At 38.8% G+C, this 66,152-nt stretch overlaps 1 protein-coding gene across 1 annotated transcript; it reads right to left on the bottom strand.

Annotated features, from left to right (window-relative positions):
- Positions 1-36,665: 36,665 nt before the first annotated feature.
- Positions 36,666-65,702, bottom strand: calcrla (calcitonin receptor-like a). Its single transcript, XM_085249129.1, has 13 exons — positions 65,496-65,702; positions 50,119-50,227; positions 49,437-49,590; positions 49,190-49,300; positions 48,309-48,421; positions 47,775-47,866; positions 47,543-47,669; positions 47,233-47,386; positions 47,085-47,145; positions 46,874-46,940; positions 45,654-45,872; positions 44,996-45,037; positions 36,666-40,773 (listed from the first exon to the last, which is right to left on the bottom strand). Exons 2-13 carry the CDS (start codon positions 50,191-50,193, stop codon positions 40,552-40,554), a joined length of 1,437 nt encoding a protein of 478 aa, XP_085105255.1. The 5' UTR covers positions 50,194-50,227; positions 65,496-65,702; the 3' UTR covers positions 36,666-40,551.
- Between the last annotated feature and the right edge of the window lie 450 nt (positions 65,703-66,152).

Genomic DNA, 66,152 nt, shown 5'->3' with positions numbered 1-66,152 from the left:
CCTGATTTGCCCCAGCTGTGTTTCCCTCCTGTTACCCATTCCCTGATTGCTCCCTCTGTGTATTTAAGCCCTGTGTTTCTTAGTGTCTGTTTCACGATCTACCGTTTATTTTGCTGTGTGTTTTGTCTGTCCACCGGTGTAAGTTTATTTTGAGTTTTTCAAGTTATGTCATGTTGCGTTCAGAATTAAAGCCTTTTTTGAGTTCACGTCTGTCTCCGGAGTCTGCACCTTGGGTCCTATTCCTGCCTGCACACAGCCCCGCCTAACACATATTAGTAGAGCAGGTTCATGAGTCTTTCCTGAAAATGTTCAGAGACCGGAGTGAGCTGTATATACAACCACTATATAAGCGTAACACTAAGTACAATAGACTAGAATCAAAGTGTGAGAGGAGTTCTATAAAAAGCATAAAGCTCTAGCTCTTACAGTATGTGGCCTGTGCATACTGCTGTGCAAACAGTAAATAGTAGGAGTTGATAAATTGTGAGAATTCAAAAGTAGGATGACCAAAAAATGCAGCTCTTTGCAGTTTCTATATGGGTAAGGTGATTTATGAGTCATGGGAAAAGTTGCTGCATGTGTGGGCACTGTGTGATGAATGTGGAAATCAAACAGCCCAAAGCACATTGTAAAAAGATACAACAGCAGTGAATGAGGGAAAGCATACTAAGCGAAGCCAAGGACACACATGTTTGTTTTTTCTCGAGTTTCTCATGGTCATGTGGCTGCACATCCCCATCTATTTGGCAATGCAAGTGCATCATCAGTGCCTTTCAACCAAGGCGAACAGGCCTTCAGCTGTACAAATAAAAGGAAGCAGGCAGTCCATGCTGGGATAATGTTTGAGGTACCATGTTTGTGGTCTGACACCTGCATCGAGTCAGATAAGGGTCAAAACAGGCAAACTGACGGTTTGATCACTCTGTAAAAGCCTTTCGGGTTCTGGATGTGAGCTCTGAACACATCTGCTCATTTTAACGATAGATGGAAAAGATATTGCACCAATGATTAAAGCTTTAATAAAATTGCTTGAACACTGAATAGTCTTCTGAGGGCCAGCCAGCTCTGGTTTATCTGCAAAACAATAAGCAGACACGCAGCATTCAGCTTTGAAAATAATGGAAATAAATCCTTCCTCCTAGCTCTGGAGATGGGGCTAAATTGCAAATTGGTGGCTGCACACAGATGATTGTGTGTATGTGCAGCCATGGCTCCAAATGAGATAATATGAGATTGGGGCAAAGTTTCAAATGGCAGTTTAATTGAGCCAAATAATGTTGTTGAAGAGTCCACTCACATCCCAGGGAGATGAGACTGAGGCTATCTATAGCAGAACGACCATTTGGAAGATATGATAAGAGTAAATCCTTAGATAACCTCATGTTACCCTTTTTGTATTGTTGACCACTGACCTCCTTATGACCTTTTAAATGCCACATTGGCTTTAAAAAAAAAAAAAAAAAAAAAGCTCTAAATTTAGTTTGTGAATGAGGTGTATGGCTTGTATCAATTATCCGTTTCTCTTACTGGGTCTTGGATAAAGTCTATAGGTTTTTGGTCAATATTGCAATATTGGAAAGGTGCCGCAATTAAGTAAACACCAGTTTAGAGTGTTAAGTACTGCATTGGTAACATGTGCCCGTGTCATTTTGGAACACTGGAAGGACTCTCATATTCCAACGCTTAAAATGTGGAAAGACAGAATGATTGGGAATGTTGCATGCGAAAAGATGCTGGGAAAAATACATCATGTGACAGAAGCTGCGCTGGAACAGTGGGACAATTTTTGCACCTACATGTCTACCTGACTTGGACATTTGAGTTTAATACAACATATGTTAAAACCTCACTTGTTTTGTTTTGTTGTGTTTTTTTATTTTTTTATTTTAGTTATTTATTTTGTTTGTTTGTTTTTGTTTGTTTGCTTCTTGCTTTTGGTTGTTGCATCTCTGTATTTGCTGTTATAAAATGCAAAATCTAATAAATACTTGAATTATAAAAAAAAATATTGCAGTCATATTATGTTGCAGTTTTTATTTCCTGACCTCTATGCCCCTAGAAATCTTTGGCAAGTGTTTAAATATCAAAGGGGACATAAACTGAATCCCTAAGAGACAAAGGCTCAGGCTTGACATTGCTTCAGTGTCTTAGATGGCGGCCAATTAGAGTGACAAAACCTTATATATGGTCATTTTGTAGACACAACTGAAAAAAAAAAGAGATAAAAGAAAAAGCGCGAGAAATTAGGGGAAAAAATAGGTCAGATCACAAGTAGAAAAACAAAATGGGTGGGCAACTTCTCAACTTTAAGAAAAAGAAAAAAAAATCTTGTTGTGTGAGACCCAGGAGACCTGGGCCTCCCTCAAGAGTACTAAATTCCTGAGGCCACACATCCTGAGAACAACATGTCCACCACAGCAGGCAAAGGTGGCGCCCTCAGAGCTAAAGGGCGAGGGCTCCAGAGAACCAGAGGAATGGGCAGCCTATCCCACCAGAGGCCTAGAGCAGGGCCCCTCAAGTACAGGCTTTACATTGATGGCAATTCTGAGTTTCCGACAGCCAATGAGGAAAAATATCAAATGTATAATCACCAACAAAGTGAAGCTTCAACATAAGCTCAGTAAAGCTGTAAAGATAAGGATGAGAATAAGACTCATCTACCTGCTCTTCACAGTGTTTGGCTGCTACTTTGGTCTCTGCATCACTTCCACTTTCCCACGCCACTAAATTCAATGCTGACATCATAGACCAGTCATCTTTTTGCCAACCTTCTGCAAACAAATCAGCCTCCATTCTGTTTGCTATAAATCATATCCTGTCTCTCAGATTCTCATTCATGCGACCTCTCTGACTCACCCTGGTCACTCAGAGTTCCAGCCAAGCCATCATCTCAGGGGGCCCATTTGTCCTTATTCAACTATATGATTTAAAGTTTAATTGAATTAAATTGTATTTACATAGCTCCAAATCACAACAACTGTTGGCCTGAAGGACTTTTTATTGTCAGATAAAGACTACAATATTACACATAATGAGTGAAAAAAGGGGAACTAAGGGAGTGTGTAACTAAGAACCCAGCCCTAACTATATATGCTTAATCAAAAAGGAACGTTTTAAGGGTGTATGTCTCTTGAATCCAAATTGGAAGCTGGTTCCACAGAATTCAGGTTTGAAAGCTGAAGGCTCTGCCTCCCATTCTACTTTAAATGTCAGTGAGTAAAAGCATTCTCACTGACATCATGCATTCTCCAGCCCTGAATAAAACCCAGCAATCAATTAAAAGCTGTAGCCCAGCCCTTATCCTAACCCAAAGTCTTAACCCCTTAAACAGCTTTGTGAAGAATGTGGCGGCAGAGGGCTGATACATTCCCACACCTTTCCAAAAAAATATCTTACTCCAAAGGCCTTAAACTCAATTTTGTCCTCACAAATGGCACAAATACACTACATGTACACAACACAGATACAAACACATTCTGTAGCTTTCAACATGATTTCTGGTGAAACTATAAGCTACAGCTATCTTAAATGGAAACCAGCGCCTTATATTTAAACACAGTCATGGGCACTGAGAATTTAAAAAAAAAATGCAGTCTAGGTGCAAGAAATGACACAATAACCATTTTTGACATGATCCCTTTGGGATGCTGAATGTAGTGGACTAAAGTTAAAAGCATGCACTTTATTTGTCATACTTCCCCTCCCAAACTCTTATTTCCCCAAAGATGAGAGGTGATGTTAGTTGTTGGCATGGCTGCACTACTCATTTCACAATCTGACTCCTTTCTCCTGTCTGGTATAATCTCTGAAACACTTTGTGTAGAAATGGTTGGTCTTATGTAACTCATATGTTAGCCAATGGTTTATGTTCATAAAGCACATTAGCCACCCAATGATGATCTCAGTGCTGATCTGCCATTCCCTTAATCAAGAACGTATACGGCCTAAGACACTGCCCAGTACTGAAACCAGTGAAGAGCATATTATTATTTTGGTGTTACTCTGCAACATCAGATTGAGATGCATTGTCATGTAACTGCAAGTTAATTTTTAACATTAAACGCTGCATGATGTCATATATTAGCACAAACCCCTGTCTTACTGAGGAGGATGTGCAAAAATTGGCTGCACTTCTTAATAAAGTAGCACAAATGCCGAAGGCTTGCTTGCATGTCTGAGAGAATCAAGGTAGCACTGGCAGTGGGATATACTGCCTGAAAAAGTGTAGTGAGTCGCAGGAAAATGGCAACTGATATGCTGACTGAAAATTTTGCAACTCTAGATTGTAGTCACTTGTCAGTGTCTTTCACCCTCCTCCTGCGTGACATTACCATCACACACTGAACTGTACTAATGTTATCTCTAGACAGCAGGGGGTTACTTATGAAGGGAAAAAACAGAAAGAAGAAGGGAAAATAGATAAAATTTGAGCTTGAGCAAAACTATTTGAGCATTTTCACTGCCCTTTGGCCCCTTTTGTTTCCATGCCAAAGCCAATTTTCTTTTGGGATAGCCACAACTGTCTAGCAGGAGCCCTGTGGATTTGGGCAATCAGCATGAGGAAAAGACATTCAGCTTGGTCACAAATGGGCTACAATAGCAGACATTTAGTGAGCCCGGTCTCCTAAAAATGACATTCCTGTACAACAAAACTGCATTATGAATGAAATAAAAGCCTGATGAAAACCTTGGGGATTCTGGTTCTACCACCCTCACTGCCTCCTAACGCATGCTTTTCCCATTTTCTTCCAAATAAAATTGATAATTCACATTAGCTGTATGGGAATGTTATTTTTAGGATGCTGTCAAATGACGCCAACAAACCATCTCCAATATTCACAAACTCTTCTGAAAGGCCCCACTTCGAACAGTACAGGAGTACAGCATCTCATAGAAAACTGACAAAGTGAACCAAGTTGCCACGTGCTATTAAATGGTCAGTATCAGCTGGAATCAAGGAGGACGCAACACAAAAGATAAGAAAACAGACTAAAAACACTGTTTACCAGTGGTTTGTGTTTCAACAGTCTCTGATGTTTACTGGCAGCCCTTTAAAGACTGCTGCTAATTAACCTGCAAGCCGTGCCACTGTGTAAGGTCACCTGATCAGCACAAAGTAATGAACTAAAACAAAGTGATTAGGTTCTTTCAGCAGACCCCTTATTTTCCAAAGGGTCTGCATGTTGATTGGGCACAGATTTTACACCAGACACACCCCTACCATTTACCCAGGTGTGGAACCAGCTCAAAGATGTTACTATAGATACATTTTAAGATTGCAATATCCTACAGCCATCTGTGTTATCTTAAAAAAAAAAAAGTGTGAATAGTTATTTGGCTAAGGCAAATTTCAGTAATTTTTTTTGCAAATGGTCAGCTGCATTTATACATTATATTAACCTTCCTCTCGTGTTAGCTTTCTGTTATCATCTCTTATGTTAGCGGGTCGGTTTTGACCCGTGAATTAAATCAGCTATAAAATATACTAAAAACAATAAGTTATCATCCAATTTGTTTCTCATCTCTTGGTTACCTTGTTAGGCTTCCTTATCCATGAAAATGTTGGTTTTAATACTTTTGGTGTGGGCCTCTGGGTCTTTTTTTGTCACTATACCCCTCGATTTCAATTAAAAAAAAAATTGTAAAATTAACCTCAAGAGAATCATATTAATAAATAAAAGGTTTCTGTGTTACCTGAGTATTACTGAGGGGTATAGGACACATCTCTTAAATAAATCTGTTTTATTGATTTTTTTCATTTTAAGATTAATAACTAAAATGACATCGATGGTGTTACGGGTCAATTTCGACCCATAGACATTTACATCAAGAAAAGACAAAAAAAGTTTTTTTTTTCAGCAGTAGACCTTTAATATAAACTGAAAAAAAGAAAAAGTCCTCTCCTCCTTTGTTTTGGTTATAGCCGTGGGTAATTGTGGGCTTTTTATCACTTCCCAATGATACAGCTTCACCTCAGTTTCCTTTGTGAAGTTCTTGTCCGAGGTCATATCTGGTAAAAAATAAAATAAAATAAAATATCACAGCTGATATTGTGATCCTGCAGTCCAGTGGTCATATGGAGGACCACACATTTTCATTGTTTCTTCTCAGGGGTGCCACTCGCAGCTTTGACTGTGAAAATCTGTACATTCCAGGCATAGTTGGTTTTTGCATCACAGGCTTCCCAGATTTTTCTGCCGTTTTTCCCTTGCTTACTGGGTATATATTGCCGGAAGGGGCATTTTCCTCAAAAAGTGGACAAGACATTCATCCACTGTCACTGGCCCTGGGATGAACATCAGTGGAAGAAGCTGCACCCATCTCTCCCAGACATCCCTGATGGGAGCAAGCTTGTCAGACCTCGGTCTGGTCTCTCTGTTGTCAAATCTGAGGACTCTTGAATCAAAATGATATCAAATGTGTGAAGTGACATCGTTGCCCAGAAAATGTTTCTGCCTGTCGATGCATCCCATAGACGATCAGTGGCCTCATTGCAGCATCTGTACACTCCAGCAAGAACAATGAAAGCATCCAGGTATTCCTCATCATGTCGCCATGGACTTTTTTTCCTTCAAGGTTTATCATAGTAATGATGATTCTTTCTAGTGACAATGGCATAAATATCTCAAAACATCTCTTGATGTCACTGACTTTGGTCAGAGCAAACCTTGTGATTCCAGGGGTCATTTTGATGACATTTGCAGCAGCTGCCCTGCCATGTACATCATGAGGTACTGAGCTCCAAAAGATCTTACCATTTTTGGACTTGAATCTTTCAGCAGGAGTAGCTTCAGCACCAGCGACCTCCACCTCTGATCAGATGTGTCTGTGTCTTCTGGATGATAGTCCACATTGTCTTCCTCCTTAGAAACCTGCCCATCTGAATCGCTATGCTGCTCTGTGTCTACTCCTTCATTTTCACCAAAAATATGATCCAGAACTTAGCTCACTGTGAATCTTCTTCTCATTTTTTGTATGCTGCAAATTGTAAATGTGCACTCTGGAAGTCAAATGGCCACTCAAATAGTGAATTCACCTCACATGCCCGTGTTTATTTTGTTTTGTTTTTGTGCAGGTATACTGCAAAAAACATGCAAAATAAGAATCCCCTAAAGCTCATATGATTAGGAGAGGCGCTTGCTGTAAGTGTTTTAGCTGACAGTGCACTTATGATTTCAGTTTTGGCTTTAATTATTGCTTTATACTCATAATATTATACCTGGGTCGAAACCGACCCTAACAACACAAAGGTCATAATTTCAACTAGGGCATTTTATAATTTAGTGAAAATAATTTTTTTTATTTTATTTTGTAGAAATAGAGGTTCCTGACAAAGTCAAAAAGCCTTGATACAATAAACAAATGTATGTGATTTTTTTATGCATTTGAAATTTAAAATGGGTCGGTGCCGACCCTAACACGAGAGGAGGGTTAAGTTAATAATTGTGTGTAAGCGGTCACTCCCAACAATGCAGACTTGCTCTAAATTAAACTAGTTAGCGCATCATTCAAATTAGTTGACTAGTGATAGTTTTACCTGGCACAGTGATATAAAATCTTTTTTAAGCCGACTCAAGTTGGGAAGCACATTTTATCACATTCCCGGTGATGTTTAAACACCACCAATCTGCGTGCTGAAGTGAGCGTGCAAGTCACAGGAGAACTTTCTGCTCAAATTGATGCCTGGTGAACAGAGAGCACCTTTGAAGTAGCGGTCTTCTAACTTACAGCAGCGAAAAAAGATGTAAGCATTGATGTCTGGGCAGGCTTGATGTATTCCTGATTGTGCCTGAAGCCAAAGGCTATTATGTTTATTGATCTTACTCCGTTTGATCCTACAGGACTGATTTTGCAGCTGCACCTACCAAGTAGCTTGTTTTCCTGCTTGTCCTAATGACAGCAATGATCCGTAGATCTGAAGATGTGAATGTTTACACAGGGAAGTCCCAGTGCTCAAAGTAAAGAACATTTGCCCTGCAAGTTCTCTTTCTTGTAACTGCAGCAGACATGCTCTGAAAGCATGGCACTGCATGTATCATTTTGTTTTGCTGTTTTAAAAGAATTTTAAAGAATTAGAATCATCAGTACTGTCAAAATGCATTTAAAAACAAAAACAAAAAAACCCCCAGACCAAACCAAAAAGATAGGTATAATTTCCTGATTTGCTTCAATGATGGTTTGATGGCACTCCGAGTGTCTATTTTATTTCTGATACTCTGCAGGCCAAACAGAGGTTGCAGTGTGTAACACATTTCCTTCCTAGCCTAAATCTCAAAGGAAGAACCATAACCAGGGTTCAGCAAACACATGCAAGCAGGTCATCAGTTGTCCTGGTAACTTTGCTCTGAGGCACAACACATGTGCTTTTGGGCTATCAGGGCTACAGGTGCTAGCTTTAATTCTCATATCATTTGCTTTCCTTTTTAGATGAGTGTAATTGCATGTGTAAAATCTGTCATCTTTAAATACTAAACACCCCTGTTTGGACCAGTCGGCTTATCATTGTTCTAAAGAAATGTGGCATGAGAGCCAGTAAATGAGCAAATGAAAGGCTGATATATCTCTCTTTTGAGAAAAAGCTTCACTACACACTAGAGGGTTTCATAATGATATTTGTTATTTATGGTAGGCCTGTATGTAGGGTATGGTTATGTTTTCACTTGTCGGATGCACGCACATACATCTTTTCTCATTCTGTGAGAATTTTCTGGTTTAACATCTGGATTTCATTTAATGCAGGAAGACAGTGCCTGCTGCACTTTTTTTTTTTTTTTTTTTTTTAAATATGAGTGATTCCTATAGTGAGAGACAGGAATTCTTTTTCTGGCTTGTGACCAAGTATTGGTTTTGTATTAACGTACATGCAGAGTGTGGTCATTTGTATTACCACCAACCTCTTGAATATCACACATGGAATATCCTCAAACATTTCAGATGCACTGATCGCAATATTGCAAGTCTTTTTTAGTGCTTAAAGCAGACTTACATAAGATAAATAGCACTCTTAAATATGGCGCTACAACCAGCTTAATTTGGCTTAGATGAGACTGGAAGGTTACACACAGGGAAACAAATGCCTTGGACATCTCCTTCAGACATTTATTTGTGATGTGTGGTGTTTAAGTGTAATAACTACTGGTGGAAAAGATTAAAGGATTGTCATATTTTGCAGTTTCCTCAAAGTTGCTGATCCTAGCCAAGAATTATTCTGTGGTGACCACTTCTTCTCCACCCTTTCTGACTCTTACTTTGCAAGCCAGTCAGCAGACAGTCGGCACCATTGGGACTTCCTTCCGCGATCAGTTCCTTCCCTTTCTTTAGTCTCTTTACTGATGTTATCTGCCACATGCATTAACAGTGGAATTTTGTTTAGACATCTTCAAAGTAAAAACATGCTAAAGCTGACTCTGGTGAGCTGACACAGTCTTGCTAGCATTCCCACAAAAATGTGTCACCATTTCCTCCTTTTCTGGCTCGGTTTCCTGCAATGTGCAGATTGAGGCTTCAACATCCCCCAATCCCATTTCCTACTTTATGACACACCCTAAGTGTCTCTTTCACACACTCTAACTCAAGGAGAGGGACAACAAGAACAGGAACTTGAACTTTCACACTTTCTATTTCTATTGTTCTGTCTTGTTTTCTCTCTTGGTTACTTTCGGGCAAGCCTACTTATTTATAATGCGAGTCTCACCATGAGCACTCGCAGACGTTTCCGCCTGAAACAGCAGAATGTTAAATTTTAAAGTTTGCTTAGTAAAGAATTAATGCAGTGAATGCCTGAAGCATTTTTTTTAAAATTCCAGCAGTAGCATCACCTTAAAGTTGACCTATTATGCTTTATCTTGTGTTATATATATATATATATATATATATATATATATATATATATATATATATATATATATTTTTTTTTTTTTTTTTTTACAATAACAGGTGTCAGTTTTAAATAGTGACCAGAGATTATAAGGTAATAGCAATCCCAGTGAGACAAAAGCTTAGGCTTCAAAGAACTCTAAATATACAGTGATCTCTCTGTGACAATCTTAAGATAAATTTGAGATTGTCATTTCAGGTGCACAGTTCTGCCTTTAAACACAGAAGCTCCGCCCACTACAATTCAAACAAATTTAGCTCAGGCAAGCGCAGGGGAATAACACATGGTGGCGCTTAACAGAAGACTAACAAACGCTGAGGGGAGTGCAGGGTTATTTATAAAGATGGGGATTATAAGGAAAGTGGAGACAGCTGGGGAAAACTAGACACAGGTGTGGGCAATCAAGGCAATGATCAAAGTGGGGGAGGAAGCAAAACTAAGCACAAACCACAGGAATTAACTATACTATTAGTAACTATACCATTAAAGGAAACCACAAATAATGAACTTTATATGTAGAACTATATGGCTTAATAAGAGTACAAAAAGTGAACTACCAACAACAAACCAGATCATATCAAAAACACCTGAAAATGATTAAGAAATAAAAACAACTCCAACTTTCATCAGGAACAAGGACACGATTCAAAAGTAATGAGACAACTATGAATCCCATCAGAATCAAAAATACATCCAGAAAATAACCCACATCTAGACCGAAAAATAATGAAATCAGGTCTCAAATAAACACATATTTCCTTATTTGGTAAACTTTATAATGCAGCCTGCAACTAAAAATGCAGTAATTAAATTGGAATTCAATGTATTTTATCTGAAATTAATTCTGTTTACCTGCAAATACTAAAAGGTAGTTATGCTAGAATAAGGGTAAAGATCAATCCACTTCATAATATAACAAGTGCCCTTAAAAGTACAACACATTTATTTAAAAATCCATTAATGAAGTTTTTTTTGTTTGTTTGTTTTATTCTGAGCAAAATCAACCACAGGTTTTCAGTCTGCACACATACAGTACTATGCTGGGATAAGCTTGCAGTAACCATACATGTCATTCTAATATGGTTAACTTTAAAAAATGACTTTGTTATCTGATTTTCATGCAAAACCATTATATAGAAGGATTGACTGTACTAGCTAGTGAGTGTTTTGCTGTCATTACTCTCACCAAAGACTTGCTCATAGAGGGATATGTGATTGCTGGGGTTTCTTTCTATTACTGTAGTGCCTTTACCTTACAGTATTAAGCAGCTTCAAGTGAATTATGTGATGAATTAGTGCTAAATGAACTGAGAAAAACTCTCAGAAAATCATGTATATTCCATATTCTGGTGATTGGTGTAGTCAGTTTTCACCAGCGACTCTTATAAAAAGCAAAAATAGTGGCTTCAGGCAGCCATCATAAATTGCACTCTGATATCACAATAATGACTTTGATGATGTTTATTTTTTAAAGACATGCCATGCTACTAAGGAAAGTGACAAATATATGGCCAACAAGGAATGGATTTATGATATCTTGGCATTAGATTTGTTTGTTCGGATTTAGAGCATGCCATAGAGGCTTGATCTGAGGGCCTCACGGAAAATGTTTGAAAGTTGGAAATCCTGTTTCAATATTGATAATAAAACATAAGTAATGTTTTAGCAGTCTCAGCAGCAGTTCTGGTAGACTGCCAGATGGTTCTTTAGCAACAGGCTTTTAAAACCACCTATTCAGTAAAGTCATGAACACTTTCTGGTGTGTCTTAGCAATTCAAAGATTCACTATCAAAAATATTTCAAAATTGTAATGTGGTGGAACGACAAATTTTCACATTTTTGTGCCCAATCAGCATTTTCTTTGATGCAGAATAAGTATTCATCATAAAATTATTAAGAAAACTTAGTTTTAAGGTTTAAGCACATGTAGCAGAAAGAAAACACGTTTCCTAAATTAGGACAAACCCGGCCAAGCATCCATCTGCCTAATTTTTCCCGCCGGGACTGAAAAGTTATATTTTAGAACTTCCTTTTGTTGTTCCAAAATATTTCCATTTATATGTGTGTTTTGAGACCGAGTGGATGCACCTGTTGGTCTCCAGCTTGTTTCTACACATACTGGCTTGCAGTTCTTTACAGCAGAACACTGATATAATTACAGTGCACGAGAAAGACATTTCCCGTAAGATATTTCCTAAAACTCTGAACTCTGCTCTTCTCGGAAAACTGTCCTCTATTTTTGACGACTCATGCCATCTAAATATAATAATATCATAGCTTACAAGATAAATAGCATTGCAATCTCCTAATATTCCCTAATTTTCTGCACAGTTTACACAGTGTTACGACTGTGTAAACTGTGCAGCAAGGAGATCTCTTGACTAAAATAATCCATCACTGTTTCAGCAGCTCGGTAACAGCTGGAAGAATAGCTGGAACTCTTCATAATACAATATTGACAAGCATCATAAATTACACTTTCAGGGCAGCGAGGGGTCACTGCAAGAGCGGAGATTAGCCAAGTACAAACAGCTGGGGGATTCTCGGCTCTGAGGTCAGAGGTGGCAGTCAGTTCGGCACAGCTCAGCACAGTGGAAGTGTGGCTTTCTGCACAGAGTGTACGAAGGACATAAAACCATTGAAATACAATAAAATACAAAAGTACAAAGCAGTCCACAAAGCTTGCATCTTTAAATCAGTTGAACACAGGATTCTGTGAATTATGCTGTAAATGATCCTCAATTCCACAAAACTGGCAATTGTTACTTTAGCATTGTAAAAAAAAAATGTTTCAACAAGATTTGACTTTTTTAATGTCTTTGTTCAGACTTCACTTCAATTACAGTGAAATGGGACATTCAATGCTCACTGAATGTTTTCAAAAATAAGTCAGGCAACTGGTTTTTAACAATTTCTTTTGGACGACAGAAAACAGTTGCAAAATGTCTGAAGATGCAAACAGAAACTGATGAAATCAGAAAATGGAAACAAAACAAAACAAAGAACAAGATGATCAGCGATAAATACACAGCAGAAGCAACAACAATGACAAAACACTTCATTGAATAAACAAAGGCTATTCCACAACTAGCAAAAGTAAATAGCTGCAAAGAAAGAACAACTGTCATGTCAAATTAGTCACAATAAAAAGCAGTGCATGAAGTTAGCAAACAACATTAAGACATCTTTCTAAAAGGACCCTGATACATGGAACTAGAGCTGTTTGGATATCACATGATCTGATTTGCTTATTCTGATTGGTGGTGCTGATCGTGCCATGTTATCATTAGCTCATTTTTCCTAGTGCTTGTCTCTTTTCACTGGAGACCTGTTTTTATATATAAATATATGTTTTGTGGTGTGAACCTGAAAATGCATTAATAATTAAAATTTACTTGATCTCCACCAAAAATGATTATATTAAGGGCAACTGCTCTCAAACAGAAAAGAAAAGAAAAGAAAAAGAAGAGAAAAGAAAAAGATAATGTATCTAAACATTTATACCAGTCAGAAGCCTTTAAGCAATCTTTCTGTTGCCATGTTCTTCTGTTTGTTTATTTGCAGATGATGATTATTATTATTATTTTGGAAAGTTCTGCAAATGTTTTCTCTTTTTGCTTCATGTGGAGATAAAATTGTCATTAAACAGTGCCATCAAATTGTTATGTAACTTTTGAATGCCATAATAAAAGGCAGCAATTTCTATACTGCTGTATAATCATCATGCACTTTCTAGTTATGTACAGACCTAAAGTGTACAAGCTGCAAAGTTGAGATGCACAAGGGAATACATCTTAATGGCAGAAAATACCATATGTTGCATAACTATTGCCAGACAGTCTTTATTACTCAGGAGACAAACACTTATGCTGCAGGCATCAGCTTTTAATTCAGCCACTATTACCACTAAACAAGCACTGATGGCTCCAACAGAAAGGTTGCATTAACAGCTGAGGGGAATCCAAATTCTAATTATCAAAACAATCAAAACAAAGTCCCCTGACAGACAGCTAAAGAAGCAAAGGGGTAGGATGGGTATGAGTCATACTGTATTTTAACCATTTTCATGTTTTTGATCAGGGTTGATCCCAAAACCATTTGATTTTTCCCCCTGTGAACCACAAGAGCATAAGCCACATTAAATGGATGCACATGTCCCTGTGTTTGTGTGACTGTCTGCTTTTATCCAAAGACTAAGAAAATGCTTTTAAAAACATCTGTGCTTCAACCTGAATCCTTTGCTATGATAAAAAATGTGCCACTCTAAATCATAAAATATAATAAACAGTCTGTGGTGTTTAACTGCTCACCAATAAGCTTATGCCATTCGGAGCAATAGAAAGGTGTATAAAGTGGCTCCATATGCCCAGAAAAAGCACTCATCTTAAAGTCTGTCTGGAAATACTGCTAACTAGTTATGCAACGCTATTCTCAAGGGACGTTCCTTCCTGTCCTGTGAAGTGGTAATTCCTAAACAAGAAAAATCACCACTGCACAAGATATGCAATTCCTTTTCCTGTCAGAATGGTTTTCTGCATCTTCTCTTGTTTTTTTCCACATGAACACATAAGTTGCCTGAACATTTAAGAGCTGTGGCAAAATTAATTTCCCACATCTGTGCAGTGTAACTTGCACCGACCTCTTTAACTGGATGAAAAACAAGCCGCTTTCCCCGAAATGAAACAATAAAGAAAAATTCTGTCTTGAGCGGATAAAATCTTTCTTTGATTTTCAGTCAACAAAGCATTTGTTGCTTTGAATGAGAACGGTCTCTTGTTATATTACATGAACAGAGTGCAGAACCTTGAGCTGCGTTGAATGAAGTTCCAGATTAAATGTTTAAAAAACATGACTTATTGATAACTATGTGCAGAATGGTGTTTTTGTTTGTTTTGTTTTTTAAGAAGAAGCAAAAAAGCAAAAGTGGCCCATAGAGAATGCAGATGGTTTTTTTTTTTTTTTTTTTGGGGGGGGGGTTGCAATACATGAACTCTTTTCTGTGCATTTCTGTACAGGCATGGGAGGCTACTATAAAACTAATATAGTAAAATAAATATAAGTAACACATATAGTAAAATATATAGTAAATAAACAAGCAAATGTATATGTTTAAGCCCCCTATATCAAGTACTGTTTCATTCAGTTCTTTAGCTCAGTCCTCTGCTACATCATTGCTTTCTTAAAATTGCAGAGTAAATTTTAAAAGTGTAGCTATTCTTTTCAATTCTCACAAAGTTGTAACAACATAAACGGAAAGCTGTTATTGCAGATGTATTTACACAAATAGAGATTCAACACATGCACAAATACTAAACAGTTCAATAAAGTGCTGTCAAATCTACTGGGTTTTTTTTCCATCTTTTTCCTACAATACAATGACATTTCCAGACTGGTGCATTGTATGATTAACAAGATAATTATAAGAACCCTCCTTTCAGATTTCCATCTGAATAACAATGAAACAAAATCAACTACAGGCATTTGTAAAGAAGATAATCAAGTCAGCCTTTATCTTGGTTCAGACAGACTCGTGACTGATTTTCATTTGCTTTCACAGCCAGTGACAACCGACTTGCAATTAATTCTGTGAAAGTCGACGGGGTAAAGTGCCTGAGTGATGGGCTAAAGGGAGTATTAAGACTGTTTAGAATGCTAGGCAATAATAGAAATACCTGACTGTAGAGTGCTACAATATAAGTGAAAATCATACAATGAGCATTTTGCAGTTTTATGCAAATGAAAGGTCTTGGGTCACTGTTTATTTCTTTAGATTTGGTTAGGGAAATGAAAATATCTGCAAGCATACATAAAAATACAGCACATAAGTCAAAGACAGAGTTTGTATAATTCTACAAAGGTTCAGTAATTGGCATTTGCTACATGGTAAATGGACTGGTTCTTATATAGCGCTTTTCTACTCTTCTGAGCACTCAAAGCACTTTATACAACTTGTGCATTCGCACAAGCACATTTTTCCTAGGTGCTTTCTAACTGACATTCACACACATTCATACTCTGATGGATGCATCGGAGAGCAATTTGGGGTTAGTATCTTGCCCAAGGATATTTGGCATGCAGACTAGGGGAAGCCAGGAATCAAACCACAAACCTTCAGATCAGTAGATGACCTGATCTACCACCTGAGCTACAGTGAGTTTCATTTCATACAGCTACAGTTACTACAGTGAGTTCAGCACAGCCTGAACTCTCTGAGCAGCTTTATTCTAATTTCTTTGTGTTCTGGAATAGTTCTCCGTGTTTCTTGAAGGACACTCAAAGCTCTTCTGTCTTTTGTTCCTATTCTACCAAGAAGTAATGCTGGGGAGGCCAGTCCATGAATGATATCATTCCCCTGTGCGTTTTTCTATTCAGATGGAGTGTGTTTGGGATCATTGTTGTGCTGAAAAATGAAGCCACCAATAATCCAATGATTTTGGATGGTCAATCCATACATTCCTCCATTCATAACTCACTGTTATACCTCTCTCCTGATATCCTGCATACTGACGATGATTTGAACCAAGACAAGAATTTTCAAATTTGGATGACCTTCATAAGATCTGTGACCACCACGTTTTAGTGCAGTTCTTGTGTAATGTGCCTCTTCTCCTTGTTCCCCTTCCTTGGCTTATTGACAGCAATCCTTCCACTGAGTGTGAATTCTGAAGAGGCATCATTAAACAGTTGATAAACTGATGAACTTTAGGCTTCTTTAATCCACTTTTTTTTTGTCCTCAACTTGAAATTTCAGTTACTGGGTGTAGAGTCGAGTTTACTTGTTTTGATTAATCTAGCTTATTTCTTGTTGAAGAATTGCGTTCAGCATATATGAGTACAGGCTAAGTGACGACTAACTCCCTAATGTTCATTACTTTGTGCTACCAGAGTGAGTAATGCACACTCACACTGGCTTACAGTACCTGTTACTAAAATTTACCAAACACAATTTTTTTTTGCTTCTGGTAAGATTTTAGTATAAATAAATAATTTTCTTTTGAAATCCTGAGTTTAACTTTAAAAAAATAAGTTTTGACTAGAGGTTTCTTCCGATCTACCAGTTAACTTACTCTTTGGCTACCCTTCAACAGCAGCTCAATTTTGTGGGAAAACCGCAGACCTCTCAACCCTGAGTTGCACTACCAAATCCCATTTGCTTTACCCACAGTAATTATAGACATTAACCATCACATAAACATGGTAAATGACCTGTATTTGTATAGCGCTTTACTAGTACCCAAGGACCCCAAAGCGCTTTACACATCCAATCATCCACCCATTCACACACACATTCACACACACATGACTGATTTTGCAGGAAAAAGGCATTAACATTATGGCAATGCTAGGAACCCCCCCAAATAAGTTCATGAAAGCTATGCTTCTACCAAAGGGTGAAGCAGACGTTCCACATCGCTCCAGGTCTAAAACAAGAGCACAGGAACTTGCTTTTCAACACATGCCGGAAGTTTCCACATAGTGCATCCCCATTACAATACTGGGTTGGCTTAGTTCAATGTATCTTGTTTCACATGACACTCCACTGCCACTCAAAGAGCACTTTGGGATGCAGTTAATCTCTGGAGTAGATGATGTGCAAAGCCCCTGAGAGGGGTTGAATGGAAGGTATGACATTTTGTTGAATGTGAGTGCTGATCTGCATGGACATCTCGTCTGTTCTGGCATATATTTTTAGAAAATGCAAAAGTGCTCCTAAACAGCCAAAGAACACTTCAATGATACTTTGTATAGCGTCCTGTGGTGGATGGCTAATACAAAAACAGAGAGCACTATTCAAACAGACAGAAGTCCAATGGTCATGTTTACCACATAAGGCTTACAGAGTCCTGGAGAATCAAGCACTTCAAGGAACAATCAGAGCAATTTACAAATTTATTGACAGCTTGATGGTTTATTATATTTATATATTGTAAGAGATATATTTTTTTGTCATAAAAATTCTACCTTTTATCCCAGATGCTGTATTATTATTTAAAACATTGTTTCAAAGCTTATTTGATTTGGACATTTAAGTATAAAGAATTTAAAGCTCCAGCAACATTTTGCCTTATTATTTTCAAAAGCTTTAACATAAAATATATTACAGGCAACATTTCCAAACAAGACACATACAGTTTTATTTTTCCTTTTAACGGAAAAATAAAACTTAAAACTGCAAACATTCAGACTTCACTTTTTTTTTTTTTTTGCCACTCAAGTACAAAAAAAAGATAAACCACCCTGATGTCAATATGACCAAGTGGCATGTAATAAACAAATGCTATTTAAAAATGAGAGTTTTAAGTCTGTACATATTGTAAGAGCTAGAAACAATAATATCACACAGTTGGCACAGTGCTCATGAGCATATCTGTATCCGCTGCACCTGTCTTCTACGAAATGACAGACATAGAACCGTCACTCCGTCAGCTGCGTGTGATACTATAGTACGCACAGAAAACATCTATTGAAATTGCATGGATGGAATTCAGGGCCTGTATTTACAATGACCCCACCATAATGGTATTTATTTTTTAAACACAGACTTTACACTTGTAAGAATTACACGTCTTTGTGTGTGTATTTGTTTATCTTAGCTCCACCTTGACCTTTCAAACACCTTGAGAACACACAAATGTTCTTATTTTCACTTACCATACCCTTGTTTCACAGCCACAGTGTATTGGTATTTAATTTAATTGCCTCTTTATTTTCTATTTCGGACTCACCCATATCATTATTCAGATGTGATGACGTTCATAGCACTTTGACTTCCTCCACTTGTTGACCTTGGAGGCTTAAAATCACTCAGTGCTGTGAGAGAGCAAAAGCAATTCTAAAGGAAATCTGAGAATGCAATCTGCTATTATATCTGTGGTCCTAATGGAACACTATTCCAGCAATTGTTGCCCTTGATGCCTTTTATTCACTTGCTTTTACATCTGCTGCTGATTGAATCTCAGAATATAAAAGATTTATGGTGCAACTAAAAGTTGTGACTTTGAAGACAGAGAAACATTCAATACATAGCATAGAAAAGAGTTCTTAAAATGATTTGCTGAACAGAACACAGACTAAATCCAAAACACACGCTAGAAAGGGGAGTCACTGGATTATAAGTAATATATGACTCATGTAAAAATATAATAAAATGGTAGAAAACTTCAGCGGTCAAACAATTATTACACCATACTCTGAAAATCCCACAGCATTCCTCACATGAAACGTGGCTTACACATCAAGTTGTCACAATATCAGCAAATCACACAAGCAGGAAACAAACTCCGACAAATAAAATGAAACTCACTGTAAATCTTAGTGTAACAGTTTAGATGAATGCCCCATCTGTGCTGCCAAGGGCAGCTGATGTCCTTAGGACGAGATGAGAAGATAAGGCAAACTGAAAACTTGAGCCATTCAAGGAAAATCGGCAAAGCCATTATGTTCTTACACACATGCACAAAGTTAGTACCCCCTAAACCAACCCATTTAACCACAAATCTTAACATTAGGACAAATATACATGACGAACAGATGTATTCAACTAAGAAACTGTACAGAAGTATGAGTTCATTTTCATTCCCTACCATAATTTATCTGTCATGAAAAAAATTAAGATGCTGCAAATTTTTAGAGTTCAATGCCCTTAAACTTCTGGCCCTAAAAGAACCCATAAAACAAACAAAAAGTATAAAAATATAAATATAGAGCCTGTGTTTATTTTGTTTATCTGATTTATGTTCCCGTCACCTCATTATTATTTCCTTCCTACAGTTTCAGCCATTCCTTGGACTGCCCATAGGTCTGGAGAAAAAGCAGATGGTCCTTAGCAGCTTCTCCAGTTTACACGTCAAAAAATAGATTTAAAATTTGACCAATTTATCTGTCACTTTTTTGTTTGTTTGCTGGATATCAGCCTGAAACATAAAAAGGTTGCTGGTGTTTTTGAACCCTCATACAATTATCAGCCATTCTTCCATTATCTCTCACTTTAAGGAGCACTTTAGCATCTGTCCAGACTTTCACTTCACTAAAAGTCAATCTAATCAGTGTTGCTTACAGACGCAGTATTAAAACATGGACTGTCATGGAATGGAAACATTTTAAGTTATACTTAATGATTTTGTGATATAGTGAAGCCAAATGGATTAAAGATTAAAATTTCCCGTTCTATTGAAACAAATTAAATTACAAGCAGCATTTTTTCTTGTTTAGCAGATGTTAAAGTTGTAAGAACAGGAGCCGGTGGCACTGAGCACTATGACAATGTGTGAAGCCTGTTCAAGGGTTCCCTGGTGGCTATGTGGTGCAGAGCAGCCGTTCAGCTCCCTGAAGTCCTCGGCCTGATATGAATAGCAGCGCTCCCTTTTCATGTTTCAAATAAATCAGCAGTGTAATCCAAAGAGGCAGCTGTTTAATCTCTAGATGAGCCTGACTGTAGCCTCAGGTTGACCAGCAGTTGTTTTTCGGTTAGCATTTTTTTGGCTGGAGATTAAAGACGAATTCTTTGGCCTTTGCCTTTAAACCTAGTCAGTTTCAAACAGCATGCATGAGGACCTCGGGCTGAATGATCTGATATCTTTTACTTCCTAAGTTTCAGATTGATACTTTGTTTTTTCTTGACATACTTCTACAATTTTGATTTGCCTTTATCCTGTTGTCCTGATTAATTTTATTACATCGTATTATACTTTGCAAAACAAAGAGAATATTGGTAAGGTAATGATTATAATTAAACAAGGGGATACATAAAAATTCTAGTAATTTATTTCAGAAGGAGGCCTTGAAAGGAGGCCAGTTATTTGGATTTACTGGAATAATTAGCCAGGTGGCGCGCATATCTCTGTTTAAATTAAGCTCTTTTAGCCTAATTTAACTTTGCTTTAATATGGCGTGATTACATAAATGAATCAAAAAATAAGTTATGTTCTTGAGTTTTAGAGTTTAAATTTAAGAGCATTCTTAAGTCTAAAATGCTGCTGTGACTTTCCTTTAGCTGCTAACCTTATCTAAGCAACTCTGCAGTGATAAAGGAGATCCAGAGAGATTACAGCTTGAACCAGTGTCATGAATCGCTGTGCGGCAGGCAGGAGTTGGACCCAAAGTGCAGGACTCACAGACTCAGGGAGGTGAACTCAAAACTCAGCTTTATTTGCTGGCAGGGAAAAAACATACAAACTAATCTAAACTGGGAACTTGGAAAACTCACAGAGAGACACACAGGGAGATCCACACACAGCATGAGGGACGACGTCACGCTGAACAGAGGGAGACGCAGACAGAAATACACAGAGGGTTAACGAGGAAAGTGGGAACACACGGGGAACACAGGTGACACTGATAATCATAACGAGACAGGGCGGGGTGAACTGAACATGACATGTACGGGCGTGAGAGTCACAAAGTAAACAGGAAGTGCACAGAGGTTCAGACAGGAGGAGAGAGAGCACGGGGAAAACACAGACATAATGGGCTGGGGAAACATGAAACAACCACAAAGGGAGACGAGGGCTCATAAATACATAGAGGGCACACAGGGGGAAAAGCCATGAAGGGAAAACACTTAGGGAACAACACAACAGGGCAACTCAGAAAACATGGCCTAAGCAAGGAACAAAATACAAACATACAAGAAAACTAAGAACACTGGGCCAACATGGCCCAGGACCATGACAACCAGACCTTTATCTCGTTTCTTTTAGGGTAGTGAACATGATGCACAATATTTGGACAGCTGTTATTCTGAAACGTATGCACATCTAGACAATTTATGGTTCAATGCAGTACGTTAATCACAGCTATGGGATGTATGTCATTGTGGCTGCAACATCTGGTAACAAGTTGCAGCCACAATGAGTGATTCACAAACTTCCCAGGACTCTACCTTTTAAAAGAAAATACTCGGCCTGGGAAAGGAGTATTAGTCCACCTCAGATTTTAGTCTTTCTCATCAGTTAACTACAAGCACATCACATGTGTTTTCTGCTGATAAACTAAGGCTCAGTTTGAAGAGCCATAATCAAATCAGTGTTTCAGAGCTTTAACCCTTAGTGGCTAACCCTATGTTTTGGTGATTTGATTGATTATATTTTACTTTGTTGAATTTTCTTTCAGCTGGTGGATTCAGGGGTTGCCACAATTCACCTCCATCTTCCCCTATCGCTTCCATCTACTTCTGTCACACCTACATGCCTGACAGCTCGGTCTTCAGCATGATTCTTGTGTAGTGCTTCTCTAATCTAACTGAGCTTTTTGTACTTGCCTCGTTCACCTCATTCACATTCATAAATCACTTTTTTCTATGCTTTTCCTCTGCAAGTGCTTTCTATCTAACATCTGATGGACTCATCAGAGAGTAACTTGAGTTGGTATTTTGTGAAAGGATATGTGGCATGCATGCTGGAACAAACACGGATCAAACCACCAATGTTCTGATTAGTAGGTGACTGGCCCTACTTCTGCCAGACATTGTCCAATATATCCACTATTCCTCCTTTAAATATGTTCAAACCATCTCAGCCTTGCCTCTCTAGCGCTGTCTTCAAACTGCTCGACCCAAGCTTCAGCTCTGCCACCTCCAGCTTTTCCTCCTGTCTTTTTGTCAGAGCCACTGTCTCCAGTGATGATACAGTACATCACTACCATTTTGTAAACCTTCCTTTTCCATGTTGCTGCAATCCTATCAAAAATCCCCCCGACACTCATCTAATCTCTCCACCTCACCCTGCCTGCACTCGTACCACTCCTCACCTGTCTTGCATCTTCTCTATTCCATCTGCCTCCTTGACACACACACACACACGTATTCAATCTTCCTTCTGCTGACTTTCAGTCCACTCATCTCCAGAGCATACCTCCATGTTACCAGACTCTCTTCTACCAGCTCCCTTCTCTCAGTACAGACCACAATGTCATCTGCAAAGATCACACTGCACGGAGAGTCCAGCATGTCCATCACCACTGCAAACAAGAAGGGGCTCAGAGCTGATGCATGATGTAACCAGACCTCCACTTTGAATGTATCACTGTCCTCATACATGTCCTGCACCATATCACATACATGCACTCCATGCTCTGATTCTGATTATGTTGCTTGTAGTGGCTAAACGCTCCCTCTTTTGCTTCAACAACATGTTGTAGGAGCAACACAGCATCCTGTTGTTCACCTACTTAGTACTGCTTTGTGACAATAAACCACACCCTCCCACATGCATCTTATCAAACCACTTGCCATCTGCCTCTTTTGACTTTGCCTCTGTCTGTTTACCGGAAGTTATTTGCATACATGCATAAATGCGTATATGTGTGCTATATCTTCTTCATTAGTCTTTTTCTTAGTATGCCAGTAGTTATGCTTAGATCAAAGCTGCTTCATTCTGACTGGGTGTAATTACAGATCAGTAACAAACATCATCTAAGATCCAGAGCTTGAGATTGTGTTGATAACATTTTGAGGAGTAGCAAATTATCCTCTTTTCATACGCTCAGGGGTCGTTGTCCCAGTCCCCTGTGGCAGTCGTGCATGAAAAATGCACGTCCTCCTGTTCAAAAATTCAAAAATCAATCCGGACTTGATTTTTTATTTAGCAGCTACAGCTCTTGGATTACTCAATCAAAAAGCAAAATGAAGTGGTCAGACTCTCTTTCTGCACATAGGCATTTGGTGTGTATGAGCAGTGAGTAGGGGTGGCTGGACTATTCTAGAAACCCATTAAAACCTGTGTGTAAGTACTTGAAATCGTGGGTGGGCAGAATTGTATCTCTCTCGCTCTCTCTCTCTCTTTTTTTAAAAATGCATCATTTCGAGAGCAAATTATATTTTATCCCTGAGTTGACTGTCACTTGAAGTGTGCTCGCAGGTCATGTTAGTCATTGTTATGATGAGTCATTCATGCAGCAGTGCTGGAACTATCTGGACGAGACGAGAACACTGCGTCAGATACTCAGATACAGAGTTTTTGTCTATGAACGCTACAGTTTTTTTTTCTTTTTTAATGCCATCATTACATCATTACATCCTTACCTAACATTCAGCAGCCCTGAAACAACAAAGTGGACTTTACTTTGGGTTGATTCTATTATAATATACCTTTTAGATGCAGAATTTTCTTTTAGAATGCATCTTTTCTTATCTAGGCAAACAAAAAGGAAGCAATAACTCGATTTTTAAAACAGAACAGTCTTCTACTAAATAATCAGCTGTAGATGTATTTATTTCTTTCAGTCACAGATCTTGATAAATGTGTTATATAATGAAGCTTCGTCCTGATATAAACTGATGTCCCAGAGAAGAAAGATCACTCGGGGATAAAAGCTATTCTGGCAGTGACTTGTAAGAAAGTAATCTCGAAATAAATAACTCTCCATACAAGCTTATAATGTGTTAGATTTATTTGTGCTATACTTTAAGTTTGTTAAAATATCCCTCGATGACATGTTTTAGGACCTAGAAGGACACTTTTTTAAATAACAGTTTGAGTCTAATATTTTTCCATAAATTCGAGCTTTAAGAAAACTTTCCTTTGTAAATATACATTATTTCTTCAGAGTGCAGCCAATTCTCTGTTAAATCTTACAGACAAAGTGTACTAGCACAAATTCAAATATTTAGCTGAATCCAAGGGCGAGCACACACTGTATTCTTTTTAAAATATAATTTTATATAGCAGGTCAGAAAGTGAAAGATTTCCAGCAATGACCCATCCTCCCTAATCTGAAGCAGCCGCAGAGACACCTCGTTACCTTTGACATTGGTTATGATTGATTTGTTTTAATTTACCACTTGGTATGGCTCCACTGTTTGTGGTTCGTTTTCAGCAATGCGAGACCTGCATATTGTTGCTTCTTCCTGCTTTTCTTGTCTGTAGTTTAGAGAGCATTACAACACTGTAAATGCATCACAAGGATTATGAGGAACAGTTGAGTGATGTAGAAACAGACCTTTCTTTTCAAGCACAAATATCATTGTGCACAGTGAAGATCAAACATCCACGTAACATCCAAGTCATGGACTCTGAAACAAAAGAGACAAGATTTAATCTGCTTGTTTAAATCAGACTGCAGCAATAAGAGCTCAACATTGCTGAGTGTTCATTTTATTTGACCAGCTGCACACGCGCGCTTCAACCTCGATAATCTGATCAATCAACTGGATTCAGCGCGTACAATTCATTCTTATTCTGTGCTTGTGACTAGTGCAAATGTCCACAAATACGCCTCGTTAACCTCTGTTATTTATGAGGTTTTTGTTCATTTATTTCATTATTGGCAGGCATCTGATGCAAAATCCCGGCAGCAGTTATATAATGGCGTCAACATTAAATAGAATTTCTTTAATTACATCCTGTTATGGGCAAAGGGTACGGGAATGACAAGACATTTGGTAAACAATCCATCCTGTGTTTATAGGAAAGTCTTATCTGTGGATGTGCAGGAGATTAATCAGAAGGAAATCTGGAGCATTTTTTTTAAGCACAAGCAAACAGACAAATCACCAGAACTCGATGCCTTTCCGAGATTATAAGTGTAAATATGACATTCTAATTCTAAAACAATCAAACCATGTTATCAAAATGCTTTTGTCACTATTTCACTTCCATTTTCAGGGAGCAACAATAATTTAACCATAAAATGAATTATTATCCACAAGGCACCAGCTACATTTGGGATTTGTGGATTTTGTATTTCCACCAGTAGTTCTCAGGCACGGCACTAGCGGATTCCCATGAAAGGTTAAAAGGGCTGGAAAGAACATTAAGTAGGAAGGGGGGGTTTACATTTCCTTTTCTTCTCCAGGGTCTTTTACCTGAAAACAAGGACTTGAGTCTAACTTTAAATTCTGAGATAAGAAACTTCCATTTTAATCTAGTGAACCACGGCATATAAATGTATGTCAGTTTGGACTCTTAAAAACAGGAAGGGAGAAGTGATTAATTTTATTCAGTGTGGTCCTCTTAGTCATCGTTACCCATCTTGAATTTTCATCAACAGAGAAATCTGGAATCCAATCTTTAAATCCATCTATCTATCTATCACAGCTATAGCAACTCAAGCTATAAATGCTGCGTGGAACAAACAGACAAGACGCTGTTTACTTACTGACCTATGATACATTAAATTCGGTCAGAATATGAAATAATTTCTGCAGTTTGCTTTTTAAAACCTCAAACTACGCTTAGTTTTAGTAACATAAAATCACCTCAGCCTCATGTTTACTTAAATAAAAACCTCTCACAACTGTAACGGGCTTTTATCCTGCCTGATAAAATGCCAGCAACAGCTGCCAAGAGAGCTCGATGAAGTCTAATAAGATGTGGTCGCCCTCCCAATGAACCTAGACATGCCTTTATCTGCACCTTGTCAAGTGTGGACAATTGCACCACTGGAGACTCTTGCGCTGCCACTAGAAGTCTAGTAGGAGCTGCAGAGAGGTCTGACACACTTCATTCAAACGAGGGCTTTTTATCTAATTTGGTGATTTTTTTTTAAAAAAACAGTCTGTGTTCAGAAGAGTATTTACGCACTATTCCAGAAATAATTCCCGTCTTTATTAATAAGCATTTATATACACCTCACATGCATGACAATTCAGGCGTACCTGCAGCAGAGTGCTGGATTCTTGTAGAAAATACAGAAGAAGAAAAGCAATAACAAGAGGGAAACCAGAGATTTGCCTGCTTGGAGTGGTTACGGCAATGTTAGGAGGAAATGGTGTTAGAAAACAGACTGGGAGTAGACAGAAAGCAAATACATATTACTGGGGAAATTATCCAGCGCCAGGGGAAGCCAGCAATAAGAAGAGAGCACCCGACAGGATAGATAAAATCTCAGTAGGGATATGAGCCTAGCCTTAATGTTTTGGTGTCGTTTGGGGACTGACGAGACCTAATGACACGAAGAACATCATGACTGCATGACAAATTTTAAGATTACAGATTACAACACAATCCTCGAATACTCGCAGCAAAATTGGGAGACCGACAGGAGTATTAAAATGTAGTAGTGTAGATGTATGGGATAAAGAAGTAAACAAATAAATCTAAATTTAAAAAGAAATGCATGTGTGGATGAACCCTGAACAGCTCGCAAAAAGAAAGAATGCATTTTTTTTTAATGATTTTTATTTTATCACTAAGGCAATAATACCTCTGCAAAAGAGCGACACTATGAATGTCTCCATGTGAAATACAGCTTGCCATTCCAACAGCAGTTCATCACCCTAACCTAGTGTATTTAGATGACCTGTCCTTAAACTGGGTCATGCATAACCAACTGCACAGTCTGCTGCTGGGTAAGGTGATCTCTAATGCCATGCCAGTGCTGTTTGGAATTCTTCTTTGCAGTATGCCACCAGTGCTGGTTGTTTTCTTGTGCTCTTGCCGGGAGCCAGATAAAGAACCTCTGCAGGCAGTGAAATCCCCTCTCTAGTTAAATCCACTGTCGGCTCCTGTGAAATTGAAAATCCCCTTGAATTCTCTGTAATCTTTGATTATTTCTGGCACATGTGCAAATTATTATCGGACACTTTGTAGACAGGATATAAAAATCCTGAAGCCTCCGTGCTTTAATTTAACAAAAGAAAATTACACACTAATAAAATGTAGCTTATCACTGAATTTCCTTTCATTTGGATTTTTGTATTACAGAAGAAATTTGAGTAAAATAATCCTGTTACCCCCATATTTATGGTTACAGTAAATTACATTTAGAATAAGGCAATAAGAGAATGTGAGATGCATAAAACAATTTCTCCAGGTCCCATTAGCCAGCCCTTAGAGATCAAGTAAATGCTCAATGCATTCTGCTGCCTCCATGAAGACTGGAGCACAACAACAATCTGATCTTGCATTTATTGATTGTTCATAATTGAACACAACCCGTGTCCCTTACTAAAGTGCACACACAGCAGTTTAGTACCAACGTGTCAAATCACCACCACAACAACAACAATTTAATTGCTGAATGAGGTCTTGCTAACTCTGACACTGCGCAGTGCTGTTGATGGACACACATTTAGAAGCATTTTGTTCCTGTATTGTTTAAAAATATCTTGATGTCTATAAAGTCTAATTAATATTGAATTTTTTAATGATTTATTGTAATTTACTGAAGATTTTTTGTATAGATTTCTACAATTTCATATAAAATAGATCTGAAGTTTTGGGTATGTTTGATTTGATGTAATTTATCCCGTCAACATTTATCATATGTTTCAGTTTTAAATCTGTTATGATTGCCAAAGTCTTACATAGTCTTATATTTGTTTGGTAATTATTAATGAACTCAAAGTATGTATCATCTACAAAAGCAGTAAGCCATGGTTACAGTAATTAATTACAAAAAGGAAATTATATTAAAACATTTTAAACATATATTAAAATGGTTATAATTATAAAAAGGCCATTTTACAACCCATACAGTGCAGAAGACCTGCTTACCATAAGCAAGAAAATGAATTTAGCAGGAAATGAACTTGAGGTTAAGATAAGTGTGATTATGGTTTGGTTTCCTTGGTGTGTTTTCTCCCCACCAAACATCACTCAACATAAGTTTGTTGGAGAAACGTAATTATCTTCATGTCTACAAGATAAGAAAATATATGTCCTAAAAGGCAATGTTTTTTTTCTCCTGCACAATTGTCGGAAGACTTGTGGGCTCTCTGTAGTGACCAGCCTGTACAGACATTTCCTCGTGTGATAGAAGAGCTACCATTCTGCAGTCTGTCTTGTTAGCAGATTTCCCGAACAATCGGCTCCACAAACAAGCCACCTCTTCCCCTTTTCTCAGCTTAATTGAGAGGAACTGTGTAAATTGTTGAACATTCCAGCATGGCTTGGTAAATGACTTTGCCTTGACAAAACTTTGTTTTGTCTTCACACAAGAGCAACAAACTACCTGATTGTTAAATAAATACCATTATCACAGATATTTAATTTTTGTGCATTACCACATTAACGTCTGCTAATTTCTACATTTCAGGTATTTGGCTGGTATTTTTGATGAAAAGACATTTGACACAATATAAAACGGGGGGTGCAGATTTGGCATGATGTGGGGAAGCTGACAACAGGGAAAAAACAAGGTCTGCTGAGCATAGAAGGAGCGCAAAGTTAAAACTAGAAATCATTAATCAGTAAGAGAAGATGGCCTTGACATCGCTAACAGAAAGTTCAACAGAGCAATGCAGAGTGGAGTGAGTTGCAGGACTGGGTAATATATACTGCAGCTTGTCGAGTGTTTTATTGAGATCAAGTGTGCCAGCCAAGGAACTGAAACAGGGAGGTGGAAACAATGGAGAAAGAGGGAGAAAAAAGTCTTTGTGCTTACACATTCCTATAATTTAGAATTGTGCACTTGCTAAATTGCAGCTTTGTGCAGCACGAGACCATGGTTCACATGTCACTGGTGCTTTTTGCATTTTGGATTTCGCTCTCACTTGCTGGATACCTTTTACTGACTTCATTAGGTTTAGGAAAAGATCTTGGGTTAGGTTAAACCCCTATACTTTAGCTCTCTTCCAAAGCAAATGAAGACTTAGGAGTTCCAACTCATCGGGGCAGAGAGACACCTTCAGTACACCTTGAGCAGCTTTAACAGAATGACACTCTGGAAATGAGAATGAGCTGGTGGGACTATGATAAGTCGGAAGATTTAAAGAAAATCCATCTTATTGATACATCACATTTGAATGCAATAGGCCACCTAACCAACAAGTGTGGCTGTGTTTAACAGTATTTATTCGTATTTAACACAACTTCTAACCTTTAACAATAATTTGCATATCACCAGTTTAAGATCTTGAATTATTTCAGTTTGTAAATGTGATCTTGTTTTTGCATCAAACAAACAAAAGAGATCTGCAGAAGATCTTCCACCGGAGGACCAACTGGAACAAGTCCCAATGGTGTTAGTGTCAGCTGGACTGCTGATCTGTTCTGGGTTCCATGCGACAGATTTAGCAAGGAGTTAAATCCATAAACCTCGGGTGTCAAATCCAAGGGCAGAGGAAGTGTGATCATTACAGTACACTCTGAGTGTATTTTTGTTGCTATGGGCACAAATGCAAAACTGGCATGAACTGCAAATCTGCAAAGCGTGCATTTTTTCAGGACTGAATTGAAGACAGAATTACAGTACTTTTGAGTATGGATGTTTGGTAATATATGCATACAGAACTGCATTCGTTCATGACGAAAATATTCTGTAACACACGCCAACAATGCTCACATAGAAAGACACACGGCTCTAATTTCCCACATGCAAAAACTCTGTCACAGCTTATCCTTCCATTCTCACTTTCTGCAGTGTCCATGCCACTGTTATGATACACCTGTCATTACGCTTCCCATCGTCAGCTGCCAAGCGTCTTTCTGGCTGATGTGCATTAGGACTTCCTGGAAGCTCTACACGCTGGATTTAGACTCACAGACAGAGCATCAGCTAATATGGCTGAAAGCTGCTGACAGAAACTTCTCTTAAACAAAAAGTGTGTACGCTGAGTTGAACACGCTTATCCACAAATAATCGAGATACTTTCTGTTTTTGGGTCAAATTAGCCTCTGACATTTCTATGTAGTTGCAACACAATATTTTGTCTGCAACGGTACAAGTTTGAATAAAACCACATGCATACAATACAATAATACAGTATGCTCTGCTGGTACTTTATATTAATTTTTTTAGTATATTATTTGTTAAGCTCTAGCTCTGCTGTTTCATCCCATCACTGTACTGTAGTACTATAGTATTTCTTTGTTTGTTTCTTGTGCTTCTGATACTTTAATTTGTGCAAGTTCATTGCCAGTTTTCACCTCAACTTAATTTGAATTTAATATGAATGAAACAGCAACAATTTTTTGAATGTTGAAACCTGAAATAGCTGACTCTAAAGATAAACCAATAGATGTGTGGTGGCACCAACTATTATACAATATAGTTATTTCTCAGTTGATATTTAACTCCTCTCACAAACTCTAACTCACTGACATTAATTATGTCTCTCAAACATTTCCTCCCCTTATACCGTCACAATGTCACGGTGTCCTTGCACACCAAAGTACCCCCTTTGAGTGTTTCCCAAGGAATGTGGAGGCTTGATGAACCCCTCATGTCACATGGCCAGAGAGAGAAGCGACCCCAAGATTCTCAGATATCTGCACCTGTCTATACCGTGAAGCAAAGTAGCCCCAACATGTACGCTGCAGGATATAAAGAGAAGCCTGGGGAGATAATCACAGCACAAGGGAGGAGTGCATGAAGGAAGGGGGTGGGGGGTCAGACAGAGTCAGGCTCAATTTCCTGGTATATTATAGTGCTAAAGTAATAAGTCAGATTTCCCAGATAGTGTCCTATTAAAACCAATTTGACTAGCCACAGGAGGATAAACTCATTTATTAAATACAGTAGGATGAATATTTCCCAACGTGAACTTAAAATGAACCGCAGACTGACTTATCGTTTGAAGCACTAGACAGAATATTTGATCACAATAGCTTTAAGCTAATGTAGCATGCCCATGCCATCATAATAAAATGCTAGAATGCTAAAATGCTGTCAAACACAATACTCACCCTGCCTACCATCTCAGTTTTGCACAAGTGTCTAATAGGAAACAAGTCTACCTGAACCCTGTTTAATGCAAATCTATTCACATTTTAGTCTTCAACAAAGTGACCAATCACCCACACGACTAACATGGCTAAAAGAAATGGTTTAGAATGAATTAGCAAGAATGTAAAGCAGCTAAAATTAGCATGTTGGCATGTTACTGAACTGCTCAATCCAGGAGTCCGAAGTGCAGCTAAGCCTTTAATTGCCTCACTCAGACCATCCTTGAGGCATATTAATTGCTACACTGATGAAATGAAGGTCAAAGATTGACAAACCGAGTAACTGTTTTAAATGCTGCTACTGTACTGATGAACATTTCAGTCTTTATATAGGAAACGGTCTCTTGGGGTTAAAAACTCCATGCATTTATTCCATCATATATCTAAAGGCACGAGTTTCCCATGATTGCTAAAAATATATGGTCACATCATCTGTTTCAATGTGTATTATCTAACCCCATGTCAGACATAAAACGTTCAGATTTGGCTATATGGGATCCCTGTGAAAGCCCCAGAGGGAAGCTGAAGAAAAGGATGTTTAGGCTGTGTCTCTGATCCTCCTTCCCAGGATAAGTGAGTCAAATGACTCTACGGATGCATGGAAAATTACAAAAGCGATGGATGGATTAAAGGTGAAGCCACAAAACAAAACTAATACAGTTTGTCTTTATTTCTCTTCTTTATTTTTATCTGCATTCCTAAAAGAGTAAATCAAACGAAAGTGTTCTTATTAAAAAATTGTCCTTTCTTTGACATTGATGAATCTCCCTGCATCTCCGTATAAATATTTGAGGAACAATGCAGATCGTGTTGATATATGGTAGGTGTGGGAGTTATCCGTGCTTCTATGACACAGACTCACCCTACACTCAGCCTACATTCTTTAAAATCTCGCCTGTGTGACCTGCAAATATTAAATTGTGAGTTCCCCCTAACGTAAACAAACTTCTTTGGCCTCTTTCCAGTGTCTCTTCTGCTGTGTGTATATACAGCAGCTATCAGTATCAGTCAGGGTAAATGTTTCCATTAAGCCAAAGACCTCCTGTTGTTCCCATTTCCTCTGCTGTCATGAAGGGGTGCATGTTGGGGGGCGATTAGATAGTGACGAGCGCACACATCGGCGCCCCTCCACATCCTTTGCAGTTTTGTCAGTGATGTGCAGTTTCGGGGTGTGGACTGTATTGTTGTGGTGAAATGAATGAAGAGGGTAACTGGTTTTCCTTAATGGGAAGCTCATGTTGTTGCCATTCTTGCTATGCAAAGCCGAAGTACATTTTGGTGTAATGAGGCAACGGCTGTTTCAAAATGAAATTCTCACTCATTTTATGGTTTCAGTTCAGTTTAAACCAAAAGCGTGACAGTGTCATTTTGGTGCAGCGGTGACAGTTATGTATGATGTTGGTGCTGAGTAGGTAGCATATGGTGGATCTTTCAGCTAGCAAAAGCTGTCTTGTGAAAAGAAAGGTTATTGGAGCAGCAACCGGCAAAAGTTGCCAAGAACACCAATAATGTCTAGTTTTTTAATGTAAAGGAGCAGTAAGAGCACATCTAATTTAAAAACAACCCTTTGCTAACAACATCATTTGTTGTTCAGCTATATCCTATTGAGCTTGTTACAGACTGAATCTGGACTATTTACATTCATCCACTGATTTCAGAATTTACTCCATTTAACAGCCATTCATTTCATTCAGTAAACTTAAACTGAAAGCGAGCCTTTATTGTGGCTGATGACAGGTCTCAACACAAAGCAGAAACACCGTGACTAAACTGAACCTAAACTAAACTGGGAAACAGATACTGATAAACCAAGGAGACTCAGAAAACCATGACGATGATTGTACAGACTGGCCGTGAGGACATGGAGGGTAGGAACACAGACGACATGACACAGACCGTATGAAACACAGAGACTAAATACACATGAGGGATGATCAGGGGAAGTGGCCACACATGGGAGCACAGCTGACACACATGAACCTAACGACAGGACGGGAGAAGTGAAACTGAATACACTGACATTGAATACAGACTTTCAAAGTAAAACAGGAAACATGGAGATTAGACATGACATGAACTAAACATAACCACGCAGACATGACGCATGAACCAGGGAGACTTAGTACAGGGGGAGATGACATAAACAACTAAGGAACAAAGGACTAAACAGCAATCTCAAAATAAACTAGATGAGCTAAACTAGGGCACAAATTAATACAAAAGATACATAAAACTCAAACACTGGGTCACTCGACCCAGGACCATGACAGTGCAATAACAAGTTTGTACCTACAAACTTCTTGACATCTGTTACGTGTGCTCAGTGGGAACCTTCTCTCATCTGTGAAGTAAATGAGGTGCCAGCAGTGGACCTGCCAGTTTTAATGTTCTCTGGGAAAAGCAAATCACGCTGCACTGTGCTGAGCTTTGAACACAGGTCCCAAGGAAGGACCTCATGTCACCCTGATGGAGGCTGATTCTGACAGTTTGTTCTGAAACACAAAGGAACAGATGCAAGTCCTGTTTGCCGGGTTGATGCTCATCCGTGGCCCTGGTTTATCTCCTCTACAGCATGTATAGATGTATCATTTTAGAGGAACTGGAGTACCAGTGCTATCTCAATGGGCTGCAGGTACCATCTCATGCTAGTATTTGTCTCATACATTAGTAGAAAGTAAAAATAGGAAACAATTAGTCAGGATAAGGAGTGAGCAGGCTACCAACTGCAAAACCATTTCTTTTGATCTTGTCGTTTCCTCTCCAGTGGACAGACATGTTGGTACCTGTTTCTTTTGCACCAAAGGATGTCAAATTGATTCACAATGACTAGTGCTGCCTAACGGGACAGCTTGACATCCCCTGAAGTTTAACAGACTTGTTCCCTAATTTTATTTTTGTTATTTATGCTTTGAGCCATTTATATGAAATATAGCTCATTTGGGCGAAGGTGCAGAAGAAAGTACACAATGTCAAAAAGAAAATTAAAAAAAAACACAACTCCCTGTTGTGCACTGTGTGGAGTGTACAGCTGTACCACAGCTTTTGAGGCTAAGTGCAGGTGACAGGAACCTAAAGCAGTCTCTCCCCCTTTTTTCAGCCAGTAGTGTACATAGTTACTTATTCAGGTCACGTAAGAGGGATACAAGCCAGAAGCAGCAAAGAAAAAGACATGAAATGTCTGCTGACATATAACTACAGGAATTGTGTTTCTTAACAATTCTTCACCACTGAGGGAAAATTATATTTTTAAAACTTTTGCCCAGTTGGCATGTTGTGGCTTTGAGCGAACCTGTCTTGCCACATGCTGAGCCAGATAAGGGTCATAAAAAATTCCATATGTCAGCTTGGGCTGTTGTAAGCAGTAGGGCAGTAAATGTGTGGTGCCGGGAGTCTTAATTGGACAAAGCAGGATGCATACTGTAGAAGGCTGGATTTTCTTTACCTTTATAGTGTTTTACAGTTTTGTACTCATTTGAGTAGACAACTTTGTTTAGCAGAATTTAATGCTTAAAAGTATAGTGTGCTGCTAAAGTGCACACTCTCAGTAGCATCAATATAATCTCTCATAGTCTCATAAATAATATTATACCGCTAAATATTCCATTAAGACCTTGCTTATTTGAAATATTTATGAACATTATACCAAGAACAGCATTAGTAGCATTAGGGTTGTATTCAGTGTTAAGCCCTACATTGTCTCGATTTGCATGAACATTAATTCCAAATTAAAGAGTAAATTCACTGAGACGTGGTTTGTCAATGGAGCTTATACACATAAAAACATGCTAAGGTTATGGATGGCTGATGTTTGTAATACATAATCAAGGTAAATATCTGTTAAAAAACTCATATTTTCATATTTTAAAGTATGTATTGCTCAGTTTTCCTAGTCAGTGTTTAAACAGATCAGAGCAACCCATGCTACTGTCATTATACTGATGGTACCGCAGCTTCCAGCTGGATTGACCATCAGCCAGCAGCCATGGACCAAAATCTGTGAGGAAACCTACGCTTAGTTCAGTCGGTGCCATGAAGAATTAAGACAGTTCTAAATGCATAAGACATGACAGGTTATAGATTTGTGAAAAACGTATCAAACTATCAAAGTGCGGGACCATGAATCATTTTTCACTCTATAAAATTCAACTTGTCTGTGCAATGTTAATAAAAAAAATATATTATTGCACCTCATGGTCTTTCTGTACTTTGCAACACTTTCAAGTTTTGTGCACTTAGTCACCTGTTAATATGTTGCTCATAAACTAGGTTAAATTAAGTAATTTGTATTAATATGCTGTTAGTCATAATCTCCCATTATCACATGATTTTTTTAATAGACTCTTCAGAAATTACCCAACGCTTAAGGGATTCGGGAACGGAACAACATAAAAAAAAATGAAGCTTGTTTGTTCGCTTTTACGGTTTCAGTGGGGACTCTTTGGCAACATAGCAGATGTTTCTCATTACAACAGCCCCCACTACAGAGTCCCAGACGTGTCAAATCAACTACACAATTCAGTTACACTGTGTTCTTTTGGGATGTTTCACTTCAACACAAAACTCATAAATCAAGTATATAGTAGATGGGACAAGTGAGAATGATATGAAATGTTACACCGAAGTATTAAATTGAATAGATTTGCTTGAATGGCTGTAGAATGATGCAGGCGAGAGTTTGCAACCTGAACAGGACTTTTTATGGACATTGTACTGCAGTTTGATGCAGGTCTTTAGCTTGGGTATCTTTTGCTAATCATACAGTCAAATTAAGGAAACTGGTGGTTAGAGACTGTGGCACAACCATAATTATTGTTACTGTTGCCTTTGAGAGACAGTGACTAGTCTACAACCACTTGCAGTCAGTTGCTATCTTTGAAGCAACCTCAGTGCATAAAGTCAGTCTGCTTAGTTTGTCATATCTGTTGCCATCTCACAGAAATTCACTGTTTACATTCAGAGTCCAGCCAGAACCTCAACGATTTTAAACAGAAGTTCAGAAATTCCTCCACAAATTCTGATGCAGTTGCTGCAGGACAGCAATTTAACTATTGCAAAGACATTGCATTGTATACTAATATAGTATATTGTGTATCTACATACTGTATTAGTATGTAGATACACACAAGATAGCGACATTGTCTAATTCAGTGAAATAATAAAAAAAGAGACATTGTACGTAAATATATGTGTATATACGTTCTTCACATCCAGAGAATAAAACAAAACCATTTACATTCAAACAGCAGTGTGAAGTCAATGTGTCAAGACTACCAAAGTTAGATACAGTACAGTATAAACAAAACCTACAGACATAGTCCTCAATACTTTTGTCATACTTTACAACATTTTACCAAGTGTCATCGGGGACATCACAAATCCTTTGGAGAGTCATATGAAAACATTTCACACATAAATACACAACTTAAATGATACACAAGATTTACTACATTTACCAAAAGCCTATGGTGTTTCCACAAATCTGAAATTACTTTCATCAATGATTATGAGGCATTACTACACAATAAATGACTATTTATGGATACTTTATAGCTTTCCCATTGTACATGAATCACGTGCTGCAAAGCAGTACAGCGTCAACCATACATGCAGATTGTATTGTTTATGTTTAAATGAAGAAACTGTCCTGCAGATATGATATGATAAAACTACAAACTGTATGTTGGATATTAAAGCCTGATCTCACATAGAATCAATACAGAATGAAAACTGAGAACATATGACGCAAACTGATTGGTTTTGCCTCAAACATTAACCACTTACTAATAATGTTTCTTAAAAATATGCCAATTCATTGTTTAGTGTAGAAATAAGTGCTTTAAGTCACAGCTGTATTAAAGACTGACAATGGAAACATACAACAGTTATCATACATAAATGAATAGCCAGCAATGTAAATGTATTGACCTTTTCATTGGTGGTTATTTCAGATATCCATGAGATTTTTCACAAATGAATCTTATGAAAGAGTTACTACCATTAAAAAAAATAAAACACAGACAGTGGTTGAATGCTTTCATGAGTATACTGTACTCATTTATACTGTATATATAAATCATGCATACGCACACTCACACTTGTCCCCTTTGCAGAAATGTTAGATTTATAAAATATTTACATTGACTGATAGTGACGTGTGTTCCCAGCATTATGGAAAATGTGTTAAAATGATTTACAGTGAAGAGAAAAAAGACAAATAAAAAAAAAGAAACAAAAGTTCAAAGAAGGTTCTGTGATGTGAATGAGAACACACATTTCTCAGTAAATGCTTTCAAACTGTTTTATCAGTACACATTTTTACAATTTTTAGTGTTTTGTGGTGTAAAATGTGACAAGTTTATCATGTACACTTCTTAATAAGGCTGTGTGCAGACTAGCATTAGCACTGTGCTAAAGCAGAGGGCTCTTTCCAAAAAATAAAATCATATACCTTAACCCTTAATGTCTTCTTTATACCTCACTCTCGGGGAATAAAATACTTTTAGCCTTTAAATAAATTCCAAAAAGAAGAGTAAATTGTGCGTTTTCATCCCTGGTCACAAAATATTGACATTCTATCAGATGTCACTGGCGTCCCATACAGAAATAATAGTAGTAAATAGTAAAACTACCAGGCATAGGAAGGGACCAAGTTTTAAATTCATAACCCTGCATGTATAAAAAATGCTCTAAACCAGTGTGGTTAAATACAACACCAAGAGCTCCTCTACAAGTGTCAATATGTGATGATTTGGGGACAAGAGACCCCTTAAACTAGGTGTGTTGTAGTACCACAAGCTTGTAAGTATTGGAGACTCCAGAGGCTTTGACAAAACATCAGTATTTCATCCCTGGGAATAAGAGTAGGCTAAATTAATGCATGCATTTTTATCCACTAATCACTATAAAGATTTGGTTCACTGAGGTAAGAAGGGTTTTGCCCCAGGTAGGATTCATATCAAAGTAACTGAGAAAGCACCAGTCAGACCTAAAACAAACAGGCAGTGGAAGTTTTGGAGATTTGTATAATTTGCTCATGCATGAAAATAAGGAACGCTATTCCTTGACACTTCACACAGATCTAATGCTTCTCCTCTTTTGCCATTTTTAGTTTCTTCAGTGTAGCAGGACAGGTTAGTGGACATTAATGTTGCTTGCTTCATTTTGCATCACGATTTTGCCTGCTTCTATTGCACTTTCCATTTTTTATGTGCAAACTGATTATAAGATCACTAAACTCAAACGTTCATACTGGCCTTAAGATATTGTTTCGTAGCATGACTATCCTGTAAAAAGACGGGGACAAAATGCAAAAGTAATCCCACCTATATCAGGATTTAGCGGCCTGAAGTTTCTTACAAATCGGTAAGCTTTTTAGTACAGATAGTACACTTGCTAACATTAAGATACAGATTCAGTTTAGGTAGAAAAGAATAATGTGTACTGGCTTCAAAGAAGATGGAAGTGAATCTACCGTAATTTCTAACGGTTGCACTATAAAGAAACAGAAACATGGCTTTGTTCATTACACAAGAGGAATTAAATCTTTCTCCTCTTTCATGCGAACATTAATAATTGTGGTCTTCTTCAATTTGATTTAATTTTCTTCCTACTACGGTACTGGAAAAAGCAGCACGTCATCCAATTAACTTCCTGTATTCTGTCTGAAAACTGAGTACTGTTGACATCTTAATTATTTTTAAATGCTTTATGAGGGGTAAGGATAAAGACAGCAGTAAAAGTAAATGTGATGTGTGCTTAAAGGAGCCAAGTCTTTAAATAAATGCTGCATTTCATTTGCCTTGGAAGTTGCACATCAGAGTGGGGTGTGATGTCACTCCTGAGCCGGGTGCGTCCTAGCGGCGTTCTGCTCCTTCGCAAGGTAGAGCCATTCACGCATGACTAGCAATATAGCGCTTTGCTTATTTTATAAGCTGGAAAACACCACTGCTGCATGTTCACACACAAAACGTGGTCAATGCTCTGAATATGGCGTATTCAGCAATATAAGCTTTACAGATTACATGCACTGCTATACTGGATTGTAAAATCGTTGTTGGTGGGAATTCTCCAACCTTGCGAATTGGAAGTCAGATTTGAGGGGGGGTGTTCCAGTTAAAAAACAAAAAACAAACTTTTGGTTGGGAAAATTCCAAGTTCAAATGAAACACACCATTGGCTGTCAACATTCAAATGTGGCTTCTCTTTGATAATATTCTGTAAACATTGCAACCATGTGGCCTAACTGATGCACACGTTAGTAAGGATCACTTGAGCAGGTGCAAACATCTTGACTAGAAATGAAGAGCGTGAGCTAGTGGTGCGAACCAAAATCGCCTGCATGAACTGCACACACAGGAACAAACACTGAAACAAAGAAAAGTTTTCTGTGCTGCTGGCAAGTTATATCAGTATTTAATTTTGAAAATAAAAAAAACAAACATGTAACATATAAACCTTTCATAAATACTGTATGATATTTAATCCATTTTCATTTAATAAACAAGAATATGTTGATAAATTAAGTTTAACATGTGAAAGATACAGATATGTTTAATACTTCAATATGCACATGTTAGACGTCCTATCTGATTCATTATTGATAATGAAAAAAATAAATGAGGCAGGCAAGATTTCTTGGTTTGGCACTAACTGTGTCAAAAGAATTTACAGTGTAACCAAAGGCCTTTTGTGCACAACATGAACCCGGGAGGATAATCAAGCAGTCAGTAATTATTGATTTAAAAATGATTTAGTCAGGCTGAAAGATCTGAAAGCATCGTAGTCCAAGTAAAGCAGTTCAGATGCAAATTGTAGACAAAGCACAGCGCAGGAGTAGCTGTATCAAGCTCACCGTACAGTACAGTTAAAGGACCTGTGTTGGTGTGGATAAGAAGTCATAATTTCCTTCAGATGCATGACAGCCCGGATGGACAATCCTTTTTCCCCCTCACTCGTTTTCCTCTATGTATCTATGGGAAGTGGCCAGTTTTCCTGGATGGCGAGCTCCAAGCATGTGGCAGATTTTAAGGGTGATGGTGGGATGGACAGAGTCTGAGAGCACTGTTTGTGTCAGGCGAAGGGGCTGTCTGACTTGAGTATGGAGGCATCTGAGTCGTGGCAGCCTTTGCCGTTCATGTGTTCCGAGTGACCGTCGATGCTGTAGCAGCCCTGTACCTCAGTGATGGAGGAAGCTGTGTAGGAAGCTGAGCGCAGGGCATCCGAGTGGTTTCCTATGCTGCTGCCAAACTGGATATGATACTGGTTCCAGTGCCGCCTCAGAACAGCTTGGACCTGACCAGAGGGATCATATATCAGATATTAGCTGACAGGAAAGCTTTCAAAGGTGATATAAAGCCTGAGAGTTCAAGTGATAAGCCCAAAGTAATTTTGCATAAGATGGCAGAACAAAATACAAAAATAAATATTTAGATGTTTTTGGGGTTTTTTGCTTCGGTTTTTGGTTTATTTTTTGGCACCAGCTTCTCCATGCACATCTGTGAAAAGTCTAGGGTGACTTTCTGACAATTACACTTTTGTAAAATCTTAGCACAACATTGGTAAACAACAGTTAACAGAATTCTTTTACCCTTCAAGGGCCGGTATCCTGAAACATTTACAGCAGTGTCCCTGCTGCAACACACCTGAATAAAATTTGTAGGTCATTAGCAAGACTTGACTGTTTGCCAAGGTGGCAACCCCCAACCCTACTCAAGTATATTTTAATAAAAGTGTAAGTTTAAAAAAATAATAATTCTAAAACTACTTTTATTGCACAGTGTTCATTCACTCTTAAGCTGCTGTAACACAAATCAGATGGCTGAATTGTCACATCAGCCTATAGTCAAGTTCTATAGAGGTAAGGAACTACTAAATTTTATTCAGGTGTGTTGCAGCACGGACACGTGTAAAGATGTCAGGACACCGGACCTCGAGGACTGGCATTCGACAGCTGTGCTTTAGACAGAGCCAAAGTTAAGGTGAAGTTTTTGTCTTAATGTTTATATAGGCTAAAAGCTTTCTAGCTCCAATTGTGTAAGCATGAAACAACTGATTATCACATAGTCAGTGAAATAGTTTACTCAAAGACAATTAATTGATAAAGCGGTATAAGAAATTCATTGATGAATTTCTTAAATATGAAGATGATGATTGTATATTATCCGAAACTTGAAAAGTTGAAGCAGTGGTAGAAATAAAAATTGGTAAGCATTTTCACATTTTCTGATACTCGGGAAAGAAAATAGGAAAATATTCCCCTGCGAAGGACTGCATTTCTTCTTTTATCTGTGCTGATATGAAACCTTTAAAATGACTCATAGACATGATAACACCACTAAACAATGGACGTTGGATAGACGTTCAGATAATGTCTATATTGGGTCCATTGGTCCATGACCGATTCTGGACATCTATTCTGGATGTCCAAACAAGGTCCACAGTTTTGGCATCTAACCATGACCCAGCCTGGACGTTAATATGATGTTCAACATTTGAACTTTAGACTGGGTAATATTTTTGGAGGTCATGTGGATGTCTATGATAGGTGCAGGAAATTTACATGATTAATACATTTTTTTTTTTTTTTATTTACAAATATCAAAATTGTTGTTATCAACATGATACATATAAATATATGGATTACTTGATTACATGATTTATTGTCTCTCTTTTTTTTTGTTTTGCTTGTTATTTTTAAAGTTCCAGTTTTGCTTTAACTGTTTTATTTATTTTAATTAATTGATTATTTTAATTTTAATTAACTTATTTGTTTGTACTATAAATAATCCATACATGGAAGTCATACGGACATCAACACAAGTATAATGGATGTAGACAAAAGACGTCGCTTGTTGTTACAAAACAACCCCTTCAGCGGACCAAAATTATACGTCCAAAAATGACTTCTAAAAGACGTCACTTTGCGCAGTGGGATATGCCTCTTATCACCTTAATCTATGAGAGAAAGCACATCTGTTTATTTCCCACATTTTAAATGTGATCTTAAAATGACTTCATCCTTTGGGATGTGATAGTCTCAGGAGCATTGTTGGTAAGCAACCAAGAAACAGCAGAGACATGGCTAGCCTAGCTTAAAGCTAGAAGTACCAAGTAACACAAGGGCTTTAGATGCTTTAGTTTTTGCTGGACGAACAACGGCAGGGCGTCATGGAAATTTTTTGCACAACTGTAATAAATTCGAGGGCAATTTGAGAGTCTACCTAACTCTAAAATAGTGTGCTGTTATGCTAACCACAGCATAATATTGATGTCTTCATTTTTTGGATGGTAATTCACTACTTGAGACTATTTGAACAACGTTTCTAGTAGACAATGGCAGATGCAGTAAGCATGTACTGAGGTTGGGGTTTGGCCAAGGCCTTAGGGACTTGGGCGAGGCAGATCTCAGTGCACTAATGAGAGGTGAAAGAATTGAAAAAGAGGGAGGAAGAGAGGGTACGAAAAGGAGAACAAACGGCTTGTGGGTTAGTAGGGCACATATATACACAGAGAACCAGGGGAGGGGTGCTTCTGTTTTCTAGTTCTTCATTAGATTCTTGTGACACAGAGACACTTTATTAGGGACATCAATTCAACTGTTATTTTGTAAAAATGCCTTATTAGTCAAACATATGGCAGCAACAGCATGTAGGCATTCAGACTGACAATCTGCTGAAGGGTCATGGTTGTTGGTGCCAGACGGGCTGCAACCTACACAACCATCTCTAGAGTTTACAGAGAATGGTCCAAAAAGAGAAAATATTGACTGAGCAGGTGTTCTCTTGGAGAAAAGGCCTTGTTGACTTCAGATGTCAGAGGACAATGACCAGACTGCTTTCAGCTGATGGCAACAGTCACTCAAATAGCCATTCATTACAGCTAAGGGATGCAGTACAGTATCTCTAAACGCAAATACTCCGAAACTTGAGGCAGATGGAGTGCAGCAGCACACGACCAGTTTTGGTAGCTAAGAACAGGAAACTGACTATGTTTCACACAGGCTCACAAAAATCAGACAATGGAAGATTGAAAAAGATTGAATAGCATCAATTTCTGCTGCAGCATTCGGATGGTAAGGTCAGAAATTGGTGTAAACAACATGAAAGCATGCAAACAATTCAGGCTGGTGGTGGTAGTCTGAGATATGGAGTGAGATATGCTTTCTTGTCACATTTTGGGCCCCTTGGTGCTAATTTTACAGCCAGACTGTTGTTGCTGATTATCCCCATCCCTCTATTGCCACAGTGTACCGCCTCCTAATGCCTGCTTCTAGCAAAGTAAACACGAGTTCACTGTACTGAAATGGCCTCCACATTGACCAAATCTATGTCTAACAGAGCACCTCTCGGATGTGGCAGGACATGTCACATCATGGATGTGCAGCAACAAGTCTGCAGCAGCTGTGTGATGGTTCCAGCACACTGGTGTATCTATTTCATGAATAGTTGAGGCACTCCTGAAAGCAAAACCTGGAACATGCATGATCCATTTCTTCACATAGCATTGTTTATCTTTCACTGTAAATTCTCTCTGAAGCTCTCTTTGAGAAAAACGTGTTTTGATTAAAGTGTCGTTCTATTGTGCCTTACTGAGTCAGTGTTTCTGAGTACAGAAATAACAATGCCACTTTTTCTTTGAGCGTATAATGAGCACAGGGTTAGGACACACTATGACAGTAAAATCACAAGATAAATATCAAAGGGAAGTTACTTAGTGGATCTTGTAAACCATTCACTTCAAGTCAAGTTCTCTGCAGACCAATTGCCTGCAAAATTGACAGTAATCAGCATGTAGCTCATGGCTGCTTGCTAGCAGCATAATTTTCAGTCTGTGGAGAGCAATGCTGGAGAAGTAGTCCGACTTTTGTCTTTACCTAACAGCTGTAAGCACAAGCTGATTTTATTTTAAAATGTTTATTGAAAAATTGCTTCTCTGCTGTAATTGACCTTCCTTTAATCTACTGTAAGCTCCATTTTTTAGGTATAACCACAGGGAAAGCAAGTAGAAACAATGCATTTGCAAGGATCCAGAATCATAGGTGTTGATTTATTTTTACCATTTATTACTAAATGCCCAAAGATGATGTCAGCTACTTTAGTAATTCGCTGACCTGGACTGAAGTTTCTTGGGTTGTAGAAAATGAAAGGTAACATTCCTAAACTTTTGCATCACCAGCATTTTCTTTTTTTTTGGTCTGACAAAAAAGTAAGACCTTTGAACAAAGGTGTACTTTGGACAGCCCATTCCAAGAGTTTTTAATTTAACATGCTAGATTATTCTCTAGGGTATCTTTGCTGTAATTTCATTCAGTGTAATCAAGCTGGTAGCCTGAAATGTTATGACTACATATTAGTTTCCCCAACATTGGAAGAGTAGCACCAGGGCAATGACCCTGTCAACGCATGACCCTTCTCAACCATGAGGTCAGCACAAGTGTGGGATAGAGTGTGTACACGTGTTGAAATATCTAAAAAAAAAAAAAAAAGAATAATAAAAGGGCATAACCCTGTCTTACTTCTCCATTGAAAAAGCAGAAGATGGTGGCCACAAGCAGACCCTGGAATGAAAAAAAAAAACACATTAAAAGAGAGATGACATACAGCTTACTAATTGGTCTCAGGAAAGTCATTTGTAGACAACATCTTAGGGTCTAAAGTGCTGTGAAGCAGGGAAACTTAAGAGGTCAAAGTGAATACATTTTGAAAGCTGATTCAGGCTGTTACTCAAGACATTTTCCCTGCACTGCGCACACTGGGACAGCTCAAGATGATCAGATAACGCTTCATCAACATCCAACGGATTTCAGTCTCTTTCAACTCAAATAATTTGTGCCTTACTTCCTGCTGTTCTTGCCTGGGCTAGACAAACAAAGTCTTTTCTCTGGCTAATGAGAATGTTTGACTCTTGTTAAAAGCTAGAAAACAATGAGGTTAATGTCCATTTAACAAATGATTTTATTAAAATACATGTCTCAAGCACCGAAGGAGACAAAGCAATCAATTTTCATAATAAAATAAATATGCATGATCGAATGACAACAGAACTACACAAACAGAACAGTTAAAGACTGCCGTAGATGCCACAGGCAGTCGGCTTTCTATGCTTTATATGAATGTGTAGAAATGACGAGAATCCCCTCAAACCTTCACACTGATTAATAACCGCTGTCTCACCTGGTAATGCATGAGTATGTGCATGATGTAGTCATATATTTCCGAAGAGACCCGTCCCTCTGGCTTGTAGGGAAGCAGGACGTACTGAATTCCAAGCAGAGGGACCAGGATGAGCGTGGCTCTCACGGCTTTCATGTACAGACTTGATTCTGCTTGATGGGTCACCTTCAGTTTGGTGATGAGAACTCGCACGATGTTGAGTAGAAAGAACAAATTAACCTAAAGGGGGAAGTCATATATAAATCAGCATTACAGTCTAGTATTTTGATAGGATGTGAAAACAAGCAATGCCTCAAGTATAAGAGCATAAAGAGCAGTATGGCAATTTCTTATAAGAGGTGAAAATCTTTATTGGTGACATGCTTGTTAGACACTGTTTACTTGCTGTAGGTTATACTTTTTTGTCCTCCTCTTGAGGAGTTTCCTCAGATTTTTTTAAGGGCACAATGCACATCATGCCGATTCCTCTGAAAATAGTCTGGTACAAGGACTGGACTGAAAATGTTGAAAGACGTTCAGCCCGGAGAACTATTGCTTAAGACCACTTCTAAAATATTACAAGTACTTCTAGTTCATTGGAAGCAAATGATAAAGAAATCAAAACTTTTGCACAGTACTGTATTTGAATTATTAAGAGACTACAAAGCTTCTTTTAGGCATCATTTCTTTAAACACGTCAATCCTAACAAGACAAGTGTTAACAAAAAAATCAAAGAGGAATGTTTGCTTTTTCTAATAAGCCGAGAAAGTCTTCAGTTCCGTTACTGCAGTATTATAAGACACCGAGTCTACTTCTGATACACGGTAAAGTTAGGAAACCTACACATAACATTTTAAAGGATGTTGGAGGCTGAACATTTAGTACAGACTGTCCTAAGGGACCAGCGTTCTCTGAAGCATGCTCCAATGTGCTGATTAGGTGAATTCCTAGAAAACAACATAAGCTTGGGGACCAGTGGGTGGATTCTCAAAGGGGAAGATGCATTGATTTCACAAGACAAACACACTTATGCATGTTCTGAGACTGTCCTGCTCACAGGACCCCCCACAGAGTCCACTCAGAGGAGGACAAAAGCAGCTTATTGCACTCTTTGCGCAACAAACAGTGTGGCAAGAGAAACATGAAACAAATCAGCTGGTTTATTCTAGTAAATAGATATATAGTGAATTACTTGTTGAAACTGATTGGAGTTAGGAAAGAAAAGAAGTAGTATTCTTACCAAAAGAGCAGCACAGATGGGGCCGTGGATGATGTAGAGCAGTGATGTTTTTGAGCTAATCCAGCAGCTGCAGAGGAGAGCAGTACAAAAAAGGTTTACACAACAGTAACGTTGCATCACATAACAGCAAATCTATCACAGCAATCTGTGGGTTTCCTTAAAAAAATATTATACAGGAGAACTTCTTGCACAAGCATTGGCGTTAACTCACTTGTCGTTGTAGTAGTAGCTCCGAGCGACGGCATGTATGGTGGCTGGGATAAGAGGAAAGCCTGCAAAACAAAGTGAGCAAGTTAGGTAAAGAAAGACCCTTCAGTTAGAAAAATGTAGTGATTAGCTGACTGATATCCTCTTCTTACCCCATCCTAGGAGATAGTACCACATCAGATGCTGCTTCTCAGCAAACACTGCCACCACGATGAGAGTGTGCAAATATATCCCCTCACACAGCATCCAGAAGTAATTACAGCCAAACAGGTACAGGTGAATAAACTGGGACACTTTACAGCTTGTCTGAGGAAGGAAAAGACATAATAAATGTGGATTTATAGCAATTGATTTATGTTTAATATTAAACTAGAATGACCGGTGTAATGGTGCACATTAAACTAATAGAGACATTTGTGAGGCTACAGTCAAGTGAATCAATACAAATAATAAGAAACTGACTGGATTCCTCTGCACGAGCTCCTGGTTGTTGGCCACTGCAGTCAGCAAAATGATGGTGATCACAGAGTTCAGAACAAAAGAGAAGAAGAGGTTCTTATGAAGGGTGATCCTTTGACAGCTCAAACTCCTGGAAAAACAGAAAACTGAAGTTATGCCACAACGCTTTTATGTTATGCACAGACTGAGAAGCATCCGTCTATGGAAGTCGCGCATATAACAGAAGTTGACTCACTTGAAATGGAAAAAAATTGCTAGGGAGATGAGGAGGGAAGTCAGAGACAGCCCATGTCCTATGAGGGCAAGGTAGAAAAGGTTCATTGCAGTCTGAAAAGAAACAACAGATGGAAATTAGGTTATCAGGCTGTAATCTCATTATCTTTCTCCAAATGGCTACTTGACTAAGCATCAACATACATCTCAGCATTTGCACTGAAAGGCTCTTGAAAATGTTCCATTTGTCTTTTAATATTTATAATTTCAAGCTGATGGGTTTTTTTATGAACCAGTTACAGGAAATTATAGTACAGTGCAATTATAATATAGTTTCTCCTTGTGTCCAAAAAAAAAAAAAAAAAGGGGGGGGGGGAATTGGGCCAAAGCAGAACAAATTCCAGCCTGTATTTGGTCACCAAGCAGACATGCTGTGGTGTTCAGAGCGTGCAGAGCCCCTCACAACCACATCACATGGCCATCAAAGCCATACTTTTCCTATTGTTGATTATCTAACATTTAAACTCAGTCCTACCTACTGCCATTTTCAACCTACCATTCTGCCTTCTACAGTGTGCTCATTGCAGCGGGTGTAGTTGGTCCATGTCCTGTTGCTCTCCGGATGCAGAAACCATTGACCACTGTCAGTGCAAATCTTTGTGACCATCTCTGCAGAACAAAAAGTGGTAAATAATTTAAATGTATTATTCTGATTTTTCCAGTAGAAGGTAGAGGCAGGTGAAAAAGAAAAACACCATTATGGATGGAGCTAATGAAAACGTCAATTAGAAGAATGAAATCTAATTATAAGCCTGCACATCCTGTTGACGGTTGCGGTTGACTGAATGTGGTTAAGAAGTTCCCGGACGCTTAAATCAAATTTACTGTAATAAACAGTGATGTATTTACACCACTCCATACATGCATAAGTTAATAATCACACACACAAAAACCCTGCCTCATTAACAGAAGGAGCTGAAGTCAGTGATTTAATACACATTTAATACACTAAAAATTACAAATCCTGTGTTAATACTGAGAACAGAGCTTTTCTGCTTCATGGCCATTTGCTGTAATTGGTATTTACATTCAGTGTGTGAGCATAGTGTGAGGTATAGTCTTTGCTTTTTTCACTTAGAAAGATTCAAGCTAAAAGGTGAAGCAAATTTATACATGAAGAACAGTCATTAATCATGAAGAGCTCCCCTCAGCCTGCGAAATCTGTTACATAATACCTTTTGTGGTTCTGGAGAGCTTTAACCTTGGTGATATAATAAGTGTTATCTTGGTTTGGGCTTTTGTTTTTTTACTAAAGGCCTTCAAAGTTATGAATGAGGACCTGAAAGCCACAACAAGGAATAATCATCAGAGTAAGTTGTCATCTGTAAATCTGCAGGTGGATGAAGAAAATTGGCTGCTAGAAGCTGCAGATCTCACCTGATGGATCAAAATCCTGGAAGTAGTCCGGGCAGTGCTGCTCGGATGTAACTCCTGCTTTGGTGTCATCCCAGCAAAGCCAGCCATCCCACGTGCGATTGCACACAGGTTCTAAAAACACAGACATCATTTTAAGAGCTTTTTTGCTCTTCACATTTGGAACATTGCAAACTAAGAATTGAAGAATAGATTTATAGAATTTTGAAAGTAGGGTTCTCTTAACCAATTTCAATCAAGACAGCTTTACCTTGTCTGCTGTGGGTATTTTCTTTCATTAACTTTTGATAGCACTCAAACTGGGCTGTGACTATCTTGTTCCTGGTGACCGTAATGTCATTGTAGACACTGGTTGAAGCCTGCTGCTGGGTTTCATTGATCGCCAGACTTGCCTTCACCATAAACTACAAGACAGGTGAGAAAAAATAGAAATCCACTCATTTTTTTAAGCTTTACAAAGTAGAATGAGAGATATGTTATGGTACAGTGCAACAGAAACCAAGTAAAAGAAACAAGTGTATAAATTCTCGCTCAGTGAGAGGGTACAAAAAGTACTGTTGGTTATGTTTAAAATGAGTAAAGATGTCTCTGAGCCATCTTTGGTTATGTACTTGCGAACCCTCTGGTGATGCATTAGTCTAAAACAGTCAACACATACTACCAAATGCAGGAAAAGGGAGTCATACTTAGTGATTCATTAAAGTCAGTTGCGCTGCATGGAAACTATGACATCTATGCCTTAGTATTGGTGCACAGATGTGTCCAAACACCAACCTGAAGCTGCATTTTTTGTCCTTTAAAGGATAACATCAAACATAAACAGCCTAGCAGTACATAACTCTCTGAGGTAGAATTAAAGGTGGTTGCTGTATTTATGAAATTTAGATCAGTAAGAACTAAACTGTGTCTTGTGTGCATTTTGGCTGACCTACCGCTGCTGGATTACACAGCAGTATAAGCGCTACCATCCAAATCTGTCCAAAGCCATCCAACTTCCTGTCAGCCATTTCAGAGCTGGACGATGATTTACAAACTGCAGACCTGCAATGGAAAGCAAATAATTAAACATTAACATTAGATAATCATTAAAATGTAATAAAATGTCCTCATAAAAAAGGCCCTTCTTATATATAAGATGACACTGGAATGACACTGAATAGTCTAAGTGGATAAGAGTGAGTTGACCTTTGCTAAATGTTCATTAAGTTTCTGTTTTTCCAGTTCAGGACATCAGCTGAGTTAGAAAATTTACTGAATCATTAAATACAACAAATTTATTCTGTGACCAAAAGAAACTTTGTAACAAGAACTTGGCCGAATCAGTTTGTTTTAATACCGAGGATTAACTACAGCAAAGCACTGTACAGTATGTTCTCCCAATAAACAGCAATATAACGTGCCCTCACTCTCCATGTTAGGTCAGCTTGGAATTACAGGCTCCTGTGATGTAGCTTTTTGGCATAGTATTCAAGGGAACGCACAGCTGAAAAAAATAAGCAGCTGTAATCAACCCAACAAAGCCGTATCAATCAAAGGAAGTGGTAAAAGTCTTGTAAGCACAGTACAGGCTTAAAATCTCCTGTTCCTACTTCCGCGTGTGTTTTGTAAGCCAAACTTCTTTTGGTTTGCAGTCCATCATAAATTCTGACAGCACTTATAAATCTGTTAGTGGGTGCAAGTTGCACCTCATCAAAGCAGAATCCCATAAGGTTGTTTGCAGCAAAGCTGCTGGCCACTGGGATTTCATGACAAGGCTGTGGAATAGCAGATGAGAGAAAATTCAAATAGAAGCATATCCCTCAGGTTCTACAGATTTGCTTTGCAAAACAGTGGGTTTACTAATGCTCGGGTAGCTTTAGATAGTTTAAGCGGCTTATGTTTGACTTGGAGTTAAACGTCTAAAACCTGTGATGCAAATGTACAAATATATCACAGCATGAGGAAGAAATGCTGTACTGGCACCAAGATAACCTGAGATAAGTTGTTACCATTGCTAACAATTCAAATCAATAGGTTCTTGTGGCAGTGAGGCTTTCGGTGGGTAACAAGCTTGAGAATGGGAGACAGAGAGAGAACCTGATCCCCAGGATAATGATATGGCATGCAGGAATAGGTTAGTGAAATTTAATAACATCCTTCATACCCTAAAGGAACTAGGTCACCTGTAGGTCACTTTTATTTGCAACATCTGAAGTCTGATTAAGTTTGCTGAAATGTTATGAAGCTGCAGACCAACCGGTGCTCTTCTCTTTAACCAGCAAACAAATCCACAATATCCCAAGCAGTAAAGCTCAGCTCCAGATAACTGGGACGATGTTGCTATTTGCATCTAGTGATGTAGTTAGAAGACCATCTCAACCATCACTGCATATATTACAGATGAATGTTTTTAACTTTCTGTGATCAATCGCATGCAGAACAGTCAGGCCTATGTTTAAACTTTTATTGTAGCACATGACATAATCATACCCCGCCTACCCCATTCTCCCTCCAAAGTTGCTTGTCTGCACTTTACATTCTCAAAAGTATCAGAAACAGGTGTGCAGGGTCGCTTTATGTGAACCAGAGCAGTGTTTCCCACAGACTCACATTCCGTTTGTGGGACACACCTATAATGAGTTGTAGACTAATTCCATTTATAAGTTTCTCTTTTGGAAACATTTTAATTACCAATTATACACTCAGCAATATAATCAGCTGCCTTTCCTGTGAGCATCGCATCTGGATGAAGAGCTGAAATATTCACTGCTTAGTTACTTGAACCTTACAGTCACAGAAAGAAGAAGAAGAAGAAAAGTGGGGGGAGCAGCACAGACATCAGTCAGTACATTAGAGAGAGATTTGACCCATTTCATTCTCACAGCTCTATCTGCAGCTCAGTCACAGAAGATGCTGATGCAGCGTCTCCTCAAGTCTGCTCACATTTAAAAGGAGGCAGAAGAGGGGTTTACTGAAAGTGTTTAACTCTTTGCAACCAATTTCACTCGAGTGACAGTCCAACCTCCAGCAACCTCTCACCAACCAGTTGTGGAATAGTCACTAGTGGGCAGCAGTTTCCAGGGTCTTTGACGGGTCTTTAGACCTGTGTGAATAAGGCTTTAGCAATTGATTCCACGGCGACTGCCAGCAACAACTTTTGGTCAAGTAATATTTATTTTTCTCTTGTAACTGGTAATTATGGTACCAGGTGGTTGCTAATCAGTCTCTGGGCCTGTGTTACTGAGTCTTTAGAAGAATGCCAAACTAGTTTCAATTCAGTTTTCTTTACATAGCATGAAATCACAACAACAGTGGCTTCAAGGCACTTTGCATTGTAAGGTAAAGACCCTACAATAATACAGAGAAAACCCCAACAATCAGACAACTCCATATGAGTAAGTGCTTTGGCGACAGTGGGAAGGAAAAACTCCATTTTAACAGGAGGAAACCTCTAGCAGAACCAGGCTCAGGGAGGTGACTGAAGCAGAAATACTTAATGCATCATGGGAATTCCCCAGCAGCCTACACCTATTGCAGCGTAACTAAGGGAGGACTCGTGGTCACCTGATCCAGCCTTAACCATATGCTTTACCAAAAAGAAAGTTTTAAGCCTAATCTTAAAAGTAGAGATAGTGTCGGTCTCCTGAATCCAAACTAGAAACTGGTTCCACAGAAGTAGGGCCTAAAAACCGAAGGCTCTGCCTCCCATTCTACTTTTAAATACTCTAGGAACAACAACAAGTAAGCCTGCAGAGCGAGAGCAAAGAGCTGTAATGGGGTGATATGGTTCTAGAAGATCATTAAGATCCATACGATACAATGGCTTATCAATACAATAAAAAAGATACAAATTCTCAGCTGTGATGATGTGTGAATAGAATAGTCCCCCTGGGATCCCCCTGCTTTCATATTGATATTTCACTGGCCAGTACACTACACCCATCAATCAGTATTCCAGAGAGAAAACTGACCCTGTTTATTCTCATAGTGGTTTTCACATTTGCCTAACAAGCAAAAGAGCCTTACTTCAATGCTGGAGGTAGACACAAATCCCTTTGGGGTTGGCTCAGAAAGGGCATCCCAGTGCAAAAACACTGCCAAATCAAACATGCAGGCAAGCCCGCAGTGGCGATACCCTTCTGAATAAGGAGCAGGTGAAAGTAGCTTTTATTCCCACACAGGTCCCCACACTGCTCAGTCACCAAAGGGACTGGCTGGCTCAGTGCTCCTCAAGTCTGCTCAGAGTTAAAACAGCATTAAGCTGAGACAGAGGAGGGACTTACTGAAAGTGGGATTGTAAAACATTATGGTGATGTGCAAATTAGAAACAGCCAGGAAAAGATCAGCTGCTCTGTCACGCTCGCACACAGTCAAACACACAGAAATGCACAAACACACACAGACACACAGCCCTACTCTGTCAAGAACCCCAGCTGTTTCTTGGCAAGTTTTTTTTTTAATATAAATACAGTGATACAGAGGATGCATCATTTCAGACAACCTGTGCGTGTGTGTGTGAGTGTGTGTGTGCACGCATGTGTGCGTGCATGTACGTTATTGTTTTAAACTGATAATATTGTACCATTTAACTAACAGTACATGTGGTGACTTTCCCGCATGTCACGGTGGAAATTTCACATTTAATATTCACTCTCAAGCCATAACACATAACAAATACCTTTTTATCAAAAGTAGTCTTAAACAAGCTATGACAAGACTTCATAGAAATCTCAGTGATGTCAGAAACTATGCTTACTTGTTGAAATGATTCTGAGAGAGAAAATGTTAATTATGTGTGCTCCAACACAACTAATAAATAAGCAATTGTGAGAAATATGCAACAATGCTACTGAACTTCTGCAGTAAACAGAAAACAGAGCATGATCCACCAGCAGTGCCACATACTGTGTGATCAGAACAGCTGTTCTGTGTAAGCCTACGTGCAGCTCTCACTGTGCTCCCATCACAGCCTGCTTTGTGGACATCATTTCACCTTCAGCTGGTTCAATCCTGTGTGGGGGTTTCTGGAGCAACTTTGGACAGCGGAAATTTTTATTATTGCATTTCCAAATAAAATTAATAAATTCATGACTAGGACAAAAACAAGTGCATTATGCTGCTAACACAACTTTGTGTGTGTTACACAGTGTTCTGTGTAAAATATGTAATACATTATGCACACAGCATGCAATTAATTAGAGTGAACGTGATGTCTTTGATATGCTGTTTAGCAACGGTGGTGATTCTTAAAGCAGAGCCAAAAAAAAAGCCAGGAATTGAATGGAATCCATGAAGTGACATTGATAATGGAATTGGAACCACTATTTTCTTATTAATTCCCATCCCTAATTCTGTGCTTATACACACAGTTTTACACAGACACAAAATAAGCTCTTGGTTAATTAAACAATCCGATCCATTTAACTGTGTACTTAACTACAGAGCCTTGCAGCTAAAACTGTTATTATACTACTAGTATAATAATACCAGTAGTGTCCCTGCTGTTAGCTACAGAGAAAAAAAGGATCCCTCTGATTATCTGCCACGTCTGTCACATAATCCTCTTGATGACTCTCTGTTACATAATCCTTGTGGTTTGTCTGTGTTTACATTCATGTACTTAACTTTTACTATGTCTCTATGTCCTATTAATGCTGCTATTATGGAGGTAATGAGAGCTCAACAGCTGTAGCAGCGGGCTGGCGTTATCGTGACACAGTCCAGGACAGCACTCAGACTTCCCACAAGTCTTTTTAAAGAAAGAATTGTTTTTAGAGTTCTTAAGAAAATGAAAACTTCTCGCTTTTACTTCATCCTAAGACTGAATACTTTTTTTGTTTTCCATATTCGTGTAGATACAAACAAAATGGAAAATTTTGGACATTTGATTTGCAACTATTTCGCAAACTTCATAAACATGTTTCGGCTAATTGCAGCTCAAAACCAGGAGAGCAGCCTCCACAGAGGCACAGCACTTGATTATTGATCTGTTTGGGTCAACTTTATCCAACAGCAGACCAGTGCAAACTGTAGGTGGTCCACTATTATCTGTAGTACCTCAGAGTGTTTCACTGAAGTGGTTAGTCATGTACACTTTACACAAGAGATGACATCACCTACTACATCTGCAAGCAGAAAGTTACCCAGAAAAAACAGCCTATGTATAACATCTGCCGTCTTCTCACCCAGTGCCAGAGCCCAGCCTGCACTTATCAACTCCCACTGTCCCTGCAGAGATGTTATGCTGCACTGTAAACATCCTTTTGTACTCACAGGATGTTTGGCGCCCTGCACACCAAGTTCCATCAAGTTCGGCTCAGTGGCATTCGGAGAACCTTTAGGCTGGTAAAGGCCAGTAACTGCATTACCGTCTCAATCTATAGCATGGATATGGGATTAAACGGAGCGGGAAGCAGGTACTGGGAGCCGATTAAACCTCTGCTTGCAAAAGATGCCGCCAAGATTTATTCCTGTTCTGTCTATGGCAAATTTGATTAAAAAAAAGACGCAATTATGAAACAATTCTTCTTCAAACAATATTTGCACTAGTAGCTGACCATATTTTAAACAATAGTAAGTGAATCAGAGAAAAGAATAATCCATCACAAAAATATTATGTAAAGTGATCAGTTTTACTCTCTGCTGAAAGATAAGCAAAGAAGTGCAAAATGAAAAGATAAATGATGATAATGATGCTGTGCTGTTACACTGCAATGTTTGCAAAACACTGTTATCGGCCTTTGAGAGCTTCGCACAAATCTGGTCAATGGGGTATAGAGGTCTTGAGTGTCCTATGCTTGCTCTGTAAACAAGAGATGAGACAAGATAAACAGCAGAGTTGTGCCTTCTGGAACTAATTCCATATCAGTCATGCCATCATTTACCATGTCAGTACACACAGAGTCAGGGAAGATTTGGTGTGTGGACACACGTTTCAAGCACAGATTCAGTAGTCAATAGCCTATAGTACCAAACGGCCTGGTCGTTTGGTACCATGCCACAAGCTCGGGTGTGAAATGTATGGTTTGCAGGGTTTCTATCATCATTTTTTTTTAGCGTTTTTATCATTAACTCGGTTTCCCTGGGTCTTTTCCCGTGTGTTTTTTGAATTTGAAATTCAGTGCACGGCTTTTGTTTAAAAACATGAAGGACTCTCTATTTAAGACCTGAAAACAGGTTGTAGCAAGTACAGAAATAAAAATGATTCTTTTGGTGAGAGCAAACCACTCTCTCTCTAGACACTCATTATCATAGTCTGTATTACAGCAGCACATGTCCTTGGTCTGTGCCTTCATAAGCCAGCGTACACATTTGTTGAGAAAATGAGTACTTCAAGTGCAGTACATCATTCCAAACGAACAACTAGCATACAATTACATACAATAAGAATTACTCATTATGACTGACAATTACTTATAACCCTTCTTTTATCATGTTTGTGCACACTTTGCAGCCACAATCTTCATTTCCTCCGACACAAAATGGATTATTTAAACAGAGCCGTTCTGACAAGGAAGACTTAATGTGTTCAAGGAGTAATGGAAGCGTTCCTACCTGCTTGGTTTTACACCGTTTTACTGCATTATCGCAGGCTGATTATTATTTTAGAGGACAGAGGAGGGTCTGTGAAAGAGGAAATGCTAAGAAAGGAAAAATCTGCATGCCTTTAAATGATGCTGACCACGAATATACGGGAAACAAGAGTGACAAACCCAAAAAACACGAGGATGTGAGAACACGGTTCCTCTGAGAGCTTCCCTTCTGATTAACAGGGCCAAATTTAGCTGTTGGATGTTTTCCACAGGATCAGCTGTACGTGTAGCTTTTATCCATGTGAGTGAACATGCCTGAATAGGAGTTCAGCCTTACAGCAACTGATCTTACCAAGCCTGGGACATGAGAGCAGACTTCCCAGTTGCCAGGGGCATCACCAGATGTCTGGAAAAACAACAGCATTCCCACACTAATGTGAAGGAGGAGTCCTCTTTGTTGCATGAAAAGACTGCTGCAAATCTCCTTCCACCCACCCCGACTAAAGCAATGCAATATTCTTTGCATTAACAGGGCAGGAGGGGGGCTGTGTTCTTGTGGTTTTGAAATAGACAGCAACTCAGATACCAAAACATTCATGTCATTTCATTCACACCCTCACAAGCATGCCAGTGTCCTTAAGGCAAGCACGTGGATCTATTTATGACGGCGGTGTTGAAAAGAGTGAATTCTAAAACTCATCTCCACAACTAAGGAAGGACAGGCTTATGGTTGGATGATGCCAGATGTTGTACAGCAATTAGGGAAGTGTGAAGACTCCGAGCCTGCATAGGGAAATGCATGTGCAACTAAACATCTTGGGGAATTATGACTGTTCAAGGAATTTGAAAGTATGTGTCCTTCTGTTATACCACTATCACTTTGGGGGAGACTATGGCATTGTTATGTTTTTGACAGCAACAGCTGAGCCGGGAACTGTAGGAAAGCATTTACGGGAATGTCATATAGCAAATGGTCTGAGGTCAGGGATTAAACCATGAACTTGCTGCTCAGTGCATCTGGGCCCATGTGTTATGCATCCCAACCATTCTGTTATTGCCACATATAGATACACCTAGTACTTCTGCAGTTTTGCAGAGCAGTAGGGCGATCGTGGCTGAAGAGTTGGGAGTTCGCCTTGTAATCGGAAGGTTGCCGGTTCGAGCCCCGGCTTGGACAGTCTTGGTCATTGTGTCCTTGGGCAAGACACTTCACCCGTTGCCTACTGGTGGTGGTCAGAGGGCCCGGTGGCACCAGTGTCTGTCAGTGCGCCCCAGGGTTGCTGTGGCTACAATGTAGCTACCATCACCAGTGTGTGAATGGGTGGATGACTGGATATGTAAAGCGCTTTGGGGTCTTTAAGGACTAGTAAAGCGCTTTAATAATACGGGCCATTTGCCATTTTACTCTTGGCTACGTTCAGAGGATTACAGGATTTTTCTGTCAGACTTGGATGTTTGCAGTTTTTCGGATGAGCATAGGTGAATCTTTATGAAGTATTGTTTAGTGTTGGTGTTTCTTTGTCTGCTAGGGGAGGTGAAACTAGTTGAAAATACATTCTTGGCATGTGACATAACCTTTAGTGGTGATGATAAAGTTTATGTTAGAAATATTAATAGTCACACAAAGAATACACACAAACATCACAAAAACGCACTTAAACGAAAAGAAAAGTAAAAGGTTACGTGTGACATTTTTTGTTCTGAATGTCAAGTATGTGTTGGCTTTAAAAGAGTCCTGCAAGCAGAGTTTTGAGGCATAGTTCTAATTATGCCAAGTATTCAGTGCCTGTGTGCAGCAGCTGAGCTTTTCCCCTTTGTTCCTACCCTGTAATCAGCTCCTGTCACCCCAAATTTATTGTTGTAACTATGCTAATAAACTATCAAACTGTATAAATGACTTAAAAAAAAACTTATGAGTGGGCCAATTACATCAGTAAAATGCTGCTTATGTGCCAGTGATTCAGTATGAATTGAATATTTCAAACACAGGTGAAGGTTTTCTGAAAATTGATTCATTGTATTTTCAAACCTTTTAAATCACAAAGTGACTTAACAACTGAGAAAGCAGGAGTCAACACAGAGGATTCAATTCAATTCACAGCAACTATTAAATGTTTTCTGTGTGGACAACATAAAATACTAGATTTTTTTTTTTTTTTTTTTTTTAAAAACACAGATGAGACATGGCCTAACCCGTTAGTGATCTTTGGAGTTACACTCTAGGGAGGTTACTGATAGGTGATGAAAGAAAAGGGGGGAAAAAAATGGTGACCGTCTTGCTCTGGAGGACCTTTTGCTAGTGTGGTTTGGATCTGCTTGTCCTTTTGAGGTGAGCATCACTGTGTATCATCTTTAGATGACATATGTGGTCTCATTGAGGATGACGTTTGCCCCATCCATAGAATTAGCAGTATTAATACATCAAATGAAATGTTTCTTTCTGAAAAAAATGATGTCCCATCACTTCAACAGAGTTCCAGAAACCTAAAGACTCAAATCCAAGGACTGCCCAATCTATTCTGGCAACACAGTTTTCTTTATTTGCTCAAATAGCAGTATCTTTTAGCCATGTTACATTGTAGCGGTTTTAACCTGTCCCCTGTCTTCACTAAGCTAATCTAACCATCTACATATATTTCTTACAGTTCTACTAATCCTTCTAATCCAGTTCTGCCTACAAAAACAATCACATTTCTTTCCAAAACTCTGAGATTTAAAAAAGAAATGATGAACACGATGCAGCATGCCAACAGACAAGCGTTGAATTGCTGAAGAGATAATACTGGATTTTACTCAAAATGTCAAAGTGAATTCGTTTCATTAGCGTGTCCTCATTAATCTTGACAACAACAAAAAATAACAAACACCAAGGCTGTCTTCAGTTACCTTTGCATACTAAAGCTCTTCGCATAGGAAAAGGATCCTGTTCCAGAGGCCACTGGTCTGCGCAAAGGAAAAAATAGTACAAATACCTAGATAAAAATACTCTGGTTAAAAATAAATCAGGCTCCGTCTTGCACTGCATCCATATAGCTGCTCTTGCAGTTGCGATGTAAATGTTTTGAAGTAGCTATACAACCACATGGATAACCTCCTGAGCATGCCCAGTGTGTAACCTGGTGCATACAGCACAGGCTGGTGGGAATGTGTGGTTAATTTCACCCGTTCTCTCCACTGCATAGAGCCACATTTTTACAGGTCACTCGACTTTCTTTGTAAAGTGCTTTAAATGCACTGACAGCTTGACAGATTTATACAATAGCTTAAACTTCCTCAGCAGAATTGTTCCCGCATTTCTGGGTGACATTTCTACATCCTGCTGCTTTTCACCAAATTTATTTCCATAACTGTTTGTTTAGGGGATTCTTGGTCATTAAAATGGCAACCAGCAGAGGATTTTCAGGCCAAACACTGCCTTTAAATCAGTGTTTATGTGTTCTCCCAGTTTCTTTCTTTCTTTCTTCATTTCTGTGGATTTTATCAATGAAGCCTCCACTCACTTATTGGCTGTTTTTCTTTGTACTGTTGAAATATTATAAACCCAGAAAAATGTCCTTTGGGATCTCTCTCCAAGCGAGTCAAGCACCATTCTTTAATCCCCTCTGTGTTCGATTTCATTTACATAGATCCAACCATTTCCAAAGCTTCAGATCACACTCTTATTCTCCATTAAGAAAATGAATTCTTGAATTCCAGAGGGAGCACATAACACCCCCCCACACACACCACACACACACACTGAATGCAGAAAAGCAGTAAGGTTGTTCTGTGATGCATTATTTAATCTCTGGCTGAAAACCTCTTTTAGCATTTAACAACAGTCAACAGTGAGCACAGGCTGCTCAGGGACCTGTATGAGTGGTTCCCTGTGGGTAGTGCCACGACAAAAATAACACTGGAGCTCAAAATTAACAGCCCAAAGGAAGCCAAGGAATATCCTCTGTATGCTTGCTGTGGGCCCTAGACTTGACCTCTGAAAGTGCTATTCACGTCACTACTAAGCGGTTCAAGTTTCTCTGCGTGCCTTGTGTTTGTGTAACGAAAACATTTTAACAGCTTAGCCCACACATGAGAGCTTCAATAAATATATTTGTTTTTGTGGAGAATATCTGAATAACGGTCATTTACAGTTAGTTTTACATGACATTGTCCCTTATTGCTGTCACAAAGGGTGCAAAGTTATTTTAAATTTATAACGGACCGCTTGTTATCAGTAAAAAAAAACAAAAAACTTTTACCTGTAAAAAGATTGAGAAAATTAAGTGTTAATCGGAGAAAATAAGACAAACTATTCAAACCACAAAAAATTAACAAGTAAAAGAATTATTGCATGCTACAAGAGGTTGAAGGCAGACAGTGTTTGTTTGGTAAGGCTGAGGAGTAACTAGCATGCAAACCTCCCCAGTAGATGTCTGCTTAGTCACTAGAGAGGTCAGCAAGATAAGGATCCAGAGCAAGACAAGATCCTGTCTGTAAGCTGGACAGTAAAGCAGCATTAGCAGGAAATCTAGTGCATTATACGGTCTGTGGCTCTGTCTGGCTTCAACGCTACGCAGAGCATCAGTCTCATGCATGTCTGATGGTTACATGGATACTGTGTCACTAGTAGTATTGGGTGTAACTTTTTACAAAATAAAATGTTAAGAGTTCTCAGATTACCTTTTTGTTCTAATGTTAATGACAAAAATATACAGTTAAAATGTTACAGCACTTCCTTTCATTGCCACAAAAAAGAAAGCTCAGACACATTTGCAATATTTGGGGCAGTTTTACGGTTGTCAGTGCACATGCTAAGGCTTTTATAAGGTATTTTCCTGTCCTGGGGTGTTAATAATTGCATGTGAGCTGCTAAGAGGCTCTATAATACATTTTGAATCCTAGCTCCATAACAAGGAGGAGAGTCATGTCAGTACTACACCTCCAAATCTAGCTTTGAGATTGGCTAGTCAGTATATTTAGACCATAGGCTGCAAAGGTCTTGAGCCAACCATTGCTCCAGATCACTTAAAAAAATACAACAGTCTGACTCTTTGGAAACAAAATATTTAAAAATGAGAGGTGGCTCAAGACTTTTGTAGAGAATTGTCTTGCAGACCATTTTAACATCCGTAATCTTGTAATGTAATGAATTTTAAATATTACCCTTAGTTGCTTCTAGTCATCCTTCCTGCTAATCTTTCCTAGTGGCCACTCATGGTATTGCAATGCACAAATAATCCCTTACAGCAAACAGAGCTTTTTCCCAGTGGCTATAGTTCCCTATATGTTTAACCAAAGCAACGTTATGATATTGACCATTACACAGACTACAGACAATAACATATTGTGTTTTTCAATGGGGAAACAAGCAATTTGAGACTTTTATTAACCTTGAAAACCAATTAACTACAATAAAATGGAGAGATTTTTGGCACAGCTTACGGCAGCCTGGGCTTGAAAGTAATAATAGTCGTATTTTCACGCTAGAGTAAGTTAGCTAATTGGAAATCCAACAGAAATGGCTGCTGCAGACATTTGCTCAGAGCTGCAGAAAACGCAGGGTGGAAGAGGAATGTGAAGCAGTGTTAAGTGGTTGGAAACAAGCTCTCTCAAACAAGAAATCTCTGCACTTAATGTACCAGATTATTTATTAATGATCTTCCATCAAAGCCCCAAGAATTTATTATGAGTTTATATGGCGAAAAAAACAAACAAAATTGCTCTATACTCATCTGCTAGTACTCCAGGTTCACCTTTGGAAGACAAACATGCAGCTCTTCCCAGGGACCATTTCCTCTATTGTGTATGCCAGAAGCCCCCTCCCACACACTAAATCAAGAAGCTTGTATCACTCAGTTTGTTTAGCTCACACAAACATGGAAGACCCTTAGAAACCATGCAGCCTTTTCCTTCTATCCTTCGCAGAGCGCTGCAGTTCAAAATGCCAATCACTACACAGCAACAAAGCCGTCCTGAAGCTGCTCCCGACGACATTAGGCTGCGACACGTCCCATCAGGCACCTCAATTTAAACTGGAGATGAGAAATACATTTACCCATCATAATGTATGAGTGGAAAAATTACCTCAAAAGGTTTCATATCCCTGAAACTGAATCCAGAAGCTGAGGGGAGTGCTGCATATGTGCTTTTGTGTAATACGATAGCTTCAGTCTTGAGTGAGCAGGGAAGAAAATATATAATATATAAAAGAGGTGGAGACTCAGTTTGAAACATGATAGGAAATCAATTTAAATACATCTGACAGACAGTGAAAGGTGCTGCAAGAAACCTGTGGTCATGAAGGTTTTTATAGAGGTCTGAGAGGTCTGCAGTGTCCCCAACAGGATGAGGAAGTAAACAGAGGAATCGATCAGGAGCTGTGTCCTGGTGATTTATGAGGGGTGACGCTTTACGAGAAACATCATTACGCTTGTGACTGTGAATCGGATGGCCTTTGCACTCACCAGAGAAGGTCACCTGGAGTTTACAGGATAAATTCTTCACAAAAAGCTCCAGTTTCAACACACGTATTATCACTACAAAAAAGCCACACGAGAGCTTCTTCTAAGGCCTGAAGAAATTTATTTTTCACGGTTCTCCATATGAATCGGCTACACTGCAAATGAGCTGCCACTAGCACAGCTTTCTAAATGCCATGGCTGTAGGAGAAGCTCTGCTATATCATGAAGACTGCAAAGGTTTGGGGAGCTTTGCTGCCAAGATCTTTGTCTCACCCACATTTAATAGTTGCTTTCTAGACGTGGGCAGTAAACACTCAGCATGGGTTAAATGTGATGAGCTGCACGACACTCCCATTGCACAATCGGCTCATGAATTTGGTGTAGGCCTGAGCCGCTGGAAGATGTCAGAGCGAAATGGCCTCAAAGACTCATCAGACAGCCCTGCCAACTGGCAGCTTCGATACGTTCACTGTCCAAAGTGTCTTGACGGCCGACATGCATGGGCAGGAAAGCAGATCCACTGTTTTACTAGGCTTACTTTCTGGCATTTCTCAACGTTATTTTACCTTTCCCATACTTAAGAATAAACATGTGCATATAATGTAAACTTGAACATTTAACATTTAACTAGGTGTGACATTCAGGGTGGAGCACTGCAGTAATGGGCTGTTTTTGTTTTTGAGGTGTGCGTGACAAATCTGAACATCTGTGAGATCATCACAGAGACAGCAAAGCAGAAATTAACTAGTGCTGCTATATTTCTGCTTAATATTTCTCTGATTTTTCTTGAAAACTGTTAAATAATGTTAATATACTTTCATTAAAGTGATTTCTGACATGCAACTAGTAAAAGAAGCTCCTTCAAAGTTGCTGGTTTTGTACAAAATAATCCAAAGTTAAAGCACTTTTTAGTCATTTTTAATTAGAAATGTCTGTTTCTGTTGTTTATGTTAGCCCTTTTATGAAATATTAATCAGTGTTCATCTTGAAATGAGATCTAAAAATGTGTTTATTCCAAGAAGAAGAAGTTAACTTTGGGCCAAACATGTGCTTTGAAACGAATTTTTCTGCATCTTAAACTTATCACATTTTAAATGATCTGAAGTGACCAAAGCAACTTACTTAATATTTAACAGAATTCTTTTAGTTTTCCAAACATCCTCTTTCATTGGTCGTGGAGAGTTCAAATACTTAAGGCATGAGTTGAAATTGCACGTTTAAAAGCAGAGCAGCAAATAAAAGCGGCACATAAAATCTTTTGGCTCAACCTTTTGAATGAATTCAACTGCTGATATTTCCCAATCACCATAACAAAAGTGCTAAATTAGGCTAAACAACATTTAATAAACACAAGAAGTCATCTGAGAATACTCCACCTCGACATTGCAAAACCCACGGAGTTCAAACATATCTAGAAACTCATCTGTTAAAAACCCAGTCAGCTTCAGATTGGGAGTTACCTCTGCTCTGTCACCTCCCTTGTAATGACTCGAATGCATCTTTCCTCAGCAGAATATAGTCCGCCAATTGTGGCCATCGTCATCACATCCTCCTCCTACACACCACCATCATCACAACCATCATTCATCATCATCATCATGATCCCTTTCACTGTCCAGCCCACAAACTTCCAACATGTCCAAATCTGCCCCTTATGTAACCATGCAGATGATTTAGCAACCAGTGGCCGTCGCTTACATCAAAGCCTCGGTGCTGAATGGAGCTGATTCTTTTTCTTATTCCGTTTAATTAATGTAAAAAATCTAAACAAACGCCTGACTGCGTCTCATCCCTTCCTATGAGGTATCAGTCATTAGTAGGTGTATAGATTACATGTAAAATCTAAATTGACCATGCATGCATCTTAAAATGTAACCTCTGAATTCATTTACCAACAGTGTTATCATTTCTGCGCGTGTGAAAAGATCCTAAAACCACCTGAAAACGGGACAGGGGTGAGTGCGAATGTCTCATTAGACGGAACTAATATATAAATTTGATACAAATAATCACGCACAACGCGCTTTGTTGGTCTAACGGTGTCCAAAGCGCACAAACAAAGCCGTTTCTTTATTTTCTTCCTACACCTCGACATTTCTTGCATTCAGCTCCTGACAGAGGGACAATGCGGCTCAAGCGGATGCTCATCGTTCAGAGTGGGCTCAGCCATTCTATAAGTGCATGTTCCCCGGCTCCCTCAGTGCACATACAGTTGAAATGCCCTGGATAAAGCAACAGAATGCCCTGTCAACTCTGCGCTAATTGCATTCGACGTGACTGCGGCTCAAATTGCCTACAAAACATGGAAGAGACACAGCGCGTAGACCGCAATTCACACTTCACTGTAGCACGTCCTACCACAGAGTAAAATCCACCCGGAGCGCAGAGGCAGGAACCGCAATAAACTCTCAGAGCAGTCCCCCAAAGCGTCTTTTCCTCCTCGGCTTCAGCGCAGAGAACTGGACACGGTGGACCTCCGGCGCTCAATGAGCGCAGCTCAGACGGCTGTCAGGTTGACGTTGGAAGGCAACCCACTACTTCCTGTTACATCACACTGTAGGCTCCAGCTGAGGACCTGCGATCTGTGGCGAGCTCGGCACAGTGCAGGATGATGTGCCCCTTTCACTCCTACACGCTAATGCAGGCGTGTATCCACAGTTTGTGTTATCAAAGAGTGTTTTTGCTCACGGGCACTTCACCGGGGAAACTGTTTTGTGCATTTTGAGTGATCTTTTCGTTCCAAGCCTGCAGAAACAATGAAATGGATCATTTTAAACACGGGGACATTTAAAGCATACGTCTAAGCCTCCATTTTCGTTAATTTTCTTCCTTTATGGCTGGGTTAAGACATCGGCTTATATTTTATTTTACTTCTACCCGTGATCTATATTTGTGCATCTAGCCTACCACGCATTCATACATTTCTTATAAATGGATTCTTCGTTATTTGGTGGATGGGTCATTACTGATCACACACAGGTAAAAGCACTTTTTGTAGCTTTTGAATCCCTTTTG

The sequence above is a fragment of the Mchenga conophoros genome, linkage group LG16, assembly GCF_057382185.1.
Source record: "Mchenga conophoros isolate Kocher_MC1m ecotype Shallow Benthic linkage group LG16, M_conophoros_male_GT1.1, whole genome shotgun sequence".
Classification (NCBI taxonomy): Eukaryota; Metazoa; Chordata; class Actinopteri; order Cichliformes; family Cichlidae; genus Mchenga; species Mchenga conophoros.
This window is presented reverse-complemented; position numbering and strand designations above follow the sequence as displayed.

Coding starts and splice junctions, on each gene's coding strand:
- calcrla (XM_085249129.1), bottom strand. CDS start 50,193: ATGGCTGACAGGAAGTTGGATGGCTTTGGACAGATTTGGATGGTAGCG. Junction 49,301..49,436: donor AAATACCCACAGCAGACAAG/GTAAAGCTGTCT, acceptor CTGTGTTTTTAG/AACCTGTGTGCAATCGCACG. Junction 45,038..45,653: donor ACATACTCATGCATTACCAG/GTGAGACAGCGG, acceptor TTTTCATTCCAG/GGTCTGCTTGTGGCCACCAT.